This window comes from Hibiscus syriacus, unplaced genomic scaffold (assembly GCF_006381635.1).
Source record: "Hibiscus syriacus cultivar Baekdansim isolate YM2019G1 unplaced genomic scaffold, ASM638163v2 tig00116965_pilon, whole genome shotgun sequence".
NCBI lineage: Eukaryota > Viridiplantae > Streptophyta > Magnoliopsida > Malvales > Malvaceae > Hibiscus > Hibiscus syriacus.
The window spans coordinates 4,434,798-4,506,886 of record NW_024063490.1 but is presented as its reverse complement, the minus strand read 5'-3'; the positions used below and the strand labels follow the sequence as shown (position 1 = coordinate 4,506,886).

General features: G+C 34.1%; 1 protein-coding gene, 1 long non-coding RNA gene and 1 pseudogene across 3 annotated transcripts; 1 reads left to right on the top strand and 2 right to left on the bottom strand.

Moving 5' to 3' along the window:
- Nucleotides 1-23,887: 23,887 nt before the first annotated feature.
- LOC120191204 lies at nt 23,888-24,426 on the bottom strand (annotated as a pseudogene).
- Nucleotides 24,427-32,639: 8,213 nt separating this feature from the next.
- LOC120191175 (mitogen-activated protein kinase homolog NTF3-like) lies at nt 32,640-35,787 on the bottom strand. Of its 2 annotated transcripts, XM_039194148.1 has the most exons (3): nt 35,419-35,787; nt 34,742-35,167; nt 32,640-33,636 (listed from the first exon to the last, which is right to left on the bottom strand). In XM_039194148.1, the coding sequence occupies exons 2-3, from the start codon at nt 35,162-35,164 to the stop codon at nt 32,941-32,943; spliced, it is 1,119 nt and encodes a 372-aa protein (XP_039050079.1). In that variant the 5' UTR covers nt 35,165-35,167; nt 35,419-35,787; the 3' UTR covers nt 32,640-32,940. The 2 variants fall into 2 exon arrangements, with proteins under 2 accessions (XP_039050079.1, XP_039050080.1); XM_039194149.1 differs by lacking the exon at nt 35,419-35,787 and having other exon boundaries at nt 34,742-35,170.
- On the top strand, nt 33,549-49,203 carry LOC120191177. The gene is made up of 3 exons (XR_005522668.1): nt 33,549-33,684; nt 41,939-41,941; nt 49,188-49,203. It is a non-coding gene; the product is annotated as an uncharacterized LOC120191177 (long non-coding RNA).
- The last annotated feature ends 22,886 nt before the right edge of the window (nt 49,204-72,089 follow it).

The following is a 72,089-nucleotide window of genomic DNA, read 5'->3' as shown; positions in this document are numbered from 1 at the left end:
ATATATGATATTCATGCATGACTTATTAATTCACATCTTTATATAACTCATTCAATGCATATGCATTCATAGTTAGCTCATTTGCATTCATAACATAGGTGGCAGAATGAATTCATAATTATAATAGCTCAATTCCTATCTAATTATTTGTTTACATACTTTGTCTAGGTACATTGGATGCTAAGTAGACTAAAGGCAATTGAAGAGTTGGATGGACAGTTCACGTCAGTAAGATTGATCGTCATTTTTGAACATGTTCCAAGCATCTTTGGGGGATTAAGTCTTCTTAACCTTTAATCCCCTATCTCTTAGCTTTCCAACTCAATTTTAATCATATCAATCCGATATTGGGAGCTCAAGATATGCCCAGATTAATTAAGACAGTGCAGGCTGGAAATAAGTACGAGATTTACTCCAAATAAAGAGCCCTGTTCACACCTGATGCATTTCCACCTTCATGAATCCATTTATGGCGTGTACAATCATACAATGAGGCTAAAGGACTTGTTCACATTCAAGGGAGATGGATGCATTATTTTCAAACTCATTCACCAAATCCAAGTACATGAAGGGAGCCTATGAGTCACATTCACACTTGGTGCATGCATTCCAAAGGGGGCCGAACATACAATGAAACATTCCTCCAAATTCGTGCGAGGAAATGAACCAACATGTTCACATAAAGAGAGGATGAATTCGGCTATGAAGATGTATTCACTTAAATGGATGAACATTCATTTATTTTATTAGTCCATGAACTTACATAGGGGACGTACATTGTATCTACTTAAGGATGAACATTCATCCATGAATGTTCAATCATTAAATCTTGTATGTGCATCCTAGACATTTCTTAGGCCTATAAATAGCTTTCCATTTCATTTGTAAGAACCAATTCACTTTGTTTAATCAAATATTTGTGAGAGTTTCTCTCTTTAGTTCTTAAGTGAACTTTATCGACTTATCAAGCTTATGCTTGTGGCGTCACCCCTATCTATGTCACCCTGATACTTCTGGTTCCTATCTCTTTATAGATAGTGGGTCAAAGTCCTTGTTTATCATCCCTTAAAGAAGCAATATAAAGTCTGGGTCTTTATTCTTTAACATTGGTTCTTCTTTGAGTCTTCTTTGAGATACTACTTTTCATATTCATCTCCATCACCTTCATTCTACTTCTATTACCATACTTCATCATTTCCTTTAAACATATCACCAACTTATATATATATTCCGCTGCCATATTTATCTTTCCATTTTATTACTTCCATTTAACTATTTTTTTGAGCTTTCTTGTTTGTGCAGGATACTTGTTTCTTTCCTAGACCGAAACAATCAAAGGTACAACCTTGACTTCACCATCCATCCAAGTGAGGCTAGGTTGAGAAAAAATTCATTTGATACTTCATCATTTCCTTTAAACATGTCACCAACTTATATATATTTTCCGCTACCATATTTATCTTTCCATTTCATTACTTCCATTTAACTATTTTTTTGAGCTTTCTTGTTTGTGCAGGATACTTGTTGGTTTCCTAGACCGAAAAAATCAAAGATACAACCTTGACTTCAAAGTTGCTTCCTTCCTACATCAAGCGGTTATCATAGCTAAGGTGGATTGCAACAAGGACAAGCAAAAGCAACATCCTACCAATCAATAAAAAGAAAATCAAAAAGAGAAGTGCCAAAAAATCAGCAAGTTAATACCAACATCAACAAGGGATTCCAAGTGAAAAAAAACTAAAGAAAGGAAACAAAGAAAGCAAAATGCAAAGAGGTGCCAAAGGTGACAAGCAACATCATCATTCCAACCGATCCTAAAGAAGTCTTCAAGACCTTTGATTGTTTCTTCTAGGAAAGTGGTGAGTATCTTTGCATAGTAAGTGAACCTTTCTTTCTTTTTCTTCCTTTTATAAGACCACCCTTCATTATTTAATCTTTCTACTTTTCTATTTTTTCCTCTACACTAACAAAATTTTCAGCCGACGTCTATAACACTTGAAAGGTCTCGAGTTAGTTCTTTTAAGAACTTTACAAGAGAGGAACGAGTGGAAAAAGGCTAATCGAGTGTGTGAGATCAGAAGGGGAATTACAAAAGCCAAAGACATATTCCCGAGTGAAACACGAGTGCTTGAGTGGAGTGACATCACAATGTTTTTTTGGAGTGACCGTAAGGTTTTGTTGTGTGAAATTTGGTAAGGTCCTAATTTTCACATTTCAAATTTTTACTAACAATGTTATTTGATCTTTCATCTTCCCAAGCAATGGATAACATTCAACAAAGAGATAATGCATTTCATACCCGTTGCCATGTAAACGGTAAAGATGGCAAAGTAGGTCTTGTAGCCATTGATAGTGTAAGTTGTACAAACATTGCAAGCACATACATGGTCAAGAAGTTGGGACTTACAACATTCAAACATCCCAGCCCATACGTTTTGCAAGGATTAAATGAAGATGAAGAGTCTGAAGTCATAGAGCAAGTACTTGTGCCCTTTTCAATTGGGAGATATAAAGATGAAGTCTTTTGTGATGGTTCCTCCATTAATTCAAGCCATCTTCTTTTCGGTCGACCTTGGCAGGTTGATAAACGAGCATTGTATGATGGGTTCTCCAATAAGTATTCATTCAAACACCAAGGGAGAAAGATCACGTTGGTTCCAATGTGCCCAAATCAAGTCCATGAATGCCAAGAGACCCTTAAGTCACATATAAAGGAATGGGAGGAAACTAAAGCCATGAAGAAAGTTGAAAGGGAAGTTTTACATGAAAAACAAATAAGAGTGGAGAGAGTTGAGCATGCACAAATCAAAGAAGAACATTGTGAGAAAACCAAGACATTTGGAGTTGAAAATGAGAGTGTGATTTTGCGTGAGAAATCCATTGGGGTAATTGAAAATGAGAGTAAGAGCATTGAGAGTGAAGATGAGTTTGTTGTAAAACATGAGAGTGAGATTGAAGAGAGAATTCAAAACAAACATGAGCATGAGAGAAAAGAATGTGAGGAGAAAGAAGTTTTACTTTATACTAGTCAATCTTTTCTTCCTATTCTTTCATTTGATTTGCAGGTTATTCCAAAGGTCATACCATTGCAAATTGATGAATCACATTTGTCCATTGAAGTTCCAAAGGTTTTAACATTTGTTATTCCAAAGCATGTGCTCTTTGACATTCGAAGTACATTCACTTCATATTCAAGATCCAATGAACCTTATGAAAGGGAAGTTTCAACGAACCAAATTCCATTCATGAACCTTAATGAATCTTGTACGTTCATTCACATTGTTAATGATGTTTCATGTTCTAACTTATTTATTTTTTGCAGCACATTGAATCATTTACGTGCAAGTGTCCTTGATTGTGATCATCAATTCAAGGAAAAGAAACGAGCATTATCCAACTATTCAAGATTCATAATGTGGAAGGGTACAAAGACTAAAGTTGGCGTGACTTACCTACTTGAAGGATTCAAAGAAATTCATGCATACCCTAATAGGCATAATGATCTTCATTCATCCTTTCTTACACCAATGGATCAATCAATGGCAGAAGCCTTCGATTTGAGGACAAATCGCTCTAAATAAGGGGGGATGATGGGATCATGCCAATGACCAAACTTCTTCAACACATGATCACTTCATGGACCTTCTACCTTGTTGATTCTAAGGGAGTCTTACCTTATTTTATTATTTATTTACTCATTTATCCATTACATGTCATGCAAATATGTTTATCTTATTCTTAATTTTGTTTGAATATTATATTCTGTCATTTATATGTATAATATATGATATTCACGCATGACTTATTAATTCACATCTTTATATAACTCATTCAATGCATATGCATTCATAGTTAGCTCATTTGCATTATTAACATAGGTGGAAGCATGAATTCATAATTATCATAGCTCAATATCTATCTAATTATTTGTTTACAAACTTTGTCTAGGTACATTGGATGCTAAGAAGACTAAAGGCAATTGAAGAGTTGGTTGGACAAATTCACGTCACTCATAGTGATCGCCATTTTTGAACATTTTCCAAGCATCTTTGGGTGATGAAGTCTCTTAACATTTAATCCCCTATCTCGTAGCTTTCCAACGCATTTTTAATCACATTAATCCGATATCGGGAGCTTGAGATATATCCAGATTACTGAAGACAGTGCAGGCTGGAAATTAATACGGGATTTGCAACCATTCATCTCCTTCAAAGGACTTATGCATGGGAGGAATTAATGAAGACATGCATGGACGAGAAAAGAATATTAAAATGAATCAGAACATTTGTAAGGAGATTCAAGAATTCATTCAAAGGCTTTTAAATTCATCCATTCATGCATATTCATGCAAGAAGCCAAATAGTCATGTTCACACAAGGGGGAAGAATTTCAGCCAAGATACATTCATGAACATTCATCCATAGAAGACAAATCAACAAGTTCACAGAAGGTGGGATGAATTCGGCCAAAGGATGTATTCCATTAAAAGATGAACATCCATTCATCAAAATTCATTCACCTAAGCCATGCTTTGTATCTACTTAAAGTATGAACACTCATCCATGAAGGTTCACTCATTAAATGTTTTGTATTCACACAATGCACTCTTAGGCCTATAAATAGATTTCCATTCATTTGTAAAAGAAACCAATTGACTTTGTTTAATCAAATATTTGTGAGAGTTTCTCTCTTTAGTTCTTAAGTGAACTTTATCGACTTATCAAGCTTATGCTTGTGGCGTCACCCCTATCTATGTCACCCTGATACTTATGGTTCCTATCTCTTTATAGATAGTGGGTCAAAGTCCTTGTTTACCATCCCTTAAAGAAGCAATATAAAGTCTGGGTCTTTGTTCTTTAACATTGGTTCTTCTTTGAGTCTTCTTTGAGATACTACTTTTCATATTCATCTCCATCACCTTCATTCTACTTCCATTACCAAACTTAATCATTTCCTTGAAACATATCACCAACTTATATATATTTTCCGCTGCCATATTTATCTTTCCATTTCATTACTTCAATTTAACCATATTTTTAGCTTTCTTGTTTGTGCAGGATACTTGTTGCTTTCCTAGACCAAAACAATCAAAGGTATAACCTTGACTTCACCATCCATCCAAGTGAGGCTAGGTTGAACTGTTTCGGTCTAGGAAAGCAACAAGTATCCTGCACAAACAAGAAAGCTAAAAAAATGGTTAAATTGAAGTAATGAAATGGAAAGATAAATATGGCAGCGGAAAATATATTTAAGTTGGTGATATGTTTCAAGGAAATGATTAAGTTTGGTAATGGAAGTAGAATGAAGGTGATGGAGATGAATATGAAAAGTAGTATCTCAAAGAAGACTCAAAGAAGAACCAATGCTATAGAGAGCAAAGACCCAGACTTTATATTGCTTCTTCAAGGGGTGGTATTAAGTACTTTGACCCACTATCTATAAAGAGATAGGAACCAGAAGTATCAAGGTGAAAAGAAAGGGGTTGACGCCACAAGCATAAGCTTGAAAAGTCGATAAAGTTCACTTAAGAACTAAAAGAGAGAAACTCTCACAAATATTTGATTAAATAAAGTGAATTGCTTTCTTTTACAAATGAATGGAAAGCTATTTATAGGCCTAAGAGTGCATGGTGTGAATACAAAACATTTAATGAGTGAACCTTCATGGATGAGTGTTCATACTTTAAGTAGATACAAAGCATGGCTTAGGTGAATGAATTTTGATGAATGGATGTTCATCTTTTAATGGAATACATCCTTTGGCCGAATTCATCCCACCTTCTGTGAACTTGTTGATTTGTCTTCTATGGATGAATGTTCATGAATGTATCTTGGCTGAAATTCTTCCCCCTTGTGTGAACATGACTATTTGGCTTCTTGCATGAATATGCATGAATGGATGAATTTAAAAGCCTTTGAATGAATTCTTGAATCTCCTTACAAATGTTCTGATTCATTTTAATATTCTTTTCTCGTCCATGCATGTCTTCATTAATTCCTCCCATGCATAAGTCCTTTGAAGGAGATGAATGGTTGCAAATCCCGTATTAATTTCCAGCCTGCACTGTCTTCAGTAATCTGGATATATCTCAAGCTCCCGATATCGGATTAATGTGATTAAAAATGCGTTGGAAAGATACAAGATAGGGGATTAAATTTTAAGAAGACTTCATCACCCAAAGATGCTTGGAAAATGTTCAAAAATGTAGATCAATATGACTGACGTGAACTGTCCAACCAACTCTTCAATTGCCTTTAGTCTTCTTAGCATCCAATGAACCTAGACAAAGTATGTAAACAAATAATTAGATATGAATTGAGCTATGATAATTATGAATGCATGCTTCCACCTATGTTAATAATGCAAATGAGCTAACTATGAATGCATATGCATTGAATGAGTTATATAAAGATGTGAATTAATAAGTCATGCATGAATATCATATATTATACATATAAATGACAGCATATAATATTCAAGAAAAAATTAAGAATAAGATAAACATATTCACGTGACATGTAATGCATAAATGAGTAAAAAAATAATAAAATAAGGCAAGACTCCCTTAGAATCATCTTGGAAGAACTTCAAAGTTATGAGCATGTTTTGTTTGAACTTGGTGGTCGGTAGGATCACATCATCCCCCCCTTTCTTTAAGGCGATTTGTCCCCAAATCGATGCTTGGTACATAAGGGAACAACTTTGATGTTCTTTTGAATGGAAATTCTTTCATTCTCATCTTGCATCGTTTTCTTTGCTCAACATGCTTCACATGTTCAAGTCTTTGCTTTTGAATCAACAATCTGAAAAATAGAACAAAGTTAGAAGTAGATAATTTAGAATCAAAGGAAAGGAAAGGATTAAATTCATGAATGAATGAGTTTGGACTCTTAATGTTCTCCATGGTTAGGTTCATTGAATCTTCCCTTTTATAAGGTTCATTCGATCTTGAGTATGAGGTGAATGTACTTTGAAGGTTAATGAACATGTTCTTTATAATTTCAAGTGACACATCTTTTGGAATTTCAAAAGAAATGATGCTTGAATCATCTTGAATGTCCCTTGGAATAACCTGCAAATTCAAATAATTAATAGAAGAAAAAATTGATTAGTATAAAGCAAAACTTCCTTCTCCTCGCATTCGTTCCTTTCATGCTCATGTTTTTCAACACACTCATCTTCACTCTCATTTTCAACTCCAAATGTCTTGGTTTTCTCACAATGTTCTCCTTTGATTTGTGCATGTTCAACTCCATCATATCTTTTAACCACAACCTCACTTGTAATCTTTTCATTTTCTCTTCTACACGCACTTCCCCCTTTGCTCCCAAATTTAATCTTTTCAACTTTCTCATTTTCGACTCCAACGTTCCTCACATCAATTTTCTCATTTTCATTCTGATCTCCCTCCACTGTTATTTGTTTCTCACGTGAAACTTCTCTTTCAACTTTTTTCATGGCTTTAGTTTTCTTCCATTCCTCTATACGTGATTTGACGATAACTTGGCATTCATGGACTTGATTTGGGCACATTGGAACCAACGTGATCTTTCTCCCTTGGTGTTTGAATGAATACTTGTTGGAGAACCCGTCATACAATGCTCGTTTATCAAACTGCCAAGGACGTCCGAGGAGAAGATGGCTTGAATTCATGGAAACAACATCACACAAGACCTCATCTTCATATCTCCCAATTGAAAATGACACAAGTACTTGCTCTATGACTTCTAACTCTTCATCTTCATTTAATCCTTGCAAAACATATGGACTAGGATGTTTGAATGTTATAAGCCCCAACTTCTCGACCATGTATGTGCTTGCAAGATTTGCACAACTTCCACTATCAATGGCTACAAGACATACTTTGCCATCTTTACCATTTACATGGCAACGAGTATGAAATGCATTCTCTCTTTGCTGAATGTTCTCCATTGCTTGGGAAGAAGAAAGATCAAATATCATTGTTAGTAAAAAAAATTGAAATGTGAAAATTAGGACCTTACCAAATTTCACACAACAAAACTGGTCACTCCAAAAAAAATTATGATGTCACTCCACTCAAGCACTCGTATTTCACTCAGGAATATGTCTTTGGCTTTTGTAATTCCCTTTCTGATCTCACACACTCGATTAGCCTTTTTCCACTCGTTCCTCTCTTGTAAAGTTCTTAAAAGAACTAACTCGAGATCTTTCAAGTGCTATGGACGTCGGCTGAAAAGTTCGTTAGTGTAGAGGAAAAAATAGAAAGGTAAAAAGATTAAATAATGAATGGTAGTCTTATAAAAGGAAGAAAAAGAAAGAAACGTTCACTTACTATGCAAAGATAATCACCACCTTCCTAGAAGAAACAATCAAAGGTCTTGAAGACTTTTTTAGGATCGGTTGGAATGATGATGTTGATTGTCACCTTTGGCACCTCTTTGCATTTTGCTTTCTTTGTTTCCTTTCTTTAGTTTTTCTTCACTTGGAATCCCTTGTTGATGTTGGGATTACCTTGCTAATTTTTTTGCACTTTTCTTTTTGATTTTCTTTTTTATTGAATGGCAGGATATTGCTTTTGGTTGTTCTTGTTGCAATCCACCTTAGCTCTGATTACCATATGATACAGTTCAACCTAGCCTCACTTGGATGAATGGTGAAGTCAAGGTTGTACCTTTGATTGTTTCGGTCTAGGAAAGCAACAAGTATCCTGCACAAACAAGAAAGCTAAAAAAATGGTCAAATTAAAGTAATGAAATGGAAAGATAAATATGGCAGCGGAAAATATATTTAAGTTGGTGATATGTTTCAAGGAAATGATTAAGTTTGGTAATGGAAGTAGAATGAAGGTGATGGAGATGAATATAAAAGTAGTATCTCAAAGAAGACTCAAAGAAGAACCAATGCTATAGAGAGCAAAGACCCAGACTTTATATTGCTTCTTCAATGGGTGGTATTAAGTACTTTGACCCACTATCTATAAAGAGATAGGAACCAGAAGTATCAAGGTGAAAAGAAAAGGGTTGACGCCACAAGCATAAGCTTGATAAGTCGATAAAGTTCACTTAAGAACTAAAGAGAGAAACTCTAACTAATATTTGATTAAATAAAGTGAATTGCTTTCTTTTACAAATGAATGGAAAGCTATTTATAGGCCTAAGAGTGCATGGTGTGAATACAAAACATTTAATGAGTGAACCTTCATGGATGAGTGTTCATACTTTAAGTAGATACAAAGTATGGCTTAGGTGAATGAATTTTGATGAATGGATATTCATCTTTTTATGGAATACATCCTTTGGCCGAATTCATCCCACCTTGTGTGAACTTGTTGATTTGTCTTCTATGGATGAATGTTCATGAATGTATCTTGGCTGAAATTCTTCCCCCTTGTGTGAACATGACTATTTGGCTTCTTGCATGAATGGATGAATTTAAAAGCCTTTGAATGAATCCTTGCACCTCCTCACAAATGTTCTGATTCATTTTAATATTCTTTTCTCGTCCATGCATGTCTTCATTAATTCCTCCCATGCATAAGTCCTTTGAAGGAGATGAATGGTTGCAAATCCCGTATTAATTTCCAGCCTGCACTGTCTTCAGTAATCTGGATATATCTCAAGCTCCCGATATCGGATTAATGTGATTAAAAATGCGTTGGAAAGATACGGGATAGGGAATTAAATGTTAAGAAGACTTCATCACCCAAAGATGCTTGTAACATTTTCAAAAATGTAGATCAATATGACTGACGTGAACTGTCCAACCAACTCTTCAATTGCCTTTAGTCTTCTTAGCATCCAATGAACCTAGACAAAGTATGTAAACAAATAATTAGATAGGAATTGAGCTATGATAATTATGAATGCATGCTTCCACCTATGTTAATAATGCAAATGAGCTAACTATGAATGCATATGCATTGAATGAGTTATATAAAGATGTGAATTAATAAGTCATGCATGAATATCATATATTATACATATAAATGACAGCATATAATATTCAAGCAAAAATTAAGAATAAGATAAACATATTCACGTGACATGTAATGCATAAATGAGTAAATAAATAATAAAATAAGGCAAGACTCCCTTAGAATCATCTTCACTCTCAATCGTTTGATTGTGGATCTAGGAAGGAAGCAAAACAACCTGCACAAGTGAATGGCTCAAAAAGAGAGGGTTAAGGGTGGTGGACGTATGGTGAATAGGTGGGATATTTAAAATGAGAGATGGAAGTGGAAGATGATTGAAATGGTTATGGTTATGGCGATGAAACAAAAGGATGGTTGTGAGGATAGCATCTTGAAGAACGCTCAAAGAAGAACCAATGCTATAGAGAGCAAAGACCCAATCTTTATATTGTTTTCTTCAAGGGGTGGTGATAAGTACTTTGACCCACTAGTTATATAAACTAGGAACCATAAGTATCAAGATGAAAGAAGCGGGTTGACGCCACAAGTATAAAATACTTGATAAGTCGATAAAAAGTCACCAGGACTTAAGAAAGAGAAAAATCTCACTTCAATTAAAATAAAAGGTCTGATTACAAATGAAATATAATGGCCTATTTATAGTTTTTGAAGGGAGTTGGCCGAATAGGTACATGTTGGTTCGGCCAGCCCTTGTACCTTCTTAAAATGACATGATTTTTAATGAAAAAACAAGACTTTAATGAAAATACATGCTCTTGGCCGAATGGTTATGTGTTGGTTCGTCCCTAAGGATGATTGGAATGCATTTGGAAGTTATTTGGGCACCAAAATGAAGAGGAAAGAGTCTTTGGCCGAATAGGAAGCATCCCTTGGTGTTTTGGCGCCAAATTGATGTCACATGGAGTGTACATGCTTGAATGATGCACATGGCAGCCTACATGAATGCACATGGGTCTTCTTGCTATGATTTGATGAGGTTGCAACCATAGGATTTTGTCTTGAAGTCCATGGAATGAAGATAGGCAACAACTAGGAGTTAATTAGCTTCCAACATGCATCTAGGTGACATAGCATCCATTGGGCAGCCTAGAGATGAACTAGCTTCAAGGTAAGCTAGGTGAGTGTCTTGGTAGCTAACTAGGTGAGTTATAGCTTGATGAACTCAAGCTAGTTAGCTTTGGTCTTCTCAACTCCTCAGCTACTTTTCCAGCTACTTCCAGCTACCTCTAGTCCACTTTTCAGTAATTTGGTCCAAAGCTCTCCTCCAGCTAAGTTCAGCTACATGCTAGCTCCTCCAGCTAAGTTTAAGCTCCTTATGTGATGAAATGAGCTGCCATAATGTTCATGAGCTAGTGTGAGCTGTTGTGCTTGTCCTTTTAGCTAGCCAAGCTACCATAATATGCCTTGTTTTGTGTTTCACCTATAGGAATCACCAAACAAATAAAATAAGCAATGTGTGAGCTCATTTAAGGTAAAATGCATGCTACCGTGAGGTGTTTGAGTGATATGAGCTATGAATGCATGTCATGAGCTAAGTACATAATGATATAACATATGTAAGCTAATGTATAAGACCTATGAGATAAAATGAATGCACGTGAGCTAACAAATGAATGATTAAACATTCTGCCATTTCACGAATGAATTGAATCATGCTTAAATGAATGCAAGACTAATATAACATACTTAACATACTTGAAATAACATTGTGCATCAATTATAAAGATGTGAATATGTTGTATGCATGAATATCATATAACATGGTATTCATAAATGATAAATGGAAACATGTAATAATAATATCCTAAGAAATGATATGTAATCATAATATATATTTGAATGATATGAAAGACATGATTAACTAAATATAGGATGAAAATAATAATATGATAATTTATACTAACATGTGAATGAATGATTATGATAGAATAGAATGTATAAATGATATAATATAAGATAGGGTAATGAAGAACTCCCTTAGAAACAACTTTGAAGAACATCCATGGTGTGTTCAAGTCATGGAGAAAGTTGGAGCTAGTTTGGATCGTATCATCCTCCCCTTCTTTTAGGCGATTTGTCCTCAAATCGAGTAGTTTCTCATTGAAGACCTTCTTGATGTAGGAAGGATTGAATCCTTATGTTTTCCTTCAATAGATGATTCACACGATATGTTCAACCTCTTGGCTTCAAATCTGGTAACTTCACGTCCTTTAATGGGATGACACAATGTTTGGAAACCAGCACATGTCCTTTGATTCAAAAATTGTGTCTTGTACTCCAAAGGTTGTATCCTTTCAAAACATTGTATCTTTTCACTCTTACTCCTTGAATCATCATGATGGTTGGTGAAGAAATTTGACTTTTGATCTCCTTCAAGCAACTGGATAAAGTCAACAACTTTAAGCTTTGTGCTCTTCCAGATGATGACCTTTAAAAAGGTGGACAATGCTTGCTTCACAGCATCGTAGTGGCGGAATTTGATGTACCAATCAAACTCAAAATGACAAATGATCTTGTCATCATAGATTGATTGGATAACACCACTTATACTAATCAAATTGCTGCAAAATGAATCAAAGTTATAAAACGAAAAAACTATTAACAAAATGAATAAAATTAGCAAACCAGGGAGGATGTTTAATGGGCGTTGGTTGCTTAATGATGGAAATCTCTATTGGTTGCTGAATTGCCTTCAATATGTGCAATGTACTTGGATTATCAATGATCCCATTTCTTGGCACTTCAAGTGGCACATCTTTTTGAACATTAAGTGGCATAGCTGTTGGAACGTCAAAGGACATGTCATGTGGATTACCAAAGGTCACACCTATTGGTTCTTCAAAAGACATGTTTCTTGAATTTTCTATTTGAAAATATATGTCTCTTTGAATATCCTGCAAGGAAAAAAGAAATAGTAGAAGAAGAATTGTTAGGTAAAAATTGTCCTTCACTCTGCTTCTCTTCTCTATACTCATCCTTTTCAAATTTGCCACTTTCAATTTGCTCCACTACTTGCAAAACATCCTTTTCAACTCCAACAGATTCATTTCCAATTGTTCTTGTCTCCTCAAAACGTTCTTCTTCAAAGCTTCTTTTTATGGCCTTCATTTTCTCCCATTCTTCTATGCGTGACTTAAGGGTCACTTGGCATTCATGAACTTGACTGGGAAGCAAGGGTGCCAATATGATTTTCTTTCCTTGATGTTGGAAAGAGTACTTGTTAGAGAATCCGTCATGAGTAGCCTTCTTATCATATTGCCAAGGACGTCCTAGTATAAGGTGGCTTGCACTCATGGGTACCACGTCACAAAGAACTTCATCATTGTATCTTCCAATTAAAAAAGGTACAACAACTTGCTTGGTTACCTTGGCTTCTCCCGCATCATTGAGCCACTGAAGTTAATAAGGATGAGGATGTTTAGAAATCTTGAGACCCAACTTTTCTACCATGTGAGTACTTGCTACATTCGTACAACTTCCTCCATCAATGATCACCACGCAAATTTTATCTCCCACGTGACATTTGGTATGGAAAATGTTCTCTCTTTGTTCATTATCTTGACTTTGAATGTTCAAAGTCCTTTTGACTACAAAGATGTTGGATGGAAGAGACATGTTAGCAAATAAGGAAAAATTGAAATGTGTGTAGGACCTTACCAGAGTATACTCTCACAAAGCCTCACGAGTCACTCCAAGAAAAATTTGATGTCACTCAATCCGCTCGTGTTTTCACTCTAGGACTTTAATGGCTTTTACTTGTCCTCTTCTGATCTCACACACGCTAGCCTTTTTCCTCTCGATTCTCTTGTCTCAAGTTCTAGAGAACTTTACTCAAGACTGTATCAAATAAATTTCTACTTGTTTGGCATCGGCTGCAAAAAGGTTAGTAGGAATGGAAAACAAAATATAATTGAAAGGGTGGCTTAGAAAAATAGAAAGAAGAGAATAAAGGGGTTACTAACACAAGTCACTTTACAACCTTCTATCACCACAATCAAATTTATAGGCTTACTTGAATGGCTTGGTGATGAAAATTGTTGATGAGTGCTTCCAACTTTTCTTTCTTTTTTTTCTTCTTTTGAGTGTTTTCAATTTCTTCTTTTTGAGTGCTTCTTTTCTTATTTTTCTTGCTTTCTTTGACTTTGCACTTCACTTTGCACTTCTTCTTTTTGAATTTTTGTTTTTGTTACACGTTGCTTCTTCCACCAAAGCTCTGATACCACTTGATGTAAGGTAATTCTACCTTCTCGTTTGATTGTGGATCTAGGAAGGAAGCAAAACAACCTGCATAAGTGAATGGCTCAAAAAGAGATGGTTAAGGGTGGTGGACGTATGGTGAATATGTGGGATGTTTAAAATGAGAGATGGAAGTGGAAGATGATTGAAATGGTTATGGTTATGGCGATGAAACAAAAGGATGGTTGTGAGGATAGCATCTTGAAGAACGCTCAAAGAAGAACCAATGCTATAGAGAGCAAAGACCCAATCTTTATATTGTTTTCTTCAAGGGGTGGTGATAAGTACTTTGACCCACTAGTTATATGAACTAGGAACCATAAGTATCAAGATGAAAGAAGAGGGTTGACGCCACAAGTATAAAATACTTGATAAGTTGATAAAAAGTCACCAGGACTTAAGAAAGAGAAAAATCTCACTTTAATTAAAATAAAAGGTCTGATTACAAATGAAATATAATGGCCTATTTATAGTTTTTGAAGGGACTTGGCCGAATAGGTACATGTTGGTTCGGCCAACCTTTGTACCTTCCTAAAATGACATGATTTTTAATGAAAAAACAAGACTTTAATGAAAATACATGCTCTTGGCCGAATGGTTATGTGTTGGTTCGGCCCTAAGGATGATTTGAATGCATTTGGAAGTTATTTGGGCGCCAAAATGAAGAGGAAAGAGTCTTTGGCCGAATAGGAAGCATCCCTTGGTGTTTTGGCGCCAATGTGATGTCACATGGAGTGCACATGCTTGAATGATGCACATGGCAGCCTACATGAATGCACATGGGTCTTCTTGCTATGATTTGATGAGGTTGCAACCATAGGATGATGTCTTGAAGTCCATGGAATGAAGATAGGCAACAACTAGGCGTGAATTAGCTTCCAACATGCATCTAGGTGACATGACATCCATTGGGAAGCCTAGAGATGAACTAGCTTCAAGGTAAGCTAGGTGAGTGTCTTGGTAGCTAACTAGGTGAGTTATAGTTTGATGAACTCAAGCTAGTTAGCTTTGGTCTTCTCAACGCCTCAGCTACTCTCCCAGCTACTTCCAGCTACCTCTAGTCCACTTTTCAGTAATTTGGTCCAAAGCTCTCCTACAGCTAAGTTCAGCTACATGCTAGCTCCTCCAGCTAAGTTTAAGCTCCTTATGTGATGAAATGAGCTGCCATAATGTTCATGAGCTAGTGTGAGCTGTTGTGCTTGTCCTTTTAGCTAGCCAAGCTACCATATTATGCCTTGTTTTGTGTTTCACCTATAGGAATCACCAAACAAATAAAATAAGCAATGTGTGAGTTCATTTAAGGTAAAATGCATGATGTCGTGAGGTGTTTGAGTGATATGAGCTATGAATGCATGTCATGAGCTAAATACATAATGATATAACATATGTAAGCTAATGTATAAGACCTAGGAGCTAAAATGAATGCACGTGAGCTAACAAATGAATGATTAAACATTCTGCCATTTCACGAATGAATTGAATCATGCTTAAATGAATGCAAGACTAATATAACATACTTAACATACTTGAAATAACATTGTGCATCAATTATAAAGATATGAATATGTTATATTAGTCTTGCATTCATTTAAGCATGATTCAATTCATTCGTGAAATGGCAGAATGTTTAATCATTCATTTGTTAGCTCACGTGTATTCATTTTAGCTCCTAGGTCTTATACATTAGCTTACATATGTTATATCATTATGTACTTAGCTCATGACATGCATTCATAGCTCATATCACTCAAACACCTCACGGCAGCATGCATTTTACCTTAAATGAGCTCACACATTGCTTATTTTATTTGTTTGGTGATTCCTATAGGTGAAACACAAAACAAGACATATTATGGTAGCTTGGCTAGCTAAAAGGACAAGCACAACAGCTCACACTAGCTCATGAACATTATGGCAGCTCATTTCATCACATAAGGAGCTTAAACTTAGCTGGAGGAGCTAGCATGTAGCTGAACTTAGCTGGAGGAGAGCTTTGGACCAAATTACTGAAAAATGGACTAGAGGTAGCTGGAAGTAGCTGGGAGAGTAGCTGAGGAGTTGAGAAGACCAAAGCTAACTAGCATGAGTTCATCAAGCTATAACTCACCTAGTTAGCTACCAAGACACTCACCTAGCTTACCTTGAAGCTAGTTCATCTCTAGGCTGCCCAATGGATGCCATGTCACCTAGATGCATGTTGGAAGCTAATTCACGCCTAGTTGTTGCCTATCTTCATTCCATGGACATCAATACATCATCCTATGGCTGCAACCTCATCAAAGCATAGCAAGAAGACCCATGTGCATTCATGTAGGCTGCCATGTGCATCATTCAAGCATGTGCACTCCATGTGACATCAAATTGGCACCAAAACACCAAGGGATGCTTCCTATTCGGCCAAAGACTCTTTCCTCTTCATTTTGGCGCCCAGATAACTTCCAAATGCATTCAAATCATCCTTAGGGCCGAACCAACACATAACCATTCGGCCAAGAGCATGTATTGTCATTAAAGTCTTGTTTTTTCATTAAAAATCATGTCATTTTAGGAAGGTACAAGGGCTGGCCGAACCAACATGTACCTATTCGGCCAAGTCCCTTCAAAAACTATAAATAGGCCATTATATTTCATTTATAATCAGACCTTTTATTTTAATTGAAGTGAGATTTTTCTCTTTCTTAAGTCTTGGTGACTTTTTATCGACTTATCAAGTATTTTATACTTGTGGCGTCAACCCTCTTCTTTCATCTTGATACTTCTGGTTCCTAGTTCATATAACTAGTGGGTCAAAGTACTTATCACCACCCCTTGAAGAAACAATATAAAGATTGGGTCTTTGCTCTCTATAGCATTGGTTCTTCTTTGAGCGTTCTTCAAGATACTATCCACACAACCATCCTTTTGTTTCATCGCCATAACCATAACCATTTCAATCATCTTCCGCTTCCATCTCTCATTTTAAACAGCCCACCTATTCACCATACGTCCACCACCCTTAACCCTCTCTTTTTGAGCCATTCACTTGTGCAGGTTGTTTTGCTTCCTTCCTAGATCCACAATCAAACGAGAAGGTAGAATTACCTTACATCATTTACACCCAACAATACTATAAAACTCTTCTTTACTTATCCATACTAACTTTCCTTCATTTATCCTCTTAAAACATCTAACCTCTTCCAAGAACATGTAAATATAAGAATCACACCCTTTTTTCTAACATGTTCTTAATCCCATCCAATGCTTCTAATATCTTATTTACATATTTGACAAGTCAAAAATACTAAATAACATCAATAAAAACTCATATTTTAACATAATACTCAAAAATGCATTTTCTTCAATCTCAAATATCTCATCTATCTCTTAGTTTTGATCCCATTAAATCATTCCTTAAGCTTCTATCACACTCAATACTTCAAAAACCAACCAAAAACGAAAGAATAAACTAGGAAATTGAAATCTCACCTTTAGCTATGGAGGAGAGCTATCCACGTGAAAGAATAAGAAGAAAAGAGTTGACCTAGCTAACTCATTTTCCCCCCTTATTTTTTTACTTTAATACTTTATAAAGAATGAATTTTAAATTCATTTTATTCCAAATGACCAAAATGTCCTTCTAATCATCTCTTGTTATAATATAGTCAAACCACTTATCCAAATCATTTCTCATCTTTTATTATTTAATCATTTTAATCCCCAATTTTTAAATCTTTTTAATAAAGTCTCTAATTCGATATTTGGGGCATTACAATTCTCCCCCTTAAGAAAATTCGTCCTCAAATTTAAAGAAGTACCTGAAACGAAGAGGTGTGGAAACTGCTTTCTCATATCATCCTCTTTTTCCCAAGTAGTTTCTTCTACCTTATGATTCTGCCAAAGCACTTTAACCATAAAATCCTTTTGTTATGTAATTCTTTGGATTCCTTAGCCAAGATCCACACTGGTTCCTCCTCATAAGTTAAATCTGGTCAAATCTCTATTTCTTTAAGAGTGATAACATGGAAGGGATCCGATTTGTACCTTCAAAGCATCGATACGTGAAATACATTGTGGATCTTGTCCATATCCGAAGGCAAAGCTAACTGATAAACTACTGGTCTGACCCTCTTCAAGATCTCATAAGGTCCAATAAATCTCATATTCAATTTCCCTTTTCGCCTAAAACGTAATACCTTCTTCCAAGGTGATACATTCAGAAATACTTTGCCCCCCACTTGAAATTCAATATCCTTTGTTTTCAAATCGACATAGGACTTCTGGAGATCAGAGGCTATCTTTAGATTGCTCTGGATAATTTTCACTTTTTCCTCTATTTATTTCATCAAATCTGGCCCAATTAGATCTTGATCATTTAGTTCAAACTAATTTAATGGTGTCCTGGACTTCCTCCCATACAAAGCTTCATACGGGGCCATCTGAATACTAGATTGATAACTATTATTATAAGAAAATTCTGCTAAAGGAAAATACCTTTCCCATGATCCCTTAAACTCAATCACACAGGCCCTTAGCATATCCTCTAGTATCTGAATAGCTCGCTCTGACTGCCAATCTGTCTGCAGATGAAAAGTTGTACAAAAGTTCAATCAAGTACCCAATGCCTCATGCAAAGACTTCCAAAATCTTGAAGTAAACTTTGGGTCTCGATCGAACAATATCGATATCAGCACTCCGTGCAGTCTAACTATCTCTTTTATATACAACTCTGTATACTTATCCATTGAAAAATCTACTCGAGCTGGGATAAAATGAGTCGTCTTGGTCAATTTGTCCACTATTACCCATATCAAGTCCGTTTTACCTGGTGAAAAAGATAGCCCTGAAACAAAATTCATCGTAACTCGCTCCCACTTCCACTTAGGGATAGTTATCGGTTGTAACTGGAAGACACTTGATGTTCTGCTTTCACCTGTTTACGTGTTAAACATTTTGACACAAACTTCGTTACCGCTCTTTTCATACCAGGCCACCAGTAACGACTTTTCAAATCTTGATACATCTTATTCCTTCCTGGGTGTATCATCAAAGGGCTATAATGTGCTTCGAAAAGAATATCTTTCTTCAATTCATCCTCATCGGGAATGCAAAGTCTTCCACAGTAATATAAACATCTATTATCCCTTATTTCAAAATCTTTGGCCTTTTCTTTTTCGACTTGCGCCAATCTCATCAAACATTTCTCATCTCGACCTTCCATCTATTTTACCCAATCCAAAAGCATCGGCTTTAACTTTAATTCAGAAATTAAAACACCATCTTCCTTTAAAGACATAGTACATCTAAAGCCCGTAAAGCTGCAAAAGTCTTTCGGTTGAGCGCATCAGCAACCACATTGCTTTTTCCATATGATAGTCAATAACCAAATCATAATATTTTAAAAGCTTAACCCATCTTCTATGTCTCAAATTTAGCTCTTTCTGAGTCAACAAATATTTTAGACTTTTGTGATCCGTGTAGACATGGCAACATTCACTATACAGATAATGGCACCAAATTTTTAAAGCAAACACTATTGCTGCCAATTCCAAATCATGTGTCGGATAATTCCTCTCATGATTCTTCAAATGTCTTGAGGCATAGGCCACAACTTTCCCTTCTTGCATCAACACACATCCCAGCCCATTATGGGATGCATCACTATAAACGACATAATCTTTACCCGACTCAGGTTGAACAAGCACTGGAGCCTCTGTTACTATTCTCTTTAGCCATTTAAAACTTTCTTGGTATTTTTTCGTCCAAACAAAAGGCACATCTTTTCGTAACAACTTAGTTAGCGATAGAGCTAACATTGAGAAGTTCTTCACAAACCGCCTATAATACCCAGCAATCCCCCAAGAAACTTCAAACTTCAGAAACATTATTTGGGGATTGCCAATCCACTATGTCTTGAATCTTTTTGGGATCCACTATTATGCCTTCTATAGAGACTATATGACCAAGAAAAGTAATCTCCGCCAACCAAAATTCACATTTAGACAATTTTGTATACAACTTCTTTTCACGCGGTAACTGAAGAATCACTCGAAGATGACCATCGTGTTCATCTCTTGACTTGGAATATACCAAAATATCATCTATAAACACCACCACGAACTGATCCAAGTACGATTGGAATACTCTGTTCATCAAGTCCATAAATGACTTGGAATATACCGATGATTATTAGTTCTCTTATTCTTTATATTATGTCTTTTGTTTTCTTTTTTCTTGATTCTTTTTAGTTTTGAATAAAAATCTTTGTACTTGTGACATGTTTTTCTTTGCTTTTGTGGTAGGATCCTAATGGTTTTTGGTACGTTGTTCGCATACCTTTGCAATCACTTTGATGATCACACAAAAATCATCACAACATTTATTTTATTATTGCTTTGTCGGTGGTCACGTATAGTCAGATCCCCTCTAAGGTGAAAGGTTTTTTTGGTCGTTCGCATACCTTTGCAATGGCTTTAATGCTCACACAAAAATCATCACGACATTTATTTTCTGATTTCTTTATCAGTGGTTACGTATAGTCAGATCCCCTCTTTGGTAAAAGGTTTTTTTGCCGACATAATAAGAATTGTGTAGCAAAGTAGCTTGCCAGATTATTTGGTTCGCTCACCACTCATTTATCACTTCGTAAAGCGTCTCATTCGACAGAGACAATGAGTTTTTATGAAGGTTACTGAGTTCTTTTGATATTGGTCGTATCTTTAAATTTAATATTTTATTTTTGTACGAGTATTTTGGTGATTATTGCCTCCAAATTTCTCTATATTTTTTGATGCATTATAATTATGATTCCTTCTATTATTAATGAAATTCAATTGCCAATATTAAAAAAATCAATCCTTAAAAAACTAATGTTGAATAAGAAAGAAAAACGAAATACATAATAATAAACACAATATAGTAAGTTTTTAAATTCAGTTAATATGATATGTTTAATGTATGTGTCATGTTGTTTATGATTTTGATTGCACATTCAAAATTTTGTATTTATATTTATTTTGTTGATATAAAATTATATACATGTGACATCCTATATAATCTAATGTAGTTTTGGAGAAAAAAATTTCTTCTTTAGAGTTTCTCTCTTTTTAGTTTTAGTTTTAGTTTTAGTCTTATTTTATCATAATTTATGTTGTGTTCTTTTAAATTTTTCTACATAATAAAGTTTTTATGATGTTTTATTTAATAAGTTTTTTAATTAAAATGATAAATATTTTCTTATAATATGTTTTTCCTTTTCTTCCCATTCATGTTAGGATTTTGATGTTACTTCTCTGGTTGATGTTTATTTAGATATTTTTATGATATATTTATTTTTATATTATTGCTGATGATATTTATTTTTCCCAACGGATAATAGTTTTTTATCAATAATATTCAAAAAGCTTGTTCTCTCTCATGAACTTCAGAAAAACAATAATATAAATTTGTGATAAATATGTTCAAGTGAAAGTTTGATAGATTCTTTTATTATTACATTGTTACTTGAACATTGGAGAAGATTGGATTCAAAAGATTCTTAGATCATAACGATGTTATCACTAGAGACATTGAATACACTTGTTTTTTTAATCGATGTGCTGTGCCACTAAATTTTTCTAATATCTTTTTTAGCGGAGATCATATTATATGTATTTGTTAGAGTTTGATTCGAATTTAAAATGTCACAAATTAATTAATATGTAAATATTGGGAAAGTATGAAACACAATTTGGTTAAAAGTATAAAACTTTATTAAAGTATATTTTTACTTTATTCAGTTTTCCTTTGTAATCAAGTATCTATCCCTATATATAGATACTAAGAGTTAGAGTTAGATATTAAGCTTTTTTTTCACAAAAATCATCTTGTATTTTATTCCTTCATATTAGTAAAATTATTCTCTTCCGCTCGTGGTTTTTCTCTTTTGGGTTTTCCAAGTAAATTCTAGTGTTCTTTGTTTTCTTCCATTTCGATAGTGTTTATTTGTTTGTCGATGATCATCTTCCGATATTTTAACAAATTGGTATCAAAGCTTCGAGTTTAAGATTATGACAACAATGGCGTATGATATTCCGTTGTTGGATCAAAATATCAGGTTCTCGCTATGGCATGTGAAGATTTGGGATGTTCTTGCACAGTTAGATCTCGACGATGCAATAGAAGGATTTAATGAGAAGCCAGTAACACAATGGACGAATGAGGAAACACGTAAAGATCATGTTGTGCATGATATTGCTCGTGGTGAAATATTTGTGAGCAGAGTTGGCACTTGTGATAACCATGTCGATGTGAAGAATAAATCCAAGCTTAGAAAAAGCTTGGACTTGATCGGTGTCTGTTACTGAAGATTACCCCTTTGAGGTGTGTTGTGGAAGAGGTCGAGAACTTGTTCGTTGAAGTGAATAATTATTTTTTGTTGAGCTTGACTGTCACGTCAAATTTGGATGTTTTATCTCGAAACCTTTACACTTTCAAAATTCGTGTCAATGTGAAGATTTGTTAGAGTTTGACTCGAATTCGTGGTACAAATTAATTAATATATAAATATTGAGAAAGTAGGAAACTCAATTTAGTTAAAAAGTATAAAACTTTATTAAAGTAAATTCCTACTTTATTTAGTTTTCCTTTTTAATCAAATATGTATCTCTATAAATAGATATTAAGGGTCAGTGTTAGATATCATGTTCTTTTCTTTCACCAAAATCTTCTTGTATTTTCTTCCTTCATATTAATAAATTTTTTCTCTTCTGCCTGTGGTTTTTTTCCTTTTAAATTTTTCACGTAAATTCTGGTGTTATTTGTTTTTTTCTTTTCGATCGTGTTCATTTATTTACCGATAATCATCGTTCTAATATTATAACAATATTAAAGTATAATATACTGTTATTCTTCCATCAAGTTTTTCTCCGACATGATAATTTTTTTAATGAAATTTTAGCGAGAAACAATTTATTGATCGACATCCAACGAAAATAATATAAATCAAGTTAACTTGATAGTGATCCCGTACAAGCAATACAAGACTATTGTCCCCTCTCAAGGTTGTGTTCTATACTTCTCCTGTTCATACTACAAATTTCATAGTTTTATGACAATTAATCTTTTTTAATTCTTATTTTTCTATTTTAACATTATATTTTATTGTATTTCTTTTTTTATTTATTCAACAAACCTAATCGCTCTCATTAATTTAAAACGGTTATTCTTAAAAAATCAATAATATAAAGTATCTACTAAATGAGAGTGTTAATAGACTAAATTTTAATACTTATTAAATGATTAATGGATACTAATCCAACCGAACAATGATTTATCTCATTTTAAATTACTATCAAGAATGAAGAGGAATGGGTGAAAAAGCAACGCATTATGCCAAATACAATAAATACACCATGTTTTCTACCATCAATTATTTGTCATTTTTCTTGCCCAAACACACAGAAGATAAGAAGAGAAATGAAGAGAAACAGAAATAGAATTATTTGGACTTCCATACAACACAAGGCACCATAAATGATGACATTTTTAAGGAAGAAATAGACTGCAAACAACATGAATGGCAATTAATATATACTATTTTAACCCTAAAATCAGAAAATAACAGCAGTTATATAAGAGTGATATCGTCCAAAACCGAAACCGATATTACATGATAGTGATATCCTTTACAGTTATTGGTATCACGGTCATATTACATTTACGGTAACTACGATAAATATAACCTAAAAAGATGGTCTCAATTTAAATCCCGGCCTAAAACCTACCAACAAATGGCCATTTTCTTCATCAATTAGCACTGAAAGTTGTCTGGGGAGGCCACGATGGGTTGGCAAAGACGAGGCAAATTGAAAAGGTTGGTGAAACAGTCAGAACCCAATTCAATAGCCACTGTTTCATTCACCCCATTGCATGTTTTGGGGCTGTTGATATGATCGACGATCTCGTTTAGTGACTCGAGTCTTTGGCTCAGCTCCATCATTTGAGCCCTCAAGACCGAGTTCTCGGCCTCAATGTTGATATAGTGCTGGGTGGTGAAGCCGATGCTGGTCTGGATTTGGTCATTGTCGTTGTTCAGATCTGTTATTTGGGCCACAAATCATCAAAGTGCTTCTGTTTTCTCACCCTTGATCTCCTCACTGATTCTCGGTTCGATTCCATTCTCCTTCGTTTTCTTTGATCCATCAGCCGGTGCACATGCAAATCTTGTTCAGATGAACCTGAAGAATTGGAAATGGAACTTCCACTGGAGGAAGCCATGTTTAATTTAATATGTTAAACTAGAAAGGGATAGAAAATTATACAGGAGAAAAACATAGAACCAGTAGAGGAAAACAACAGAGAGAGATTGAACAAGATGGGTCCCGCGTCTGAGGGAGGAATTTGTCATGAACCCAGATCGGAGGATTTCACTCACAACTGGAGACATGAATCCCCAACATCAACCGCAAAAGAGAAAAAAGAAAGAAGAAAGCTTGTTTTTTTGGTAGAAAATTTTCAGCAAAAACTATATATCATTTTCGTTTCAAGAGTTTGACGATCAAAGTGTATACAACTAAAGAAAGGAAAGAAAACCCAGAAAAAGGACATGAAAATAACGGAGAAAGAAGAAGCTAAGAAAAGTACAGAAGACGCTCAGCTGTAGAAGGGAAAATAAATGTTAGAGAGATCTCTAAGGGGGAAGAAAGCAGAAATGGAAGAGGTTTTTGTGAGGATTGACAAGGAAATATATATAGAAGACGAGGGAAAAATTAAATCAAATAAAATATTTCAATTAGGTAAAATTGTTGGGACAATGATTTAAAACAATGGTTTATATGGTAGTATTATAAATCATTTTTTCAAATAGAATACAACCAACAGTGTAAGGACAAATTTATCATACCATTCAAGGTCTTTATAAAATTATACTAATCATTTAACGTTTTCTGTATAACATTTGTGCAGAATAATAAGAGAGATACATGGAGGATCAAAGAAGAAAACGTCATGATTTCGGTCGATTTCATACAGATATTAAATAATTTAATCAATTTTTTTATATTATTTATTCTAATTGAGAAAATAATTTCTCTGACATCTCATATAAATATTTTTTCAAACCATTATCTTAACGTATCTGCTATAATTAATTAAAAATGCAAATCAATATAAAAGGTCTTTGGAACGTCTTCATTGAGGGTTGAAGCCCGCTGGCGGTATTAAAATTAAAATTTATTGAGAAAATATATTGAAAATGATATAAATAATATGATACATAATAGTTTATATATATTTAAAATTAAAATTTATTGAGAAATTCTAGCTATTAAAAGAATTTTATTCTTTTTTTTAGAGTTTTAGCCTCTTAGCTTTGAACAATTATATTTATGTTATAACTCAGGGTAAGTTCTAGGGTTTTCTAGAAAGAGTTGAAGAAATAGATAAGAATTAGGTTGAGAATTCAGAGAAAAAGCCATCAATTTATTCATAAAAAATTCATCACCGAGAACAATTGTTTATATATTTACTAAATTGTACTATTGTCCGGTGTATAATAAGACGACATTCTAACAACGTATCTTTGTAGATATTATCAATCCTTCAACAATTAATTGGTGAATATCGGACCAGCCCAATCATTTCCTCAGTCCTGGGTTCCATCATTAAAGCTTGGTTGCTCCGTATTGGGCTCTCCACGGGGATCCCGCAGCCTGAACCTGTTCCCAATGTTAGCCCGTCTCGTGTCACCTCCTTTTCGAAATGCCATTTGAATACTTAATTTCATGATATTTTCCCCATTCTCTTTAGTAATTATCATATTTTCCCCTAATTCCCCTTCATCATAACAATACCCCTCCACCACTTGATTCTTGTCCCAAGGATCGAAGTCCGAAAATTGAGACTCCAACACTGAGTGGTCTTCCCACATACGTTATAGGACGATTTTGGCATTCCACCAATTCTTTATCAAAAACAATGGTTGAGAAGACTAGAAGTTGGTCATCATCATTCACATCAGTAGGATGAATCGAAGTTAAGTCATGTGGCCCTATCTTTCGCTTCAATAGGTTAACATGAAAAAATCGGGTGAATCTTAGAAGAGGTAGGAAGTTCTAGCTTGTAAGTGATGTTATGATAAGGCTACAACAAAGTGCAAGCATACATTATCGTGTTCAAGTAATAAAGTGGAAGCTATAAAAGTTTCGGATGTCGAATCCAAAAAGAGCAAAACATGTTACAAGAGATTTGTGTGGCAAGTGTCAAAAGATATATGATGAAATAAAAGGTAATAGCAAATAGATAAATTAGAATAATAGATACCAGGCAATGCTACAACATTCAAGAGAACATCAGATCAAGGATTAAATGGATGTGGATATTATATGGCAATTTTTACTATGATTATGCTTTAAACATTATACCTATGTGTCACGCAAGGATTAAAAATATTTAATTAACAAGAATCAATCCTCATTAATTCAAGTAACCAAACAATTAACAAGAAACAATAAACAATGCATGATAATTGGCAACATACATCTAATTACACCAACTTTTCTTTTCACAAATAACAATGCTGATCAAAAGTTATATTAAACATCCATAACTTTCATTTCTAAAAATCATAGAGAATATATACATAAAGAAATTTTAATTCTAAAACTATCTCATAAGTTCGACAGCATTTGAAAAATAAAATCTAAGCATTGAACATAATAAAAAGCATTTAAACAAACACATACCGTTCAAAACCAAATAATATTCTAAGTTATGAAAAACATTCAAATAAATTGTCACTTCCCTATCTCAATTGAAGAAATAAAGATAGAGAAGAATCTTCTTGATCATCGTTGCTACACGGTAGTGCTCCCCCAACTATTGTAGCATTTCTTAGCGAAAGGCTTAGACAATCATGGCTCACTCAAGACAGATTTATGTGGAGAATAATGTTTTGAGAAGAAAGAATTGATTCTAATGGTGTAAATTCCTCTCCCATTTATAGGCTGAAAATTCAAGCTTTCAACTAATTAAATCGCTCCACGTTTTAGGTGATATTTTGGCTAAATGATAGTTGTCCATCCAATTGTCCTATTCCAGAATTTTCTCTAACCGTCTGCGACTGAGCAATTGCTGCCAGTTCTGCATAGTGACCTTGTGCAACATCGCTTCATAGCATCACCTACAACCACAACATCAGTGTACCAATTTTCAACAATAAATATCAAAATTATCCCAAAGTCTCAACTAACTCCCATGATGCAAATGATGCAAAAACATGTACAAATGATCCTAATATCCTCCTGTTCAATCTAAACCTAGGTAAAAATATCCAACATGCTAACTCTTTTGGAGAGTTATCATACCCCAAACATAAGTGTTTGCTTGTCCTCAAGCAACAAAATGCATAAAATGCAACTACTTCTATACAGTAATGTCATAGAATAACATCATTAAACTAAATCAAATTTTTAACTTCCTTTTTCAGCCCTCAAAATATTATAGCAGCAATGAGTACAACATTCATATGATCTAAAATTAGGGAATGCAATGTTAACTTATTAAAATCAGAATCCACAAAGTGTAGCAGTGCACATGCTAGGTGTATCCAATCAAGACTTAACTAAATTAGAAAAAATTGTCCATACTTACTTATTCAATTTCAATGTTCTAGCAACCCTCTTAACCTGTAACTAATGTTAGAGTAAGTTGCATGCCACTCCAGTTTATCATGACTACTATTTAGCTTAACTAGGGCTTCAACTTATCACAACTACCTTTCAGTACTTGAGTAATAAGATGTGGTCAACAACGAACCCCCTAGCATTTTAGGTAGAGTCATCATGTGAAAAGTTTCATTCACCCATGCTATTCGAGACTATCTTTGTAACACCTATTTTTCGTATACGTTTCCGTACACAAGTCATAGGTGTCACATGACTTTAAAAAAAACATTCACTCATTTGTAAAACCCATAAAATTTTGTTTCGAAATTTAAAACAAAACATTTTAATACAAAAATAAAACATTCGTTGAAACATATTACTATAAATTATCACTTTAAATACATTCAATAACATTTTTCCTAAAGTCGATTACATGCTAGCTAATTTTCAAAATAAACATGATTGTCCTACTGTTACTGATGAGATTCAACCTTAGATTGATGATAGTTGCTACTGTACCCCTTACCCGACTAGTTTTTGCTTTTACTTACGCGTGAAATCAACACACATTAAATATTTATTTAGTGAGACATAATATCGTAAAGAAACTGCAATTTATACATATCATGGCTATTTTATTACGAACTAAATCGCATACTCCATAAGGATCAGATAAATCCTTATCAGTTAAACCAAATTTCTTTCATACAATCATCGAAATTATTCTTAGTATGCCCAACATACCTATCTTTCTGTATATTTTTCCCAATTATTCTTTATTTGTCCTATGTATGTTAAATGAGAAAGTAATGTACATGTATTGCACCAAAGTGTCAAATGGTCATTTATCTTTTATAAATACCATGAGTGGCACTTTATACACCGTTAATACATCGTTATATATATTTTTATTTGTGGTATCCTTTCATGCCGATTATGCATCGTTATGCATTTTCATTTATCACATCCTTTCATGTCGATAATGCACCGATATGCACCGATATGCATTTTCATTTATGGCATCATTTCATGCCGATAATGCACCGTTATGCATTTTCATTTATGGCATCCTTTCATGTCGATAATGCACCGATAGGCATTTAACTTGCATTAATGGAACATTTTTGCAAAAAATGCACCATTTCATCTAACTTGCATTAGTGACACCTTTCTGCCAAAAATGCACCGTTAGGCATTTAACTTTCATTTTAGAACAGTTTCTACTCTAAAACTTATTCATAATATCATTTTCATACACATTACAAACATATATTAAATATTGTAAAACATACATTAAATCAAAACACTAGAGATTGACTCATTGCGAGTCTCCCTCATCCCATATAATTACAATAAATGCACTTACCTGATATACCTTCCTAGTATACTGTAATGACGTCCAACTACTCGGCAACTTTATCCTTGCCCTTTTTCTTGCTTGACTCGGGAGCTTGGTTATGATCTACACAAGCATCCATTAAGTACACATACCATACAAATGTTAGTATACTCTCTAACATTTATACTTTAATAATACTAAAAAGTACTATTATTTTCAATTTCTGTTACAATTTCAGTCTATCTTACAATTTCAGACTCAATAGTATTGGTACCCTACCATGGTATCGATACTTCTATACTATGGTACCAATACTCCCTTTCACTATCGATACCATTTCTGCATTCTAAAATCCATGGTATCGATACCTTTCTCTTAGTATCGATACCCACATCAGTATCGATACTAATTGCAGCAGTATCGATATTGATCATCGTAATTCTTCAAATTTAAACCTATAGTATCAGTACTGTTCTTCCAGTATCGATACCCCTACCCATATTTTCCATGTTTTAAACTCGATTTTCACTAAATTTTTGTTTAATTCTCTTACTTTTACCTCTAAAAATACCCTTAAACTTAACATCACTTAATCCAACTAACTTTCCTCCATTTAACTTCTTATAACATCTAAATTCTCCAAATAACATCTCAAACTAAGGATCATACTACTTTTTCTAACATATTTTTAATCACATCCAAGGCTTCTAATCTATTATTTACTTCTTTGACAAGTTAAATATACTTGTAAATATCAATAAAAACTCACATTTCAATAAATCACTCAAAAACCCATTTTCTTCAATCTCAAATAAAACATTCATTTCTTAGTTTTAATCCTCTTTAACCCTTTCTTAATCTTACCCATCACATAAGTTTTCAAAAACAAACCCAAAACGAAAGGAAAACCAACATTAAAGAACCCTTACCTTCGCTATGGAGGGCACAAGACTAGGGGGAAGAAGAAGAGAACTTAGCTTGTTCTCACATTTTCCCTTTTTCCCTTTTAAATACCCTAATTAAAATGGATATTAAATCCATTTCCCCTTAAAGAACCAAAATACCCTTTCATTCTTCCATTCTTACTAATTGGTCTTAATCACAATTTCTAAATCATTTTCTTATATTTAACCATTTATTCAATTTAATCCTCCAAATTTTTAAATCTTTTCAATATAGTCATTGACCTGATATTTGGGGTATTACAATCTTTCCTACATAGTGTTCACTATGTGTACTAGACTTGACTTATCAGCGGAGTGTCCTAGAGCTAAATGTTGTCATGATCAATTTATTTGACTAGAGCTAGTTGGGCACCTCAAGCAATTATAAAAAAAATTAACAGATTGCTATAGCATCTAATAAAGACATGAGATTTAAAGTTAAAAAATTATAATTTCTTAAAGTATTGAGAACATGCACTTATAGTCTAAAAAGGTTTCTATGCATCCTAATTCTAACAAGTCTTTAAAACATTCTCACAACATTTCACAATTTTAAAATTTTCATCATAGGGCATTAAAAAAAATTCACTAAAAACTTCATTGAATGAATAACATTAAACATGCAACATTACTGGTCGTGTTGTGCAAGTGCTAAAATTGAACAAATATTATGTGCAAGTATACACATTCGAGCAAGTAATATAGTAGTGAGTGATTATCGTCCCCATAGGGATTGGAGGGATTTTTTTTAGTAAAGCTATAGTAAAAGGGTGTCACTATATATATGTGTGCGCGCGCGCATCCGCGTGTGCGCCCTCGTGTGCGTGCGAACGTACATGCGTGTGTGTAATGGTATAGGCAAATGATTAAAATTGTTTTGGCAAAAGTTTATGTGAAGTGATGAGGTAAACAATAAATTAATATATTAGCAAAATAAAATTAAACTTCGGAGAATGAAATAAGACTTGATAACCTTACACAATCAAACTTCTACAGGGATAAATGGTTGGGTTTGTTGTGGCAATTAATATTCTATGTCGAGAATGTTCTATGTATTCTATGAGTATGTTGCTTGACATGATTTGCTAATAGTGCTCCTAGGCTATCTCAAGTAAGGAACCTGACAGAAAAATATTACGGCAATACCTCTCAGCGTGAACTGCATTACTAGCCTATGAAGAAACTCTCTTCTTATATCTAAGGCAGATTAGAACCTTACCATCCTTTTAGCTCCCTTGTTCACGTCCATCTAGCCTAACTCTCTCAATATTAGACATCTATACTTAGAAAACGGCTAATTCTTGAAAGCTCTTACGAGACTAAGCATTTAAAATATAAACAATAAGCAAAACAACATTTAAGCATAAAATATTCAACCATTCATTAACACAAAATAAAAATCATTCACAACAAACTCACGTCAAATAAAGTTAGTTCATGGTGGGACTAAGTTTATCCATCATCAACGTTAAATACAAACCCATGTAAAATAAAGAAATGAAAGCACAAGGATAAGAAAACTCCCAAATAAGCTACTACCGTGACCAAATGTGAAAAGATTATTCCGAGTAATAATATTTTTCCGTAAACCAAATGTGAGAATGCAATTCCCAAAAAAAAAAAGATTATTCCTCTTGACAATTTTATTTTCCGCGAACCAAACACCCTTTACTGCATGCAACAATATACCTTGACATTAAATTTTGAAAAAGCCAAATATTAAATTATTAAAAGTTCCAAAAACTTTAACAACTATTAGAATAAATTTTCAACATTTTTGGGAGAAATACTATGTATATTAAAGAAAATTTTGAAAAAAAAAAATAAGTTCATTAAGAATTTTTTTATTGAAAATTAGGTCATAAAGAAAAATTTTGAATTCTGGGAGCTGAAGGTCCCCGACTCTTTATATCTTCTGCCTCTAATTGCATGGCTCGTTATTATTTTGTAGTTTTATGCACCATGAATATATTAAACAAAATCAGAATGGACTTCTCGTACAAACAATTCCTCCAATGATTAAAGCCTCCATAATAAGATAATACCTCCAAAAGTTCTCTTCCGTCGACTCGTAAACTTCGGGTTTCATATCGAATATTATTAATTTTCTTGGGTCAAAAGAAAAATGCGTGAATGATTTAATTTGATTTGGTTAACTGTTGATGACTTTATAACTTGAGTTAATTCTAGGGTAAGTACAAGTTTAATAGTCAACTATCACTTTTGTTCCCTTCTGGTTTTAATTTTATTTTGATTACCCGTCACTAAAAATATAAAAGATATGTTCACGTGACATTTTTTATTTTTTTCAATGATGATAGGACATTATCTTATGATGATACATCAGCAACAGGTAACCAAAATAAAACCAAACTAAACGTTTGTATGATTTTGAAAAAAAAATTGGATCATCAAAATGAAAAAAAGTGATACTTGGGGTACTAAACATGTATTTACCCTTCATTCTATTAATGGAAGTCCTGTTCCATTATTAACTTAATCAACCACATTCAATCCCTAACCCACACCAAAAATAGGGAGCCAGACTTCAACTACAATCATTCATCACAAGCTAACTTCCCCAATGTCTAAACTTAATGTACATAACATGTAACAAAAAATTAGTCCAAAGGCTCGTGTTTGCCCCATAAAATATCACACTTACAAGTTTCCTTTTTCAAGGCATCTACGGAAAGAACTCAAACTCCTAAACAAGTAATTGGTACAAAATTTAGTTATATCATGCATCACAGCATACAACCGACACATATTGCCTGTGTTTCTCCGACATTATTCAAACCATTAAGGAGTAGCAAAGACATTATTCAAACCATTAAGGACTAGCATCTATTACCACCAGAGTGATTAAGGAAAATGTGGAAAAGATTAGGCGCACACCTCACCATTGAGGTTGGCAGCTTCAGGGTGGTAATAAAGCATTTCCTTCCACATCATCTCCCTGATCATTTCTTCCCCCAGATCCTCATCTATGTCAAGATCGATTGGCACTTGGGCCGGAGGATTGCTGTTGGGATCATACAAGGGTGCCATGTAAGGGTGTTGGAGTGCTTCGGTTACACCAATCCTTTTCGAAGGATCAAATACAAGCATTTTTTGCAGTAAATCGATTGCCAAAGGATGGGCATTCGGATAAAGACGGGGAAAGGGGATTCCCCGAGAATATGGGAGTGATTTAATGTAGTTCCTTGCCTTGGGGTTATCTATGAATTCAAGATCCTCTTCCTTCTGGCTGCCAATAGTGTTGATGATCAGCTTAAGTTGGTTGAGACACTCTGTACCAGGGAAGATAGGTTTCCGGCCAAGAAGCTCGGCAAAGATGCATCCGACAGACCACACGTCGATGGATGTTCCATAGTTGTCACAGCAGAGGAGAAGCTCAGGAGCCCTGTACCAGCGAGTGACAACATACTCTGTCATGAATTGACCCTTGGCATTGCTTGTGCGAGCCAGTCCAAAGTCGCAAATTTTAAGATCACAATTTGCATTTATAAGAAGGTTTCCAGGCTTCAGGTCACGGTGGAGAATATTTGCAGAGTGAAGATACTTCAAGCCTCGAAGTAACTGCAAGAAGGAGATTGAGGTACAATTTTTTTTTAATATTAGATCATTGTCACAGCAGAAACTTTAATGCAAAATTCAAGAACATTACCCCTGCATAATCTTTTCAATTACTAAATAAAAGTCATGCACATAAAAGCTAGAAGTCCCATTACGCCCAAACAACTGAGAGAAAATGCAGTCACGACCATGGTTTCAAATCGCGGTCGCGGTCGCGTTTTCGTTCATTTCAGGTTTACCGTGATTGTGGCCGTCGCGGGCGCTATCGTGGGTGTAGCGGGTAACTCGGATGGTGGCGAAACCGTAATTTCGCGAACAAAATCACGTTTTCGGACCGTGATTTGAAACCCTGGTCACAACTGATGCAGCTACTCCGAAATGTGCTTCTTTATGAAAAACAATTTTTATAATAGTAGGCCTTTGGATAAAAGCTTGTAGAAGCATGATCATACCAGATATATTAGAGATGAAAGTAATAATCATTTCAGGCCAGTACATTATGGTCGAAAGCTAGAATGCCTAGAATGTGTTTCTCGATAAAAGCTATCATGAAATAGCTCCCATCATGTCAGTCCCTAACTGTTGTCTAGTCATGTTAAAACATTGGAGATTAATTTGCAGGAACAATCATTTTGATCGACCAATAATTTAATAGAGTGCTAAGAATGAATGTAACAACCAGACAGTAGTACTATTCAACAAAGGAGAACAACCAAAAAGGAAAGCACAAGAAATAAAAATATAGATTACATGATAATTATCATAAATTAGTGTACTAGTGGTAGTAATGCGAAGTTATGCAACATAGAATCCATGTAAAACACATTCAAATTTGACACTTTCCGTTCTTGATTCCTTGCTTAAACTTCATTCAAGTAGAATGTAATGAAGTTTGGCACAAAGGAATGTTTGTTAAAACATGCGCACACAAAATGTATGAATTGCAAGCCCGTGTATATAAAATTAGACCCTTTAGTTTCTTGCTCCGTATATTAACTTCATATAACTGAAATGTAACACCGCGTAGCAAGAACAGTTATCCATTTTAAACAAATAATCTAACAAAACTATCACAATAAGATGCTTTTGCAAAGGGATTCGTATATACCTGGAAGAGGAAATACTGACAGTGATCATTTGAAAGCGCTTGGGAAGACTTAATAATTTGATGCAAATCCGTATCCATAAGTTCGTACACTAGATAAACATCCTTGAAACTTCTCCTATGAATGGGCATCATGACATCTTTCAAGGCAATCACATTTTCATGTCTAAGATGTCTGAGAAGCTTCAGTTCACGCAAAGTCCTCAGTGCATCAACCCGGTTGTCAAAGGCATTGTGTATCTTTTTAATGGCGACTTTGTCATCAGTTTCGCGATTAACGGAAGAGCAAACGATACCATATGCCCCTTTCCCAATTGGCTTGATGGGCACATACTTGGTGTCAATTTCGAACAACGTTTTCCACATGGAATAGTAATGTTTTCCTGGGTAATGAATACCATTCGGAGGCTCCATTGGCGTTGCCATCTCCTGCTTTTAACCCCCCCCCCCCCCAAAAAAGAAAGAAAGAAAGAAAGAATAATTACATGAATAAACCAGACTCCATTTATAAACAGATACTTAATAAAGGGAAAAAAGGTTTCCACTTTGGGTGGAATTGATTTTAGTAATTACTGTACTGATTATTTTCAGTTAATTAACGAAAGGCATCGACTTCACCACACAATTAAAGGAATTTAAAGAAGAAAAAGGCGAAAGAAGTAAGATTACTAAGTTTTTACCTGTTTCGATATTTTCTCCGCGGTTCTTCTTTGATACTAAACGAACTGAACCTGGAGAATTTGGGCGAATTCTGTCGGCTAATCAACGTCGGAATTCATTTCAAAATCATCAGAACAATAAGGAAACCCTAATTGAAACAAGGTCAAGGTTGAAGTATGAGCTAGAGCAGACCGATCTCGATTCCGCGAAAAAAAATCAACTAGAACTCCACACAGAAAAAAAGAGATACTAGTTTGGATTCTGAGTGCAATTATTAGTTGTGAGAGAGATGAGATCTGAAGGACGGGAAACTTGGTTACCTGGAGGCCATTAGAGTAACGACAATACCAAACAAATAATTATTAGGATTTTTCTTTTCTTTGGGTTGGATTTAACCTGCACCGGCTTTCACTCCGGTGACGACAGCTACTGCATCTTTTCTTTTTTAAGTTTGCCCATTCATGTAGGGGCCCCACTGTAGCAGCGGCGGCAACCGTTCATTAGAAAAAGCTCCATCCATATACGACGTCATTTTATATCGGTTTAGATATAATACCATTTTCTGGATGGTATCTTATCCATATTACAATCAGAAAGTGTTTAGATTTTGCTTTTATCTTTGTCTTCCTTTTTACTGTTTTTCTTAGGAAAGGCGGGTTAATATATAGTTAATGTATAATATTATTTGATACCTTATAAGATATTTAATAAATTCGGTTTAGTGTTATGAAAATGTAGAGTAATAATAATGTTATAGGTGGAAATCATGAATAAATATTAGTTGTCAAACTTAGTTTGTCGGTATGTATCGATACAAATAAAAATGTATTGATCCATAACAATATATATAAAAGGTAAAAATATGATAAAATCGGTTTCATTATGAAAAAACCAGTAAAGCGATACTGGATATATTGAAAGTATTGATTCCATTGAAATAAGTATCGACACTTTTGGAATTTAAAAGAGAAGCAGTAATAGTGTATATAAAGTGTCGATACATAAAAATATATCGATCCATAACAATATAACAGGTAAAAATATGACAAAATCGGTTTCATTATGACAAAACCGGTAAAGTGCTACCGGATATGTTGAAAATATCGATTCCATTGAAATAAGTATCGACATTTTTGGAATTTAAAAGAGAAGAAGTAATAGCGCCTATAAAATGTCGATATTTTATAAAAATGTATCGATCCATAACAATATAACAGGTAAAAATATGACAAAACTGGTTTCATTATGACAAAACCGGTAACGTGCTACCGGATATGTTGAATGTGTCGATACTTTAATAAGTACGCGTAATAAATTATCGATACTTTTAAAAGAAATAAGTAAATATTTTATCGAAAGTATCAACACCTGACATCAAAGTATCGACACTTTGGTAATTGTATCGATTAAATATAAATAACATATCTGGTTAAAATATAAAAGGCATAGCTAAATTTCCTCTGAAAATATATAGGAGACGGCCGAATTTTTGAAATCGAAGCGTAATTGTTGTTGCATTCTAGAAGGCATTTTTAAAGCGAAGTTTGTTTGTTTGTTACTGCAGTCGAATCGAAAAGTACGTTATCGAAACCCTAGTTTTTTATTATTACAGTAATCGGAAATAGGGGTTTTATGTGTTGTTTGGGGTTTTCAAAGTAAAGAAGCATTTGAGACCGATTACAGATAGAAAATGATATTATAGGTAGATAATAAATATCGATACTTTTATAAACTATTATAGGTAGAAAATGATATTGTAAGTTGTATAGAGTATTCCCATTCGTTTGAAGGAAATAGGGATTAGGATTTTTGGGTTTGGTTTGGGGATTTCGAAACCAAGAAGGATTTGGGACCGATTATATAATATTATAGGTAGAAAATAAATATCGATACTTGTATATAATATTATAGGTAGAAAATGATATTGTAGGTTGTATAAATGTGTCGATACTTATAGTAGTTGCCATTCAAATTCTTTTGAATGAAACAATTTTACTACAAGTAGGGGTGTGAATAGGTCAGGCCAGGCCAGGCTTTAAAAGGCATGAGTCTGGCCTACGATGAATTTTTTAGGCTTATACCTGACCTATAGCTTATCAAAGGCTTTTATTTTGGCTCGGCCTGGCCTTTTTAAAAGTTTGTCCTGGCCTGATAGCTTTTTTAAAAGCCTTCTTAAAGTGAGTAATAGATAACCTTTGTTATTCTTTGAAGATGGAGTTACAGTGTGATTTTTTCCGGATCCCCTATTACATTTTGTTTGTTTGTGTTAAATACCCATTTACAACTGAAAAAGAATATTCATACTTCCTTGTGTTTTGTTTTTTTTTTCCAGGTGGAGTGGGTGTGTTGGAGCAGCAAGATATGGGCAGCTCCTTGGGAAAGGTTGAGGTGTGGGCATGAATTGTGGCTGCCAGATAGGGAATCTGGGAGTAGAACATGGTTGTGCATGGTGTGGGGTATGGGCCTAATTAATTAAAAATGGTGCTCATATAGTAAAAAGAAAAAACACGAGTATAGAGAAAAATCTACTCATAATCAAGGCACATGCTTTTGGTTGCCCACCCGTGCAAGTGGGGTTTTAATAATGCTAATTTGTGAACTAATCTAGCTATCAATCTCCCCAATAATTAAAGCATTGTCTTTCATAACTATTAAGGGAAAAAATAATATAAGTATATATATATATATATATATGCTGGCCTATCAGGCTTATAAGGCTTTTTAATAAGCCTAAGCTTGTTCTATTTAATGTAATAGGCTTTTAAAAAAGCCTAAGTCTGATCTATTTATTAAATAGGACAGTCCAGGCCAGGCTTTATGTAGGCCAGGTCGTAGGCCCTTGTAGGCTGACCTGGCCTATTCTCACCCCTAACTACAAGGGTAATTATCGATATTTGCATATTAAATAAATTATATGTAACCAGTATTTGATTTTGATTTGCTTAAACTGATATATGAAGGAAAAATGAAGTCAACGGATCTTACAATTGTTGATTGCGAAGATGACTTTGAAATTGAGGCTAAGATTCGAAAGCAACCGAAGGGTGGATATATGTACTTCTAGTAAGTATCAATGTATTTTTGTTATTATTTTTGAAATTGTAATTGGATTAAAGTATTTAAGAACTTTAAATTGATTACAAATTTTAAATGTTGACAGTATGATCGAATGTCAAAGGATGAAGGAAACTGGCAATCACATCGGTTTGGTATGTAAAATGAAATTAACATTGAGTATTATTTAGCGTTAATGCATTGAATGAGAAACTTTTATGCCTAATATTAGGTGAAAAATGATGTGTTGGAGAAATAGAAGTTGATGAGTGATGCTGAGAAGGAACCTTACATGAAACGGTCAAAGATGGATAGACAATAATACAAAGCTTGGAGGAAAGCACATGAAAAGAATGTATTCATTAAACTTGTAAATACTTTGATAAAAGATATATTAAAACAATAACATTATATATTTTTTAAAAATGTAGGAAGTGTCGACAAGGTGCATCATAAAAAGAGTGAATTCGTTAATTGAACACCTTAAGGAGAATGAGCAATTGAATATGCTGAAAGAAATGAGGTTTGGATCTTTGATAGGAGTGAGGGATCGACCAATTCAGAGGGAATTGTGTCGATCCTTGGTGGAGCAATTTGATGTCCAACAATGTATGGTTAAATATGGTTATTATTCATTTCCTCTGGGGGGGTCTCATGTTCTACCGCCATCTTGGGGGTAGAAAATAAAGGCAAAAGTGTTGTAGAAGTCAATAAGACTAAGAAATGGAAAGCACTTGCCTCCAAATGTGATTTGAAGCACAAGGTGACATATGCTGAACTTGAAGAGGAAATCAAAAGTGGATCTTACAAGGGGGATGACCTAAAGGCCCGAGTTCTATTGTACCTTATCGGGATCTTTCTTTGTCCAACTGGTGATACATCAACGAGCAAGGAAAATATGAATTTGATTTGCGATGAAGGCTTGAAAGGTGAATTCAATTGGGCTGAATATGTCCATTCGAGATTGATTGAATCAATAATCAGCTTTCAAAAGGGCCACCAGAGATACCTCAAAGGGTGCATAACAATTTTAGAGGTAAATGAGTTGAAGAACATTTTTGTATTTTTATATAAAATGATAGTATAGTTATTATATAAAATGATAAATTTAATTATAAATGCAGGTTGCACTATTTGATTTTTGGTCGGAATATGAAAGGCTTAGAGTGGCACATATCCGTGTATGGGGGAAGGAAGAGGTGGTTATAGTGATGGCGAAGTTGAAGTTGGATAGACCGACAAAGCAAGAAAGGGTAATAAATGTAATTAAATAATATTAAGAATATAATCAATGTATTAATATTGTAATTTATTTTTGAAGGTTATTGGTAAGGAGGTAGAGGAGGCAGTAGAGGAATAGGAGAAGAAAGAAGAGATGGTAGTATGGGATGACGGTGAGGGGGATGACGGTAAGGGAAAACAGAGTAAATTCGACATTTTGATGTCTGAATTGGCGGATGTAAAAAAATTCCTTTTTGATATTTTGCAAATACAATCAAGAGTCGAAGAGGCAATTGAGAGGCTTAAGGGGGAAATGGGTGGAAAAATAGATGAAGTGGTGAAAAAAGTTGTGGAGTTGAGGGGTGAAGTTAAGATAATGATGGGTGGTAAAAATGATGGAGTCATGAAGGAAGTTGTGGATTTGAGGGGTGAACTTACGGGGGTGACGGGGGTGGTTAAGAAAAACTTGGATGAAGGGGAAAAAATGAAGGCTGAATTTAAAGAGATGAAGAGTTATGTAGAGGAAAAATACGATGAATTGAAAGAATATGAAGAAGAAAAGATGAAGGAAATGAGGAGGAAGGATGTGGATGTGATTTATACACCGGAGAGTGTTATAGATGTAGATTTGGATTCAGAATGTCCTGCAACAATGAAGAAGAAGAAGAAGGTAAGCTGAATAAAAGAAAACTTAATTTGATTTTTATTATGTTGTTGTGACAAAAATTTGTATGAAAAATTGTAGGTTGAAAAAGCGGAAATTCCAAGCGGAATTGGTGGTTACGAAGCTGCAATGTGTGATTATTTATGGAATAGTGGGTTAGAATTGTCGTAAGTGAAATATATTGTTTTGTGAGTGATATTTAAATATTTAATGACAAAATATTAATCCTAATGTTTCATACAGATATGTTGTAATCGTAATGGGAAATCAATTCGCTACTGTATCTAACGTTGAAATGTTGAAGCTTATGGAATGAGTTAGCAGTGCGGTAAGTAAAAAGTAAAAAATGTTAAACCCTTGTGAATATGTTCTGATTGTGTAATTAATTTTGTTAGGTTATTGATTTGGTTGACTGGACATTATGTTACGAATCGAAAAAGTTATGTGAGAAGATTGACTACCCTCCATACCACTTAGCGGCGAGTTAAATTAATAAATGTTGAAAAGCAGTGTTATAGACGGTAAATTAATAATGATTGTCGCGTAAATACAGCAACAGGTGTTGGAGGTCAACACAACTGTTGATGGTGTTGCGAGCTTTTGGGGGTCGATATTGGATGACTATGTGAAATTCACCGAGTGTGACAAGGTAAGACACCATACGAATTACAAATGATGTTTTATGATATATAATGTTAAATTTTGTCAAATTGGGTGTGAAATTTATTACAGATCCCGATCACAATAAACTACACTGGTTCTCATTAGTATCTGTTGGTATTGTATATGATAGTTGGTGCTGTATATGATAGATTGTGTTGTAACGGTATATGATAGTCTATTTTCATCTCCAGCGGTCAAACAGAGAGTGAATGATGCTAAGAGATTGGTATCTATGAAAGGAAATTATATAAATTATAATGCTTAATTTGTTTGGATCATAACTTGATATTTTTTAATGCAGATGACAATATTAGATAGATATAATCAGGAACGCATTTTTGTAGAAACATGTGACCATCTAAAGGTCCCATTGAAAAAATTCAAATTTGTGGAGGATAAGATGAATGAGCAATTGAATGGGTATGAGATGTTATCATAAATAGAAAGCGCAGTTTATGCAGGTTTCATAATTGACATGTGTGGTATTCAAATTTTGTAACATATATGATTGCGGCATGTATTTGATTATACGGATGGAATCGATCGGTTCTAGAGGAGCAACTGGTGATTTTATAAGTGGAATGAAAAATTAGTTTGCAGTTAAATTGTTAAAAGTCATAGATTGAATGTTGTGATTTACAATACTTAACGTACTGATAATTTGAATATAGGTTGTTGGAGAATGGGATCGTATGCAAAAATTAAACGATCTCGTAAGTAACGATCAAAATAAACGAAGAGAGAAGATGACAAAAGTTGCCATCAGACACAGAAATAACAAAAGGGCATGATGATGTCAATGTAAGGGAAATTTTGTATTCGATTTATAATTTGTATATGAATGTAATTATGTATGAGATGAGAAAAGTTAGCAATATGTTGTTGTACATGTTTCTTATACATAGTAGGAGTCATGTTGATACTTAAGATATATCGAGATCGTTGTCTGCATTATTCCAAATGTCACTAACATAATTGTCATCATGTGCGGGCTGAATGGTCATTTCATTCCGTCTTCAAAAAAATTAGTTGATGTAGACTGTGTGCTTGTTTCCAAACTGAGCTTGACCTGAGGACATGTTAGTTTGTTATGTCCCTCACCGTTGCAGAACCCACATCGCCTAATTTTCTTCTCGACCTTATTCTTTGGTATTTCTTTTCGCTTGTGTTGTTTTCGTTGTGGGTCACGAACGTTGTTTACTACAGTTCTCCGATTGATTGAATCATTTAAACCAAATGAGTTTTCAAATTCTGCTGTTAGTCTTTTCATCTCATCTCTTGAGGTTTTGAAAGACACATATGTCTTTGAAGCAATGTAATATAACCGACTTGACGTTGCACGTAGAGCAGCGAACCTTTCCATTTTCATTACTTCTAGAGGCACATTCAAGTCAACAAAACTGGGTGCACAAGCCTTCGCATCCTTAGTCCACCTACTTTGAATCAAAGACCCAGGCAAATATGTGTAATCCAAGTGCTTCAAAACATGAAGTTGATGGCGACATGGATGTCTGACGGACTCGAATTTTCTATATGGGTAATTTAGGGTTCATGTACCAAAATTAAAACTGATTTCAAATGTCTTATTTTTCTTTGTACTTTGTCAAAATATAATTTTGACATTCATCTGATAAGTCCTGAATCTGGTATAACGTCTCCCGTTAAAGTTCTTCTTGGAACAAACGAAAAGATTTGCGCGTATAAATCTCAGCAGTATGGCTTTCAAGGTCAATCAGTTTTGTGATATGGAAGGGCTTCGTCTGGGAACTTAAGTAATCCGCTTTCAACTCGTTCATACGCACTCTACTAATTCCTTCTTCAATTGTACGAATAACATCTAAATATGTCTTCTTGTGTTTCAGTGAAATCGCGAGTGAAGCATTCATAGACTCACACCTTTGTGTTGAGCGAATATTGACAAAGAAATGACCGGTTAGATATGCTTGTGACCATAAGTGCCGAGTATTTCCCTTCTCAATCACACATGGATGCTTTTCGACATTGAATTCTAAAACAACTGAACGCCAGTGAATATCAAATTCATCGATTGTCCACCAAGAAGTCATGCATTTTGAGAATGCTACTGTAAATTTTGAGTCACCAATGTTAGCTTGTGCATTGCGAGAAAGATGCCAAGAACATAATATGTGCTTATCAGAAGGGATAACAGATTTGATAGCCCTCTGCATTGCCCTATCCCAATTGGTGACAACTGAAATAGGCGATTTATTCATCATGGCTTCTAAAAAATTCTTTAGCACCCACTCGAAAGATTGAGACGTCTCGTCAGCTATTATGGCAGTAGCAAACACAATTGTGTTACGGTGATGATTGACACCGACAATAGGCATAATTGGTCGACCATACAAATTATCTTTGTACGTTGTGTCGAACGCAATTACATCACTGAAACATGTGTAATCTGATCTTGATGTACAATTTGACCAAATAAGATTATGTAATGCCCCTGATTTGTCTACCGAGTATGTCATAAAACAACCCGGGATCATCATGTTTCTTATAATCAAAGTAAGCAATAAGTGCATTCACATCCCCATTGTAGATTTCCTTTACTTTACATCTTTGAAATGCATTGTAGAGGTCTTTATGTGTAAATCCAAAAATATGATAACCCCCTGCCTGCTGCGTTAAATAGTTTATTACTTGTGATGTGCCAACACCGACTTCTTTCAATATTGTTGCCTCATCGATATCAGCCTTACTTACAGCTTTATTAGAACGCATAAATAGTGTCATAGCAGGTGTGCACAATGCATGATTATGTTTATGAGAAGACTTACTTACAACCTACTGATCTTTTGTATTTGTTGTTGTAACTATGACTTTAGCCCATCCCGTCCTTGTGACTGGCATATGAGCACGTTGACGATCAACAGTATTGACTTTGGATACTCAAAACACTTCTTTGGAACAACAAAATTCTTGTGTCTTCACATTCCCTTCCATATCAAGCTGTGTTGTTCCCCGACGTACACTAAAACCATGTTCCCGTGTGAATCCCTTGTAAAAGTACCAAGCTTGATCATATGAAGAAAAGAGATGACCAACCAATCTGTCAGATTCATCAACAATAAGTACATCATGGCATTCCTCGGTTGGCTTAACATTTTCTGATGCAGTATGATCCATATGGCAAAAATTTGGTTGTGCAAGTTCAATTGTCACAACAGGAGTTGATGGAGATGTAAGTAAAGGTTAATAGGATAACATGGTTCAGTGGTGCTTTCAATAGGATGTAGTAGTTGAAGGGTGGGTACAACATTAATTTTGTAGGACATATTTAGGTATGTACAATAACTAAAAAATTCAACTTTTATTACTTTAAAGTATTAATAGGTAAATTTACAATGTAAGTGGTAAAAATAGACTTTTTTAATAACAAAATTAGTAAACACAAAGTTTCCAACATTTTTGTCCAGTATGGTTCCAAAACTTGAGGTATCGATATATTTATCATAAGTATCGACACATTATAAAATAATAGGTAAATTTACAATGTAACCGGTAAAAATATACTGGTTTTATGAGAAAATAGGTTAACATAATGTATCGATATTTTTATAAATTGTATCGATACTTTATGTCCATAATGACTGCCAAACAAGATGCACACATAAAGTGTCGATACATTTATTGTAAGTATCGATCCTCAAAACATCAAAACCGATTATTATAAAGTAATAGGTAAAATATATCGGTTTAATGAGAGAATAGGTAAACATAATGTATCGATAATTTTAAAATTGTATCGATCCCAAAAACATTAAAACCGATAATTATAAAGTAATAGGTAAATTTACAACGTAATCGGTAAGAATATACCGACTTTATGACATAATAGGTGAACATATTGTGTCGATACTTTTGGTCCAGAATGAATGCCCAACGAGGTGCACGCATAAAGTGTCGATACATTTATTAAAAGCATCGATCCCAAAAACATCGAAACGATTATTATAATATAATAGGTAAATTTACAATGTAACGGTAAAAATATGCCGGCTTAATTATAAAATAGGTCAACATAATGTATCGACACTTTTTAAATTTGTCTCGATACTTTTTGTCTAGAATGAATGTCCAACGAGGTGCATGCATAAAGTGTCGATACATTTATTAAAAGCATCGATCCCAAAAACATCGAAACCGATAATTATAATGTAATAGGTAAATTTACAATGTAACTGGAAGAAATTTACCGGTTTAATTAGAAAATAGGTCCACATAATGTATCGATAAATTTGTGTCGACACTTTTGGTCCAGAATGAATGACAACGAGGTGAACGCATAAAGTGTCGATACATTTAAAATTGTTTCGATCCCAAAAACATCGAAACCTATAATTATAATGTAATAGGTAAATTTACAATGTAACTGGTAGAAATTTACCGGTTTAATTAGAAAATAGGTCCACATAATGTATCGATAAATTTGTGTCGAGACTTTTGGTCCAGAATGAATGACAATGAGGTGCACGGATAAAGTGTCGATACATTTAAAATTGTATCGATCCCGAAAACATCGAAACCGATAATTATAATGTAATAGGTAAATTTAGAATGTAACCTGTAGAAATACCGGTTTAATTAGAAAATAGGTGAACATATTGCGTCGATACTTTTTAAATTGTGTCGATACTTTTGGTCTAGAATGAATGCCCAACGAGGTGCACGCATAAAGTGTCGATATATTTAAAATTGTATCGATCCCTAAAACATCAAAACCGATAATTATAATGTAATAGGTAAATTTACAATGTAACCGGTAGAAATATACCAGTTTAATTAGAAAATAGGTCCACATAATGTATCGACACTTTTTAAATTTGTGTCGATACTTTTGGTCTAGAATGAATGCCCAACGAGGTGCACGCATAAAGTGTCGATACATTTAAAATTGTATCGATCCCAAAAACATCGAAACCGATAATTATAATGTAATAGGTAAATTTACAATGTATCCGGTAAAAATATATCGGTTTTATTAGAGAATATGTAAACATATTGTATCGACAATTTTTAAATTGTATCGATTTTTTTTAATTAAGCGTGTTTTTCCTTCATTATTTAAATGTTAAAAGAATCTATATAAACCCTAAATAAAAAAACCCAAAACCTAAAGACAGAAGAGAACTCTTCTACTCCAATGAATACTAGCATTCATAACAGTTACGATCAGATCTTCAGGTAAATTTATTGATATTTTGCTATAAATTAGGGTTTGATTGATTTCCATATTGGACTCTTTTTGTCCTTAATGTGTTTGTGTTCCAATGTAACATCATCCACACCCAAATGGCTCCAAAATGTCATAGGCGCGAGAACCCTAAATCTTCTTCTCAACCAACCTCTTCTCAACGACAACCTTCTCCTCAACCAAATGCTTCTTATGAACAAATCTGGTCGTTCAAAACTCTGAACTTTAGAACCAATGAGGAGAAAGAAATATGGTAGAGGAGTTTCAAAGTAAGGAAGATTCGTCCAGAACGTGTCATTGACATGGGTTTATTGTTTGATGAGAAATATGATTTTAGTTTTAAAACCACATTTACATCTTGGGGTTGGCTTGAATTCCTCGGTGTAGAACTAAAATATTACCCCAACCTAGTTAGAGTATTCTACAACAATGTTTCCTTCCAGCGTGAGCCTAATAAGACTAATATAATAGGAATTAATACCCATGTCATGGGGAAGGATATATATATATATATATATCTCCGGATTCTATTACTTATGGTATAGGTGTCGAGAATAAAGGGGATTGGGATGAGAATGATTTAGATACTTCAATCCAACATGTTGATAGAAATAGCATAATTCACCTAGATGTAAAGTCGAGAGTGTTTCACAAGATGCTCACTTGGTTTATTCGACCTTCTGGGGGAAACTTTTCAATGATTCGAGACAACGATTATTAGTGGTTAGCAAAGTATAGATCCAAAACGAATCCAAACATTGCTAAACTGATATTTAAGATAATTGTATATATGGTCACAAAGGGAGCATCAATTTCAACTTCACTACTATATGGATATGTCATCACTCATCTGTTGAAGAAGCATAAAGTTGATTTTTCGCAAGACTCCCATGTTTGATTAACCCGCAAGATTGACATGTTATTAATGACTAGAGCGGGATACGATTTTGTTGAAAATGTTGATTGGAAGCGTGTCAAGGATGTTGTTGGATTAGAATAAGAGAATGAGCAAATGGACCCCATTGGCCATGAAGACGACCAACCAATGGGATATACAATGATGAAAGACACTCTAGGTAGAGAGGATGTCACAATTAAGACAGTGATGGAATACATGGTCAGTTTTCGGGAGCATATTGATTCTCTTGTGAGCGAAATGTGAGCCGATATTTCATCATTGCATGATGAAGTCTTCATCTTGCGTGACGAATTACGTCAACGACATCAAACGAGTTAGGTAACTAATTATTTATGTTTTTAAACATTTATACATTGTAAAATGATTTTATTTTCTTTTAACAGATGTGGACAACCAAGCGCTCAATGAAGATGACGATGATGAAGATGATGATGATGATCCAAACAAGTATATCGTGTCTGCAACACCGTCGGCAAGAAAACTTGTAATTTTTTATGTCAATGGTTTCCTTGCCTACTTCTTAAAAAATGCAAAAGGTTTTAATTTTGTTCATTTGTATCCATTATTTTAACATATAAACGTACAACATTAATCTCATTTTCTTCATGTTGTAGATGTTATCCTGAGAATAGGAGTATATGAATTTATACATTTTTGTTTACAAAATTTTGCTGTTGCCATTTGGTCTTCCAGGATGAGGTTAGAACTGTTAAGTAGTTGAATTACTATAGACAAAATCGTTAATATACAATTAAATGTTAACATTCAAACTTGATTACAATCTCAGGCATAACATCGACCGTATACTTCAGAAACTACCTTTGTTGTCTGACCAGTTTCTATTCATTTGGGTAAGATGAATGTCATTACACTTTGCTGACTTTTATTTGTTTATGATTCCTACATATTTATGTTCGACTGTTTGTAAACAGGATCAAGGAAAGTGCAAAAAAAAAGATGGTTTTACCTACTGTAAAGATCTCCATGATGTTTGGAACGCTTATCCTGATTTTAACACCCTAAATACACTGTTGGTCGATGATTCAACGCGAAAAATGATTTATAATCCGGTAAGTTACATTTATGCCATATGTTTGTCTAGTTAAACAGGTGTTCATACATTCTTTGATTAACAATTTATGTTTTTATATAGCAATACAATTACATATGTCCACATCCCTTTGACGTTTCCTACTTGGAGGACAATGCTTTAGGTATGACACAAATTTATTCCTGTTTATGCCAATTTAGTTTCTTGTTAGTAAAATTGCACCTGATTAGTTTGATAATTGAAATTATTTATATATGTCATCAGAAAAAGGTGGTAACATATGAGAGTATTTGGAAAATATGTGGAAGATGCCTAATGTTCCAGACTTCGTTAGAAATTACCCTTTTTTATTGGATTAATTTCGTAGTATATGAATTATTTAAACATTGTTATGTATAAATTTGTTGTGTATGTATGTTTGGTTTGATTATATTGTGTGTATATTTTCATTCGATTCACATAATACACATAATGAACTATTTTCAATTTAAAAAATACTAAAACATACAACCACAATAACTGTGTATTTTAATATTCCACAATATAACATGTGACTTACACAGTAAATATTACATTCGGATAGGTTATGCATACCAATCTATCTATCTTATCTCCTATTCTCTTCCATGTGGGCACTTTATTCCCATGTGACAAGTGTGACAACCCCATCAACTCACAACTTGGCTTTGAACTGAATCAGTATTGTCTTTTACCGGCTTAATGGTTTATAACGCATGTTACTTGAACATTATGAATCAATTATGCAATTTCCATGTTCAATTTAACACTGCATTTCATGTTTATTTCATATTTAATTGGAGTTTGAATTTAAATTTAAATTTGAGTTTGAATTTCGATATAAATTTTGGCTTCACTATAAATATGAGCCCGAGCCTTTGTTCTATCCAAACAATAACTTACTCAATGGATGCATTGGGAGGTAACATCAAATTTCATTTCTAAGGTAACAACAACCTTTTTCAAAACTTATTAACTTAGACAATTTGCATGTTATCATTGATTATTTCTAATTTCCATTGTTTTTTTCCCAACTTAAAACGCGAGAGAAATCTCGATCATCATAATCTTGAGTACCAAGAAGGAAGATTAGATATCTGAAGAATACCTTTCGGATACTATCCATTTCAGCCAGCTCATTGAGATAGGTTAACCCTAAATCAAAACCGTCAGAGCAAAACATACTTAATGTAGAAGTAGCTGCAGATTTAAAATCTCAATGGTGATGCATTTGGTTCTCAAATAGTTAAAGCATGTTGAGTTAATCGATCAACGGAATAGGCAAGAGGGGGGGTGAACTGACAATAAAATTTTCAGTGGAAGCTTTTGCAGAAAATTGAAAATATTTGCACAGTGATTTAGAGTGGTTCGACTTTCTCAATCAAAGTCTACGTCCACTACCTTAGCTATCCACACTAAGGATTTTTCACAAATTCACTAATTTGTCTTTCTTTTGAGGACAAAGAGTGACCTTACAAATCCCTCAAGAATTATATCCCAAATTCTTGAGAACACACTCTCCCAAAGAGAACAATACAAATTTAGCAAACTTACAAGAAAATCCTCACAAGGCAAGATGTTTGCACAATTCTAGAACAAAAAAAAAGAATATTCAAGAATAATACAATTGACCACAATAAGTGTTCTTGAAAGCAAAAATGAATATTGAATGAAATAGGCTTGAAAATGCTCAAACTTGAGGTTTGATGCTTTCTCTTTGATTCTCTCTTGATTCTTGATGATTGTTGTTGATCAATGGCTTCTAAGCTTGTCTAAATACTCCTTTGATCAATTTTGAATGTTGGGGGTCATTGGTGGAGTCAATAGAGTCGTTATTGTGTGAAAACAATTAATAAAACAACTTGGAGCGTGGGGGGTATCAGAACCCCTTCATAGGGTATCGATACTTGTAGTGTAAAATCCAAATATTTCGACTGTTATAAGACTAGGGGTATTGGTACCTCTGGGGGGTATCGATACCCTCCGAGCAATCTGTTATTACTTGGAGCCAAATCTTACATAGGGATATTGGTACCCTCTTGGGTGGGTATCGGTTCCCTCTGGGTAATCTGGTTTTTCGGTGTAAGATTTATTAAGAAAATATTTTTGGTTGATTAAGGCTCGAAATACTTTGTAAAATTGTTTAAAAGATTAAAACACACTTTTACACTTGAGTAAGGATTGAAATTGACATTTGAAAAACTTGGAGTAATATTTTGATATTCAAATAGTTTGATCGAATATATATTTGAAAATGATTAGAAAATCTTGAAATGACATTTAATTTTTTATATTGAACATTAAAATGTTTTCAACAATCTCCCCCTTTTTGATATAACAAAATATTTTAGTAATTTTAAGATTTTCTAATTGAAAATCATTTTTGAAATCAAGTTTTGAAATTATTCCCCCTTACTCTAATACTTTGAAAATAAATCACTCCCCCTTACTCTAATACTTCTCCCATTTTTTTGTTAAATCAAAAAGATTCGAAAACAGTTTTAAACAAGATTTTTTAAATTTAAGCCAATTGATAGTTAAGATAAAGCGTAAGCTGCTAAGATCACAATCAAGAGAAATGTTAGCCATGAGTTCCATAATTCAATATTAAAAAATAATGGTAAATTGGTCATATTTACTAATATGTAAATGATGTAAATGATGCAAAACATAAACCAAACATATATATGTATATATATATATATATAAAATTTAAGTTCAAACATCCAAAACAAATTCTAACATCCACAAATTCAAACATCCAAAATGTTAAAACAATAAGTTCTAAGTCCCATCCAAGAAAACTAAAGCAAGGCAATATTCAAGCATCTGTAGAAGGATCGGGAGGAGGAAAATGAGCTCACATAGAGGCCATCTCAAGTGTAAGCGCATTGATTCTTTCGTTTGTTATTTCATTGTTCACGCACATCTCACATAAAATATCCAATTGTTAAGCCCCCATAGTTGTTAGGTGGGACTCTATGGATGTAAACCGTGAATCCATTGATGCAAACCAAAAGTCGAATGTCTCCATAAACGATTGAAAATATGGAGGCATTTGACTCTCTTGCTATGCCGATGTCAGCTCATCGTTAGGAACTTCATCATCAATGTCTTGCATGAGTTATTGAAACTCAAGATCATCATCATCTGCCAGTGCCGTAGGAGGTGGAGCTCATAATGAATTAGCTCCAGGAGTTTTGTCGACTGAACGAACCCATTGATTAGATTCCTTATTCAATGTCCATCCCGATTTCTTTAAAGATGTCAAATTGATTTGGTCTTTGAGAGGGATGGCTACATCAAGTTGTACTCTAAGCTCGACTTTGCTAAACAAATTACTCAGGAGACAATTGTAAACTAGAGTTTCACAAACTTTCTTATTAGGAACAAGGTTTACGGTTTCTACGAGTTCGATGAAGATAATATGAGGTAGGTTAATTTTCCTATTATTTTGGATACAATGTATCCACCAAAGGTCTAAGGCTCTAAAAGAGGAGTATTTGCCTCCATATGGTCTAAACCACCAAGAGATCATCAGATGAAGAAAACGATCTGGGAGATCGAATACACTCGCACTAGACTTGACCTTGTAAGGAAAACCTATTGTTTCTTTTTCATTTCATAAGTCGTCATTGTCTAAACCAAATGCATCTGCTATATACTGAGTGTCAATATGGATGAATCGACCTAGAAGATAGGATCGTATTCCTATTGTTTCAGTTTTAGATTGATTTTGAATACAAACGAAATTTGAGTAGAAAATTCGAACAAGTTATTGGTAAACAAATGGTTGGAGGTGAAAATATTTATCAAACTTCCAAGCTTCTAGAGTAGAAAGATATCTAAAGTTTATTTATAGCATAGCTTGAAGAGATGGAATTCGTTCTTCTCGGATTTTGTATGACTCAAAATATTAAGAATACCTAAAGAAGAGATTTTGTCTACGACCAGGTCATTGAAGAATTTGTTGAATAGGAGGTGGATTTAGAGGTGGGTTAGGAGGTTAGTTTGTTCGACTAATGGACGTCCTAGGGTGTTTTGGAGACATTACTTAGGAAATCGGAATAGAAAAGATTAACCTGCAATTTTAAAACACATGTATACAATAATATCAATCCCAAAACTCAAATGAGTCATCATTATTTCAAGGTTCTCTAAAAATAATCCTAATGAGCAATATTGAAAAACTATTTTTGAAAACAATGTTTGAAAAATCAGTATATGTATAGTTTTCATGAAAACAACATAATTAAATAAAAAACAACAATTAGATTTTTTTTTAAATTCTAAAATTTCAAAACATTTTGAAAAAAATATTGTGTTTTTGATGAAATTAGTTGTATATTATAGTTTTAAACTAAAATCTAAGCAATTTCCAATATACATTTAAACCTAGAACTAATTAAAACTAGTTATATGTTCAAAATCAATAAAATAGTGGATTTAGAAAAATTACCTTGAAAATTTTGGATTTGAGTGGTTTTTGTTATTGATTGCACATTTTTAATGATTCCAGCAGGTTTAGGAGTTGAAAAATGAAGTAATTCCGACTTGTATTTGATGATTTTGGTAAAAGTGGAGAGTAGTGAGGAAGAGAGGAAGAACGACATTAGAGAGAGAGAGAGAGAGGTGAGGGTTTTGGCAAAAAGAAGAAATTTAGGCGTATAATAACCAGAACCCGTGTAGGGTATCAGTACCCTCATGTGGGGGTATCAGTACCCATTCAAGGAGGGGTTCGGTACCCATGTAAAGGGGGTATCGATACCTATCGTCAGAAAAATTAAAAATCTGTGTTTAATCATTTAAAAAGCCAAATTAATCTTTTATAGTGGTCTTGGTAACTCATATTACGAAAATTAACTATGTTCAATTAACCAAATCTATTCTTAAAACTATTTGAACATATAATCAATTTTCACTAAGAATCATAAACTCCCCCTGACTAATAGCAAATAATGTAATCAAAAATATTATTTTTATAAGCAATTTTTATTTCTAATTAAAAGTGCTAAGCTTATTTTAAACTCTATATAAAAATAGGCCAGTTAAACCTAATTCTCTCCTAAGTGTCCAAAATCTTTCTTTTATCTAAAGGTTTTGTAAAAATATCCGCTAATTAATACAAAGTATCCACTAATTGATGCAAAGTATCAACATATTCTAGAAATATATCTTCTTTAGTGACATGATCTCTAATGAAATAATGTCTAATTTCAATGTTCTTAGTTCTAGAGTGTTGGATGGGATTTTTAGTGAGATAAATAGCATTAGTATTGTCACACTTGGTAGGTATTGTACCTACTTCAATTCCATAATAAAAAAGTTGTTGTTTCATCAATAAAACTTGTGCACAACAACTACTCGCTGAAATGTATTCTGCTTCACTGGTAGATAATGCAACACAATTTTGTTTCTTTGAAAACCAAGAAATCAACATATTTCCTAGGAATTGAGAAGTACCGAAGGTGTTTTTCCTATCTATTTTGCATCCTCCATAAACTGCATCAGATAAGGCATGTAAGCTAAAGCTAGAGTCTCTAGGATACCAAAGTCCTAAACTATGAATGTCCTTAAGGTATCTAAAGATTCTTTTAATAGCTAGTAAATGGGATTCCTTAGTGCATGATTGAAATCTAGTACATAAGCAAATAGTAAACATAATTTCCGGTCTACTTGCGGTTAGATAGAGCAAAGAGCCAATCATTGACCTATACAATTCAACATCCACACATTTACATCCTTCATCTTTGTCAAGCTTTGTAGAAGAGCTCATTGGAGTGGCATGAGGTTTCTCATTTTCTAGTCCAAACTTCTTGAGCATATTCTTTACATACTTAGCTTGATTAATGAAGATGCCATCTTTTCTTTGCTTGATTTGGAGTCCCAAGAAAAATGAGAGCTCCCCCGTCATGCTCATCTCGAATTCACTCTACATTAGCTTAGAAAATTCTTGGCAAAGAGCATCATTAGTAGAACCAAATATTATATCATCAACATAAATTTGAACTACTAATAAATCTTTACCTTTATGCTTTAAAAACAATGTAGTGTCAACCTTCCCTTTTGAAAAACATTTTTCAATTAAAAAGTTTGACAATCTTTCATACCAAGCTCTAGGAGCTTGTTTTAAACCATAAAGCAGCGCTTTTGTCAATTTAAAAACATGATTTCGAAATTTTGAATCTTCAAAACCAGGAGGTTGTTCCACATACACTTCTTCTTTTATAAAACCATTTAAAAATGCACTTTTAACATCCATTTGATATAATTTAAATTCATTGAAACATGCAAATGCTAATAACATTCTAATTGCTTCCATCCTAACTACGGGAGCGTATGTTTCATCATAGTCTATGCCCTCTTCTTGAGTATAGCCTTGAGCAAAAAGTCTAGCCTTGTTTCTCACTATATTACCACTTTCATCAAGCTTATTCCTAAATACCCATCTAGTACCTACAGTAGATTAATTACTAGGCCTTTCAACTAATGTCATACTTTACTTCTCTCAAATTGATTTAACTCTTTTTGCATAGCCATAATCCAATGTTCATCATTTAATGCTTCTTTAATATTCTTAGGCTCTATGCATGAGATAAATGCTACATAATTACAAATATTTCTAAGAGAAGATTGAGTTGTTACCCCTTTGGATGGATCACATATTATCTCACCATCCTTGACATAGTAGTACTCTTTTGGGTAAGAGACTTCCCTTTCTTCAATGGTTGGATTCTCGAGAACATCATGAGTTTCCTCATCTTTCGTTTCTTTCTTTGATGATGGTTCTCCAACGTTATGTCTAATGTCATTTGTGTTTACAATACCTACATCATCATTTACACAAGAATCCTTCCTCGGAAGGAGATTATCATCAAAAACATGTATAGACTCTTCTACAACTAAAGTTCTTTTATTAAATACCTGATAAGCCTTAGAATTTAAGGAATAACCCAGAAAAATTCCTTCATCACTTTTAGCATCAAACTTGCCAAGATTGTCTTTACCGTTGTTTAAAACAAAACATTTACATCTAAAAGGATGAAAATAACTAATGTTAGGCTTTTTATTTTTGAAAAGTTCATATGGAGTTTTCTTTAAAATAGGCCTAATCATTACTTGATTAATGATGTAACAAGCGGTATTTGTGGCTTCCGCCCAAAAATATTTTGGCAAATTGTTTTCACAAAGCATGATTCTAGCCATTTCTTCTAAAGTTCAATTTTTCCTCTCAACAACTCCATGTTGTTGAGGGGTTCTAGGTGCTGAAAATTATGGATAATACCATTAAAATTACAAAACTCAGTAAATCCAAGATTTTTAAATTCAGTGCCATGATCACTCCAAACATAAGTTATGGAGTAACCTTTTTCGTTTTAGGTTACTTTTGAAAACGTGATGAATTTTTCTAATGCTTCATATTTAGTACTTAAGAATAGAATCCAAGTATATTTAGAATAGTCATCTACCAAGACAAATGCATATTGTTTTCCACCCAATCTAGTGGTCCTAGATGGCCCAAAAAGATCTAAATAGATCAATTGTAAAACCCTACTAGTTGATACATCATTAATGGATTTAAAAGAAACTCGCTTTTGTTTTCCTTTAGAACAAGCATCACCGAATTTTATCATTATCAAATTTTAGTTTAGGCAACCCTCGAACTAAATCTCCTTGAATTAGTCATTGTAAAACACTCATACTAGCATGTCCTAGTCTCCTATGTCATAACCAACTATCATGCTCGTCCTTAGAAACTATGCATAAATTAGTCATATCTATAGAATCTAAATGCACCATGTATATGTTTCCTATTCTATGACCAACAAGCATAATCTGATTAGATGCAATGTCAACAACTTTACAACCACAAGTCTCAAACATGACATTGAATCCCTTATCGGATAATTGACTAATACTCAATAGATTATGCTGTAATCCATTCACATATAATACATTTTTAATTTCTATGGAAGATGTATTACCTATAGTATCTATACCTTCAATGTTACCTTTTGAATTATCACCAAAAGTCACCTCTCCTCCATTTTTGGCGTTAAGCTCTATGAACCGGCTATTGTCTCCAGTCATGTGTCTTGAGCATCCACTATCAAGGTACCATGAGTTTGAATTTGTTTCTCGTGCCTTGTAGCAATGCTCCGTTTCCTACAAACATAGATTAAATTTTGATTTTTGGTACCCAAGTTCTTTTGGGTCCATATTCATTAGTTTCCAAAATCCTAATCCCCTGAGGTATCCATTTGTGTAGGATATCATTATCTTTAGTAGTAATGAGTCCTTTAGGAACCTATATACTTCTAATGATTTTACCATTTAAGGTTCTTTGGGGACCTATATGATTGTAGCTTTTAAAACTTTTTCTAACAAAGTTGATTTTTGAACCTTCTCAATTTTCAACATGTTTTGGATCAACTTTATTAAAAGAAGCTTTAAGATCATCAATTTTCTTTTGATGATCGTCATTTACTCTTGAAAGTAAGTTATGAAAATCGATATTTTTCTTTTCAAATTCATCTAATTTGATTCCCATTATAATCCTCTAATAACTCATCATAAGATAAATCATCTAAGTCAAATGAGTTAGAGGTTACCTTAGAGTTTTCCCCGGTGGCCATTAAGCACAAGTTTGCAACTTCTTGTTCCTCTTCATCGGAACCTTCTTCATTGCTCCATGTAGCCACATGAGACTTGTGCTTATTCTTTGATTGACCCTTCTTCTTCAATTATGGGCAATCATATTTGACATGCCCCGACTTTTTGCATTCGTAGCAAATGATCGGGTCATTCTCTTTTGGTTTATTCTTGAAACCTTCATTTCGTTTGATTTTTCTTCCTCGGTTGGGCCTCATTAATTTTCTATACCGTTTGGTAAATAATGTCATCTCCTTTTCATCGTCATCTTCATCCGAGTCACTCTCATCTCTTATGGATTTGAGAGCAACTCCCATGTTATTCTTCTTTTCCGTCTCCTTCTTTGGCTCATCTCTTTTCTTGAGGTCTTCCTCTTCTTTAAGCATCATTTCATGCGTGAGGAGAGAGCCAATAAGCTCATCGAGGGTCAAGGATTTTAAGTTCTTAGCCTCGATGATCGTCGTCTTCTTTGATTGCCAAGCTTTTAGAAGAGCGTAAACTAACTTCCTCAATAGCTTGTCATTTGGAATAATTTCTCCATATGATTTGAGACCATTGACAATCGTGGTGAATCTATCCGTCATAGCTTTGATATCTTCATCCGGTTTCATCTTGAAATTTTCATAGCTATGAGTTAGAAGACTAATTTTAGATTATTTTACCTCGTTTGTGCCTTCATGAGTGACTTGTAGTTTATCCCATATCTCCTTGGTGGTTGTACAAGATGAAATTCTCTTGTATTCATTCGGTCCAAGAGCACAAAAAATAATATGGATACTTTGGAGTTGAGCTGGAATATTCTTGTCTCTCCTTCACTCTACAATCTTTGATGAGTAAAAGGTTTGATGTATCCGTATTCTATGATATTCCATGCTCCCATGTCACTTTCTTGAATGAAGTACATCATTATATTCTTCCAATAAGAATAATTAGCTCCATTGAAGAAAAGAGGCTTATTGACGGGTAATGAATCAAGACAGAAGTCGTGGTTTGAAGTAGAGGCCATTGATGACTTGATTATCGATGTAACTCTTCCCGGATCTACTCAAGAGGAGATTAAACCTTCAAATGAGTCAAGCTCTGATACTAATTGTTGAGTTAATCGATCAATGGAATAGGCCAAGAGGGGGTGAATTGGCAATAAAAATTTCGGTGAAAGCTTTTGCAGAAAATTGAAAATATTTGCACAATGATTTAGAGTGGTTCGACTTTCTCAACCAAAGTCTACGTCTACTACCTTAGCTATCCATACTAAGGATTTCCACAAATTCCCTAATTTGTCTTTCTTTTAAGGACAAAGAGTAACCTTACAAATCCCTCAAGAATTATACCCCAAATTCTTGAGAACACTCTCTCCCAAAGAGAACAATACAAATTTTGAAAACTTACAAGAAAATCCTCACAAGGCAAGATGTTTGCACAATTCTAGAACAAAGAAAAAACACTCAAGAATAATACAATTGACCACAATAAGTGTTCTTGAAAGCAAAAAATGAATATTGAATGAAATAGACTTGAAAATGCTCAAACTTGAGTTTTGATGCTTTCTCTTTGATTCTTTCTTGATTCTTGATGATTATTGTTGATCAATGGCTTATAAGCTTGTTTAAATACTCCTTGGATCAATTATGAATGTTGGGGATCATTGGTTGAGTCAATAAAGTCGTTATTGTGTGAAAACAATTAATAAAATAGCTTGGAGCGTGGGGGTATCAGTACCTTTTCATAGGGTATCGGTACCTGCAGTGTAAAATTCAAATATTTAGATGTTATAAAACTGTGGGTATCGGTACCTCCGGGGGTATCGGTACCCTGCGAGCAATCTATTATTTCTCGGAGCCAAATCTTACATAAGGATATCGGTACCCTCTTGGCGGGGTATCGGTACCCTTTGGGCAATCTGGTTTTTCGGTTTAAGATTTATTAAGAAAATATTTTTGGCTTGATTAAGACTCGAAATACTTTACATGTGCATCTTCCATTATTTAACATTATTATTAAAAGATCCAGCGTTTAATTCTCGAGAATTTTTGGATGCATTTTGTTGCATTACTTGCGTGATACCCAAATCATAAGTCCGAAATGCTTCTGATGCTTTAAATGTTTGAGAACAAAATAGATCGCCTTCGAGATTTTAAATATACAGCTGCTTCTAGATCAGCTATGTTTCTCTCAGACGGTTTCGGTTTACGGTTCTCCTATCTTCATGAGCTGAATGAAATGGATAATATTCAGAAGGCATTCTTCGCATATCCAATCTTCCTGCTTGTTACTTAAAATTATGATAGTCAAGATTTCCCTCGCGTTTCATTTAGGTTGATTGCTCCGATTATATAACGACATTTGATGTTCGAATCATTGTTGGTTGATTGGTCGGGCTTTTATATCCATTTTTGCTTCTCTGTATACCGATACATTTGAGGATTATTGAAATATCAATACTAGTTATTAATGTATTTTATATCTGCGTGCAAATGTATCGAAACATATTATTAAAGTAATAGGTAAATTTCCAATGTAAGTGGTAAAAATACATTTTTTAATGACAAAATTAGTAAACACAAAGTTTTCTCAATAACTGCCAAACGAGATGCACGAATGAAGTGTCGATACATTTATTGTAAGTATCGATCATCAAAATATCGAAACCGATTATTATAAAGTAATAGGTAAAATATACCGGTTTAATGAGAGAATAGGTAAACATAATGTATCGATAATTTTTAAAATTGTATCGATCCCAAAAACATTGAAACGGATAATTATAATGTAATAGGTAAATTTACAATGTAACCGGTAGAAATATAATGGTTTAATTAGAAAATAGGTAAACATAATGTATTGATACTTTTTAAATTGCGTCGATACTTTTTTTTCCATAATGAATGTCAAACGAGGTGCACCCATAAAGTGTCAATACATTTATTAAAAGTATTGACCCTAAAAACATCAAAACCACTAATTATAATGTAATTGGTAAATTTACAATGTAAGCGGTAGAAATATATCGGTTAATTAGAAAATAGGTCAATATAATATATCGAGACTTTTTAAATTGTCGATACTTTTTGTCCAGAATGAATGTCAAACGAGGTGCACGCATAAATTGTCGATACATTTATTAAAAGTATCGACCCCAAAAACATCGAAACCGATAATTATAATGTAATAGGTAAATTTATAATGTAACCGGTAGAAATATACCGGTTAATTAGAAAATAGGTCAATATACTTTTTAAATAGTGTCGATACTTTTTCTCCAGAATGAATGCCAAACGAGGTGCACGCATAAAGTTTCGATACATTTATTAAATGTATCAATCCCAAAAACATCAAAATCGATAATTATAATGTAATAGGTAAATTTACAATGTAACTGGTAGAAATATACCAGTTAATTAGAAAATATGTCAATATAATGTATCGATACCTTTTTAAATTGTGTCGATACTTTTTGTCTAGAATAAGTGCTAAACAAGGTGCACGGATAAAGTGTCGATACATTTATTAAAAGTAACGATCCCAAAAACATCAAAACCAATAATTATAATGTAATAGGTAAATTTTCAATGTAACTGGTATAAATATATCTGTTTAATTAGAAAATAGATCAACATAATGTATCGACTCTTTTAAAATTTGTATCGCTATTTTTTTAAATTACGCGTGTTTTTCCCTTCATTATTTATATGTTAAAAGTGAAGATATAAACCCTAAATTAAAAACCTAAAGGCAAATGAGAACTCTTCCACTCTGACGAATACCAGCGTTCATAACAGTTACGATCAGATCTTCATGTAAATTTATCGATATTTTACCATAAGTTAGGGTTTGATTGATTTCCATATTGGACTCTTTTTTTCCTTAATGTGTTTGAAAGGTATGTTGTCAAAACCTTATTTTTTTTAGAATTTTTGTCTTTGGAAATAGGGGTTAGGTTTTAAAGTTTGTTGTTTTCGAATGGACCTATTATAAGTTGAAAGTTCAATCTTTGTTCGCGAAGATGATGATCTTCAAATAGAGCCCCAGCGTATCAACATTGAAGAAAGTCAAAAGCGACCAGTAAGTATCAATGTATTCATGTAATTTTTCTTGAAATGGTAATTGGATTAAAGTATTTAAGAACTTTTAATTGATTACAAATTTCAAATCTCTACAGTCTGACTGAATGTCAAAGGATAAAAGAAGCTCATAATCATGTTGATTGCATATGCAATAAAACCCCCTTGTAGGGTCTAAATGGTAAGCTAGCAATTGGTAAGACAAACTTCTTTTGAGGGTTTAAGGACTGAATCCTTCCAACGTAAGGAGTGCATGATTGGACATTACATATAATAGTTGTATTCAGTTCTTGAAGAATTGTTCTTCATTGTATATAAGGATAGTTGTAATGATATCCGTTCACATTTTGGGATCAATTGGTTAGATGTGTGCAGTACCCTATATCCTCGAGGCAGAGCACAAGAAATATGGCACTTAAAGATTTACCAAGAGCGGTAGCTTTTGCTCTTTATGAAGACCGAACCTGGAATCAACTTTGCAATTATGCCTATACTGCTGAAGAGAACCTGCTGAATGATAGGATTTGCATACAACTACAAGCATTTTATGGGAAATCCTGAGATCTATGTTGCATAATTTTAGCAGAGTTGTTGGGTTTAGGGTTTAAAAGTCTCACAGATATGTGCAAATCCTATAATTCAACAGGTTCTATTTAGCATGACAGGCATAATTGCAAAGTTGATTCTAGGTTCGATCTTCATGCAGAGCAAAAGCTATCTCTCTTGGTAAATCTTTAAGTGCCAGATTTCTTGTGCTCTTCCTCGAGGATATAGGGTGTTGTATGCATCTAACTAATTAGTCCCAAAACGTGAATGGACATCATTACGACTATTATTATATATAATGAAGAACAATTCTTCAAAAACTGAATACAATTATTATATGTAATGTTCAATCATACACTCCTTATTTTGGAGGGATTCAGTCCTTAAACCCTCAAAGAAAGCTTGTATTACCAATTCCTAGCTTACCATTTGGACCCCCAGGTTTTATTGGCTATGCAATGTCTACTCTTTGTGAGTACTAAATATGGGTGCGGATATGTGTGCAAGTATACACAATCGAACAAGTAATACAATGATAAGTTGAGTATCGTCTCCACTGGGAATTAGGGAAATCAAAATAGGTTTGTCAATGCACTTTACTTTGTCACCTAAGTAAAGTCAGTGATGGTATATACAATTGAGAATGTTGTAGCAATATGGAATGACTGATGTAAAAATGAATGATGGCAGTGAGGTAGCAATTGATTATGATGTGGCAAATTAAATTGTGATGCATGCAAACAAATGGAAATATCAAAGAAAAATAAAATGTAATTACTAGATTTAATATATATATATATATATATATATATATATATATATGACTTTAGTTTTCTCACATGACAAGCTGCTATGGAAATGAGAGGTAGGAGTCACTTGGAAAATCTAAGTCTATTTCTCTGAATGGTATTTCCTCTATGCTTAACCTGCCCGACAGAGTCTACAGAGGTGCCCTATGCTATATCTAGTAAAGGACTCAACAGATTAAAGATGCCCTGGCAAATCCGATTGGCGTAAACCCCTGTAGTGATCCTATTGGTTCATATAAAAGGATATGTCTCGGTAATACCTTTTTGCGGCAGCATTAACATCTAACCTATCATTTTTTGTACAACTCCTTTTAGTCGAATAAAATTCTAGCCTTATCTCTAAGGTGGATTAGGTCTAGTTACTACCTAGAACCCCTTGTTTATATAGTTCCTCCCTAGCTTCTCTAGAAGGCTAAAGATATTTTGCCAAGTAATTCTCTCAAACCCTAAGAACCTCCTAATGAAAGGCTATTCTCATAGCTCCTACAACCTTAAGGCAATAAGTTTCATAAACAAAACAGATTAAAGCATATAAAAATAACCATTCATTGAAATAAAACTTAAATATCCAAGCGAACTCCCACCAAATAGGATTAGTTCATGGTGGGGTTCGAAATAAACAAGTACAAAGCAAGTATCATTCGTTCCTTACAACCCAATAACAAAATATGAAAGCAAATAACTAAGGGGAGGAGAGAAAGCCATCGACGTGCACTGCCCAATGCTTCCCTCGACCACCAAGAACTGCTCCCAGCAGACTGGCTCCTCTCGGACGCTCAGAACGCCACTCCCTCAGGTTTGTCAAGGAGAAATGCCACGGCAATTAGGATTGACGGAGAAAGATGAGACCTTCTATCTCTAACTTTTTAAGCTCAAATCTGGGTAGAACCAAAGTCTTCTTCATTGTGGCTTCATCCTCTATTTATAAGGGGCGAAAAACTCTAGGACTTGGTGTTAAAATTTCTAGGATACCCTATACTATGCTTGATTCACGTGAGGATCGAGCAGTGGTCCAGCCTGTGTAGCTGGCTAAGTACCAGACAAGATCCTACTGCAGCAACCCAAGAATATACAGGATCTGCAGAGCAGGCGGGGCGGTCAGCAGGGTCGATGGTTGCATGTCGATCCCTCCAGGTGGATCTTCGAGGTGTATTTCTTGGGCAGAAGACACCGAGAGTCGAGGACAGCTGCCTGGAAAATATCTTCTTTCACCTTGTGCACTTTCAAAATGCCAGTCAAACTTGGCATTTTTATTTAGCTCAGTAATCTCCTTATGTCACGACATTTCCTTTCCTCTTTTCCTTTCTCTCAATTCCTGCACATCATTAGACAAACACCTTTCCCATAAGGCGACAATGAAGACAAATAAAAATGTCGCGGCAAACTGAATTCCACCACATGCAACTATATGCTCCTAAATGCATCTATATGGTTCTAAATGGGCTCTTAGACATTCAATAACTTAAGTGAAAAGGTCCCAAAATGTGACCTTTTTATAGAGTTATCACACCCCCAAACTTAAGCTATTACTTGTCCTCAAGCAATGGATAATATTAAGCAAAATAAAAATACTATGACAAGTTCAGAAGCATAATAGTTTTATGGGATAAAATTTCAGCCCTCAGCATATATGGTTTCAACATGCTAGACTAGGTCGAGAAATCTAGTATTGTCCCCTAGGGCAAGATTCTTTATGTAGGTGTATGCGTGTTTGTATCCAATTCATGCTTAACAAACCTAAAAAATTTCTAAGCAAGCTTTCTTAATTTGCCATGATATTTACGAATTGATATTCCCTCTTGTTTTATTTTCTTTAATTCAGCTACGAGGGGAGTCAACCTATCACTCTACCATCCCACACTCTAGGTGAAAGGAAGCATACCTTCCACCCCCAAGCTAGTCAGGTAGAGTCATCCCGTGACATATTTCATTCACTCATATGCCATAGTTGTTATTCATTTATATGCAGTTTCCAGGAAATGCAATGTCATAGCGGAGTGTCTCTCTACAGATATATCGAAGCATTTATTCACAACTTTTTTTGTGGGATTTTCATCATTCAAAGTTTTATGCCACGACATTTAGAATTCTCTTATAAAAAATTTCTAAGTTTCTCAAGCATGGAAAACATACAATTGTGTATTCAATGGTTTCAAAGAAGTAAGTCCTAGAGTTGGTTCTATCATCCTCAACCAGTCATGTACATTCTATCCTAGCCATCAAGAATTCATCATCATCGGACATCCTTAATTAATTCCAGAAAACTATTCAAGCACTTAATAATGTCATGGCATATTTATTTAACTAGTACTATCATGCAATGATGCGAGAACCCTACTTCCCCAAAACTTGAGAGAATCATTGTCCCCAATGCTTACTAAAACTAAGGAAAATAAAACTACATGCTATGAAATGTAATATAATGCAAGGTACCTTGACTTTAGGTGGGTGGTAGTGCAGCGGTCGCGTGACGAGTATGCTTTCTCAGTTTGGCAGGGCTGGAGTGTTCAGAGTCGGATGTTGGTACGGTTGAAGGTTGTGTGGACCCTAACCTTACAAAAAAACAAAATAATCAATTAAAAGGAAGCTGAATAAAAACAGTAACGAAATAAACATTTATTTATGCACAGGAGTAAATCCCAAATGTAACGGCATCCTCAAGATGCTTAGCCAGTTTTGACATCGTGTAAGAGAAGTGTATATTTGTCGCGCTCGACCGGAGCACCAGTGTAGACCAAAATTCCCCACACATATAATAATTCTACCTTCAAAATAGTTTGCCCTGGCATTTCGTGTCTTTCTCATATGATTTGTAAGACCTTTGCAGTAGTCATCTCTTCTTCAAAGTGCTTTTTGCCTGAAGCTGAATGGTAGTGGAATGAGATCTCTTTTTGTTTCTTTTTGTTGTGGCAACTTGAAATCATTTGGGCAGTAGCCACCATTGTGTATGACTTTATTCTTTCCTAGTCTAGTCAAATAAGGAAGCAAAACAACACTAACAAGAAAATTGACAATGTTAGCATACCATAAAATTACCGCGACAAATAATAATTTCTCAATAGGGAATTTTTCCTTAATCTTCATTTCATTCCTTAGTTCTTTCACAATTTCTAGCCTAGAAAAATGAGCAGCTAGTTGGGGTTTAGGATGAGTAAATTCAATAAGATTCAAAGGTTCAAATTTCATACCCAGTCTAGCTATGGGTGAGCTAGACTTACTCATCTCCTTTGGAATATCCTCGAGCTCCTCCTCGTCTTTTTCATCAAGATTGAAGTGATTTTCACTGCATAAAAATTTGTTGCAGTAAAATTTTTCAGCTTTCCTTTGGTCATCAACTCCTACTGATAGGGGCTTTTCTTTTGCCGTGGCAAAATTTTTCTTATCTTCATTGGCTGCACTCTTCGAACCCTCATCATTGTTGTCTAGCAAATATAAATCTTCTTGCACCTTCAGATTTTCGTGCACAAACTCATGACTGGGCTCTCCGAGTGTCTCCTCCCCAAACTTAGCATCTTTATAGATTTTGATGCCACTCCTTAAGGTGAATATACCACAATACTCCATGTCTTGAGCCTTAGTGACTTCAGTATCACTAGGAAGACTGCCATTTGGGCGAAACTGTAATGCCATGGCAATTTGACCAACCTGACCCTCCAAGGCCCTCAAAGACGAGCAGTGACTTTGAAGCAAAGCTTCTTGTCTTTTTATAGAGGTCGCATGGTCATGCAGTATGGTCTTCATTGTTGCGATAAAATCTTGCATCGTGACCTCCAAAGAGCTTGTGTTAGATGAAGATGGTAATCCTTCGTTAGAATTATGTCATGGCATATTCGTTTGAAAACCCTGGGAGTCACTGAAATTCTGCTGCCTAGCGGGCTGACTAGAGTTGTTGGTTCCTTGATTTCCCCACAAAAAGTTTGGATGTTGACGCCATCCAGGATTATATGTGTTAGAATAGGAGTTGTTGTTACCTTGATTATAGTTGCCTACATAGTTGATGGATTCTTGATTGATTGGGCACTCATTCTCATTGTGATTGCCGTGGCATAATAAACATGCTGAATTGGTTACCTTCACTTCTCTCACCTCGCTTGGCCTTTGTAAGTTCTTCAACATATTGCTGATAGCAGCAAGTTGGGTGGACATCGTATCCTTAGAATCTAGCTCGAAAACTCCATGTGATTTTCGCCCAAGTCCAAGCCTAGTAGATAAAAATTGATAATCGTTGTTGGAAATCCTATCCAGAATGCAAATGCCTCTGCTGGTGATTTATCAAGTAATGTCCCATTTACCGAGGCATCTAGTATCATCCTCGTGGACGCATTAACTCCATTATAGAATATTACAACTTGAGTCCAGTCATGGAATCCATGATTGGGGCACTTACGAAGCAAACGTTTGTATCGATCCCAACACTCATACATAGACTCTTCATTGCCTTGGTGAAAAGATGCTATGGCATTTCTAATATGGTTGTTCATATCAGGTTGATTATGCCGTAGCAAATTTTTTTTGCACAAGTCAGCCCAAGACCTTATCAAGTCGGAATGTAATCCATTGAGCCATGCACTGGCGTGATCTTTCAAAGAATATGGAAATAACTTCAATTTCAGTGCATCTTCTTCATGCACACCTTGCTGTCGAAAACAGTCACAAACCTCCAAAAATGCCCGAACATGCTGCCTTGCATCCTCATGAAGAGCACCGCCAAACTATCCAATATAAAGTCCAACATGTCGAACATAACCAGTTTGAGCTCAAAGTGGGATGCCTGAATCATGGGTGCCACAATTCTAGGATTTAGGTCGTCCATGATAGGTTTAAATGATCTCGAATAGTACGAGGCCTAGCTGCATTCCCAGCATTTGGAATTGCCTCGGCATTCTGATCTTCCACTTGACCCATTGTTTGATTTCCAATTTGGTACATCTTTGCTTGAGCACGTTGAGTATGTAAAACAAAATCCTTAAAAAGACAAGGAAAATAACAAGTAAAACTATACAAAAATATTGAACAAGTAAAATAAAAATGCTATGACAAAACTAATTAACTTCCAGTTGCTAATTCCCCGGCAACGGCGCCAAAAACTTGTCCGCTCTTTGTGAGTACTAAATATAGGTGTGGATATGTGTGCAAGTATACTCAATCGAACAAGTAATACAGTGATAAGTTGAGTATCGTCTCCACAGGGAATTTGGGAAATCAAATAGGTTTGTCAAAGCACTTTACTTTGTCACCTAAGTAAAGTCAGTGATGGTATATATAATAAATGAGAATGTTGTGGCAATACGGAATAACTGATGTGGAAATGAATGATGGCAGTGAGGTAGCAATTGATTATGTTGTGGAAAATTAAATTGAGATGCATGCAAACAAATGGAAATGTCAAAGAAAAATAAAATGCAATTACTAGATTTAATATATATAGGACTTTAGTTTTCTCACACGACAAGCTGCTATGGGAATGAGAGGTAGGAGTCACTAAGAAAATCTAAGTCTATTTCTCTGAATGGTATTTCCTCTATGCTTAACCTGCCCGACAGAGTCTACAGAGGTTCCCTATACTATCTCTAGTAAGGGACTCGACAGATTAAAGATGCCCTGACAGATCCGATTGGCGTAAACCCCTGCAGTGATCCTATTGGTTCAGATAACAGGATATGTCTCGACGATACCTTTTTGCGACAGCAATAACATCTAACCTATCGTTTTTTGTACATCTCATTTTAGTCGAATGAAATCTTAGCCTTATCTCTAAGGTGGATTAGGTCTAGTTACTACCTAGAACCCCTTGTTTATGTAGTTCCTCCCTAGTTTCTCTCGAAGACTAAAGATATTTTGCCATGGAATTCTCTCGAACCCTAAGAACCTCCTAAGGAAAGGTTATTCTCATAGCTCCTACAACATTAAGGCATTTAGTTTCATAAACAAAACAGATTAAAGCATATAAAAACAACCATTCATTGAAATAAAACTTAAATATCCAAGCGAACTCCCACCAAATAGGATTAGTTCATGGTGGGGTTCGAAATAAACAAGCACAAAGAAAGTATCATTTGTTCCTTACAACCCAATAACAAAATATGAAAACAAAAAACTAAGGGGATGAGAGAAATCCATCGACGTGCACTGCCCAATGCTTCCGTCGGCCACCAATAACTGCTCCCAACGGACTGGCTCCTCTCAGACGCTCAGAACGCCACTCCCTCAGGCTTGTCAAGGAGAAATGCCACGACAAGTAGGATTGACGGAGAAAGATGATACATTCTCTCTCTAACTTTTTAAGCTTAAATCTGGTGGAACCAAAGTCTTCTTCATTGTGGCTTCATCATCTATTTATAATGGGAGAAAAACCCTAGGACTTGGTGTTAAAATTCCTAGTATACCCCATACTATGCTTGAATCACGTGAGGATCGGGCAGTGGTCCAGCCTGTGTGGCTGGCTGAGTACCAGACAGAATTCTGCTGCAGCAGTCCAAGAACAGACAGGATCTGCAGAGCAGGCGGCGCGGTCAGCAGGGTCGGCGATTGCAGTGTTGATCCCTCCAAGCGGATCTTCGAGGTGGATTTCTTGGGTAGAGGACACGGAGAGTCGAGGACAGCTGGCTGGAAAATATCTTCTTTCACCTTGTGCGCTTTTGAAATGCCAGTCGAACTTGGCATTTTTATTTAGCTCAATAATCTCCTTATGTCACGGCATTTCCTTTCCTCTTTTCCTTTCTCTCAATTCCTGCACATCATTAGACAAACACATTTCCCATAAGACGGCACTGAAGACAAATAAAAATGTCGCGGCAAACTGAATTCCACCACATGCAACTATATGCTCCTAAATGCATCTATATGGTTCTAAATGGGCTCTTAGACATTCAATAACTTAAGTGAAAAGGTCCCAAAATATGACCTTTTTATAGAGTTATCATGCACTCAACATTATTAACCTGGATAATCCCAGTTACAGAACTGATTCAGCCATGATTTGCGAGAGACTCTATTCTACATATAGTTTGGCAAGGTTAAAGTATTGATACTCCAAGTACCGGTTAAAAGTAAGCAATTACTGCATTGACACCCAATTGACGATTTCCTTTGCTTTACATCTTTCAAGTGCATTGTATATTTCTTTATATAAACCCAACATTCTGATAACCCTTTATGAGCTTTGTATAAGTAATAGTTAAATTTACAAGGTACACGGTAAAATTATTCCGGTATAATGATAATATCATAAACTTTTATATATGTATCAATACTTTGTTAAATCGGTCTCGATACTTTAATTCCACCTGAAGGCTGTTACTTTTAAGTAAAATTATACACGGGAGGCTCAAACGCACGCAATATATATTTACTTTCCATACTTATAATTCCGAAATCTATTACTTTTAAGTAATAGGTTAATTGACAATGAAAACGGTTAAATTCATTTGGTATCATGAAAATATAAGTAAACAATGTAAAAGATTCTAAGGCTCCATCAGCTTTAACCGCACACACACACATATTATATATATATATATATATATATATATATATATATATATATATATATATATATATATATATATATATATATATATAATTCCATACTTATAATTTCAAAATCTATTACTTTAAAGTAATAGATTAATTTCCAAAGAAAACGGTTAAAGTCAATTGGTATCATTATAATATGCGTAAACAATTACCATGTTGATAAAGCTTGATAACAAATCAAGTGATTAACCGGTTATGTTATCGTGGGATTCCTAATGGCTCCATCAATTTAAATTTTGTTAACATTTATTCCTAAGGTAAGTTTATCATAACTGATAACAAGTTAAGTAATTACCTATTTTGTTATATTCGGATTTCTAAGGCCCCATCAGCTTTAATAATACGCAACCTATTACGTTACTTAAGCGCTACCTAATATGTTATTATGCTTGATAATGTTTCCAGTAATTAACCGGTTATGTTATCCTTGGTAACATTTTAGGCTTTTACGTAATATGTTGTAATAACAAATTAAGTAATTAACCTATTTTATTATATAAGCGCAATTTATTACGTTATATAAGTGCAACCTAATATGTTATTATGCTTGACAATGTTTCTAGTAATTAACCGGTTATGTTATCCTTGGTAACATTTTAGGCGTTTACGTAATATGTTGTAAACAAATTAAGTAATTAACCTATTTTATTATATAAGCGCTATCTATTACATTATATAAGCGCTACCTAATATGTTATTGTGCTTGATAATATTAACGGTAATTAACCGGTTATGTTATCGTCTATATTTTTTTGGCGCATTTTACACAGGACGATAACATAACCTGTTATTACCTTTTTTTTATTATCAACTCAATTAATATTTCCGGTTCAATTATATAACATAACTCGTATCGATTTTAACCAGTCACTTGTTTAACCAGTCATGCCGTTTTTAACCGTTTTTTAGTCGTTGTACAGCGGAACTTCCTGTTTGCCCAAATTTTGAGGTGAGCGTGAGCTTCAAGAACTAAAGTGGAGCGCATCATGATTATGTGTTGCGTTGGTTTAAGTGTTATTTTTATCCATCAATTTATTTCTCGAAGTTATTTAAAGTGTTTATCTTAGTCATTGAAGTATGTTTTGACTAATAGAACTATTAATTTTTTGCGTTTATTAACACCATCAATTTCTAGATCAATTAATATTACTAATGTAGTTTGATGATGGCGTGATATGTATTGAAAAAATAAATAATAAAATATTTACTAAATATAACGGTTGAAAAAAATCTTCAAAAATTTGACATTCCCCGTAATCTCACTAAACTAAATAATAAGAATTTGTTCTAATTATTGTGCTTAATAAATATTTTAACATAATCCCTTAATCCACAAATGCAAAAGACTCACAGTTCTGTTAATCAAAATGGTCAACGGACTTCAAGGGCTAAGATGAATACCCTAGTGCTAAATGGATGCAAAAAACGATAGGGATGAAATTGATAAACTAGATTTACTACAGAGGCAAAAGTGACTCTAAGCCAAAATATAAATTTGATAATAGTTATATTTATTAAATTTCATATATCTATATGTAATTTTATTAAACAAATATAGATCTATTAGATGTTTTTTTGGATAAATTCTCTAATAAAATTTTCTTGGAAAGAAAATGAAATGAATTATAGTAGCAGATTTTAACACTTAAATTGTAGATGAAACACCTAAATATTAAGAAAATTAATATAAATTTACCTTTATTTATAGAATAAAGTAAGAGCTTAAAAGTGTTTAAAATATTATGTGCGATTGTTGAAATTTTTTAATTTTCAACCATTAAATTTTTGAAGAAAAAATAATTTTTCTTATTTTATTTAAAAATAATATGAAAAACAGGGGAAAAGAAGATAATTATTATTTGAAAAAAATAATATTGGAATAAAAAAATATTATTTATATTTATATTTATATCAATTATATATTATCAATATTTTGTTAATTCTAAAATATTAGAAGTAAAATAATTAATATTTTAATAAATAAGTTAAATTTGTATATTTATGATTTTTATATATGACCCTTCAAATTTCATATATAAATTTTATATTTTGAGAATATAAATTTAATTTTATTTATAAATATATAATTATGTATGTATATTAATATGAAATTTTAATAATTTAAGAGAATAAAATAATTTTTTAATAATCTAAATGAAATAAATAAATTTTAAAAACTTTGAAACATCTTATAAGAATTTTCTCAAATTTTGAGGGGACCATGACCCCTCTAGTCCCCATGTAGTTCTGTCTCTGTGCTCATGGTCTTGGTCTTTGTA

Excerpts from the sequence above, each read along its gene's own strand:
- LOC120191175 (XM_039194148.1), bottom strand. The coding sequence starts at position 35,164 with ATGGCAACGCCAATGGAGCCTCCGAATGGTATTCATTACCCAGGAAAA. Across the intron at positions 33,637-34,741 it reads GTCAGTATTTCCTCTTCCAG|TTACTTCGAGGCTTGAAGTA; the intron begins GTATATACGAAT and ends TCCTTCTTGCAG.